The sequence below is a fragment of the Sceloporus occidentalis genome, unplaced genomic scaffold (assembly GCF_023333645.1).
Source record: "Sceloporus occidentalis isolate IW3139 unplaced genomic scaffold, rSceOcc1.0.p SCAF_499, whole genome shotgun sequence".
Classification (NCBI taxonomy): Eukaryota; Metazoa; Chordata; class Lepidosauria; order Squamata; family Phrynosomatidae; genus Sceloporus; species Sceloporus occidentalis.
In genome coordinates, this window is record NW_028317479.1 from 105805 (window position 1) to 169567 (window position 63763).

General features: G+C 50.0%; 4 protein-coding genes and 1 pseudogene across 4 annotated transcripts; 3 read left to right on the forward strand and 2 right to left on the reverse strand.

The window, feature by feature from the left end:
* The first annotated feature begins 32236 nt into the window (after positions 1-32236).
* Positions 32237-33048, forward strand: LOC149271525 (gastrokine-2-like). The gene is made up of 4 exons (XM_089507366.1): positions 32237-32320; positions 32465-32581; positions 32717-32839; positions 32965-33048. Exons 1-4 carry the CDS (start codon positions 32237-32239, stop codon positions 33046-33048), a joined length of 408 nt encoding a protein of 135 aa, XP_089363492.1.
* A 4077-nt stretch (positions 33049-37125) lies between these two features.
* Positions 37126-40995, forward strand: LOC149271526 (protein FAM118B-like; annotated as a pseudogene).
* Positions 40996-42567: 1572 nt separating this feature from the next.
* On the reverse strand, positions 42568-48175 carry LOC149271527 (signal recognition particle receptor subunit alpha-like). The gene is given in 16 exon segments (XM_089507367.1): positions 42568-42696; positions 42882-42980; positions 43258-43421; positions 43738-43951; positions 44083-44255; positions 44662-44748; positions 45063-45181; positions 45387-45532; positions 45630-45786; positions 45902-46011; positions 46270-46462; positions 46591-46754; positions 47050-47133; positions 48057-48122; positions 48124-48144; positions 48146-48175. Coding segments are annotated over 16 exon segments (1956 nt in total).
* Positions 48174-53350, forward strand: LOC149271528 (FAD-dependent oxidoreductase domain-containing protein 1-like). The gene is made up of 12 exons (XM_089507369.1): positions 48174-48424; positions 48531-48592; positions 49210-49427; positions 49514-49624; positions 50274-50392; positions 51260-51354; positions 51695-51796; positions 51999-52075; positions 52231-52391; positions 52556-52685; positions 52853-52957; positions 53096-53350. The coding sequence occupies exons 1-12, from the start codon at positions 48174-48176 to the stop codon at positions 53348-53350; spliced, it is 1686 nt and encodes a 561-aa protein (XP_089363495.1).
* Positions 53351-54328: 978 nt separating this feature from the next.
* On the reverse strand, positions 54329-58408 carry LOC149271529 (cryptochrome-1-like). The gene is made up of 10 exons (XM_089507370.1): positions 58194-58408; positions 57263-57457; positions 57005-57123; positions 56650-56804; positions 56041-56181; positions 55795-55962; positions 55581-55721; positions 55230-55381; positions 54749-54966; positions 54329-54405 (listed from the first exon to the last, which is right to left on the reverse strand). The coding sequence occupies exons 1-10, from the start codon at positions 58406-58408 to the stop codon at positions 54329-54331; spliced, it is 1581 nt and encodes a 526-aa protein (XP_089363496.1).
* Positions 58409-63763: the final 5355 nt, after the last annotated feature.

A 63763-nucleotide genomic window follows, 5' to 3' on the forward strand; every position in this document is an offset into this window, starting at 1 on the left:
TCCGGAAAAAAAATAACCAATTCAGGAATCACCCATTTGGCTTCAGGATTTATTCTTAAAGTAATGTGAAAAATTAAAATTATTATTTTATTTTTTTTTAAATGTAGTTTTAGTGAATACCAACGCATATTTATTTATTTAGGGTTTATTATTATTTTATTGGAAGCTGTAACTTGATTCAGTAAGTTTTTATGTATTTATTTCCCCTCCCCCACCCTGAGGATGTAAAAAAAAAAACAGGGTGGGATTTAACATTAAACCACACCCATATTTTAATACTGCCACGCCTCTATAAGGGTGTCCGCCCTGCGTCCTCGGACTCAGAACCCGGGACTATTTGAGGAGAGAAGCCATATATTTTTGCTACATTTATGGTACAAACTCAAAAAGTAAGATTTATTACAGTTATTATAATTCATGTAAAATAGTCTATATATTTACTTCTATGTATAAGAGGCGACTAAACAGCACGTGAAATATTAGTAAGCTGCCGATGGCGGTGTTCTGAGATTATTATTTAAATATAATGTAACTATTATTAATAATTATTAAATAATGATTAATACTTAAATATTTTTTTATTCTCAGCCCCCCACCTCTTTTTATCCGCCGGTGGAGAAAGCGGAAATGATCATGTGATGGCGGGCGCTCTGCTATCAGACGCCCCCCACGCATCTCGCTAACACTATGGAGAATAACGCGCCCCGCGCTCTCACGTTCTGTAACCCCCGTCGTGGATGATAGCTTTGACCGACAGGATTGTAACAATGTGTTTGTTTAGAAAATTGAACTTAAATTCCGTGATTCCCAGAATTCCCCTCTCTGCGTAACTGACGAGGGTTTAAAGTACAAAAAAGTTAAAGGGGAAATTGCTGGATTGTTTGACCGGTAAAATCCGTCGTGGGTCCTGGCAGTGGTCCAGCCGGGAACAAGCGGCTCAGTATTCGCTATCATCTCGCGTTAAAAGGGAACGTCTGTAATTTCAGGAGAGCCTTTAATTAAATGCCTCTTTTTGGATGTTTCAATAGTTTTCTTGTATCCATCTGGAAACCGTATCGGTTTTATTTTATTCCTCGATGTCACTTTAAACAACCGCCACATTCTCCGCAATTCTTTGGATTTTATTAAAGGCTCATTGAGTTGGTAACCGTGCGTTGCCGGGGCAGGTACACGCGGCTCCGCATTGTTTGGGATAATTATAGAGTTACGAGTAAAATGATTTCCGCGCAGGTAGAAGCCGACGTGTTGTGTATATTTCAATAATATTTTAAGTCTTTTGTCTCTCTGTTGAAAGATCTCTGTTATCAAACTAAGATCCATCTACATTAAATATTTGAAGCATTTCTGTCGCATTCTGTTCTGGGACCTCCACGTCCTCCGATCTCTATATACAGAAACTGGATTCATGAATTAATCACTAAATATACACAAAAAAGCTTAAAACTCTGTAAGAGGCTGGTTTATTTTTCTGTCTATGACCTCAGCAAAGGTTTCACGATTACAGTCCGACTGTGAAACAAATAAATTGCTAAAAAAATAAATTCAATAAATTGGTAAATAAATTGATATATTTTCTATTATTGGGTAATTTTATCTTGCATATAACTTGAATCGCATGTTTCATGGTGCAATTTATTAATGAAATGAGGTCTTTCTTGATATCGCGGGGTTCAGATTCTCAACATAACAAAAGAAGTTTCCTTAATGGTCAGCTATGGATATATATATATATATATATGTATATATAAATATTGTATACACCGTATATATACAGTGTCTAGAAATGAATGCAGAAAAAATGTCCGGCTTCCCCCTATCCTCCAATCAAATGCTAAATTCTGAAATAATTGGGGGGATAAATAAAACATATTTTATTGGGATGTCGGCCGTAGGGGCAGAATTAATTAAATTAATCTCTTCTGGGAAAGAAACCCCACAATAAACGGATTAATTAAAACAGTTGTATATTTCTCATTAACAACCGGTTAACAGCGCAGAACAAGGGGACCCAAATTGCCACCAATATTACCGTTATGGGCATGCAAATTGGATCATTCCTTACAAATAAGTTAAGAAATGGATTGGAGCCAAGTCCCATTCTGTGGCCAACAAACCCTATTGAGTGCCGGCCTGGGAAGCTGGCAGCCGAACGCTTACATTACAAGCGCTGAATGTACGACTTTATGGCCGGCATCGTAAGCCGATCGGTGACATAATCTACTTAAAGTAACCACCTTCTGCAACCTTTTACTTCACACAAACTTTACCAGAACTGTGGGTTTTGCCCCATTACCCTGCCATCTTTGGGTGAGAATAATGACCTAGGGTTTAAATTGGTTTATCAGAGGGGAGTCTTATTACTATGGGTACAAAACAAGCAAGTCCAAGGTCAATGCAGGGAGAACTCACTTTAAGAGGGATCAGAGTCTGAGGTCAGTGTAGAGCTTGAGGTGAGTGGGGTCACGGTTCAAGGTCAGAGCAGGCAGAGCTTGATGTGAGTGAGGTCACGGTTCAAGGTCAGGGGCAGGCAGAGCTTGATGTGAGTGGGGTCACGGTTCAAGGTCAGGGCAGGCAGAGATTGATGTGAGTGGGGTCACAGTTCATGGTCAGTGCAGGCAGAACTTGATGTGAATGATGGTCGCAGTTTAAGGTCAGTGCAGTCACAGCCCATTCCAAGAGGGAATAAAGGGTTAATGCTGGCAAAAATATTTTGAGCGAATTAAGAAATAACAGCGAAGACAGCAGAACATTTGAGATGCGACGTTTTAATGGAAGAGTAAAGACTGCGTTTTACTAAAGCGATTCCGTATCCCGCACTGACGCCCGGCCAGCGAACGATCGCGCCCCCCCCCGTCCCCCCCGACTCGTTAGCGGAATATTTCCCTCCACAACTAAAAACAAACTTTGGAAAGCAAAGCTGTCGCTACGTTTAACATGAAAATCATTTTGTATCAAACGAGCATTTACCGCGTTGGTCCTCTTCATACCCCAGCGCGGGGCAAGAACCTCCGGCCAGAAAAGGTTTAAAAAGTAACAATACGTTAAATCTCTGAAACTTCAAACCAATGCGACTCAGTAACGGCGGCAAACAAAGAACGGCCGGCGATTACCGCGGCTTTAATCCAGAGCGATGCTGTTTGGAACGCCGCGGTATTTCCGGCTCTCATGGAAACAATCGCATTGCTGAAGTGAACGGAGTCCGGAACTCTGCCCGGCCGCTCGGATAAAACGCCAGTTGATTTAGAAAGGACCATCTTGTCTGGAGAAAGGATTAGCAGATTAAGGGGCTGCGCCGGTTCTTTTTAATCTATTGTAACTTTACATTTCGTTACTTAAAATCTGATTCATTAAAATGTTAATATCAGAACTTCCAGCAGATTCCGTCTCGCTTTGTTGGCTTCAAAGTCAGCAAATTACAGTTTTATTGGGGAAGGCGTCAGAAAAAAAAGTATGGTCGCTTTATGGTAGAATTAGACGTCGCTTTATGGTCTCCTTCTGGAACCGCTTTCTAGCTTCCTCAACGTCGTCGTTTTCCTAGAACGTTTAACAATTACATGAAGTCATGTAATTCTGATGATGTAATAAGCGTGTGTGGGAATCCAGGGCTGATTGTCGTCTGTCAGCCTCACAGGGCTGCAGTTCCTGGTCAGCGATCACCGCTCTGTTATGGCGATGAAGCACGGATCATTTCCACCTCCGATCAAGTTGTAAAATGAATTTCTACCCTAAAATGTTCCGGTTTAACCCCAAATTTACCACTTCTCCGGGTTATACTCTAAAGGGATCCCAGCATCCCTGGAGGGTAAATGTTCCAGTAGGTGCTTCTCATGTTGCTCTCAGACCACCAGCCCCCTGGGCTACTCCTCCTGTGAGGGGTAATTACTGTCATGGCCGTGGATTTCAGTTGTGACGAATACCTTTAAATCCGGTGATCAGACAAAGATGAGAGCGGCGGGACTGGAGGATAATTCCGGTCGTTGTTTAGGAAATTCCCGTTTGGTGAATTCACCAAAAATATTAACCTGTGAGCACTTGATACCTGGGACCCCATTTACCACAAAACTTCACAGTCACGGCCAAATTGTTCTAATAACGTTCATTATGGAACCTGTGACTGGTCAGGAGGTAAAGCTGTTCTGAATGGGGTCACCTGTGTTCAAGCAGGTATTCCAGCTGTGATATAGCAGGGAGGAAAGCACCAATCATAACGCTCAGATATCATTAAATCAGTGGAGAACATGAATGAGTCGGCTTCAGACTGGGGTTAAAAACCCTAAGAATCTGCCCATTGACCGCGAGACCCCGAGAATGGGGTAAAACCCTTAAGAATCTGCCCATTGACCGCGAGACCCCGAGAATGGGGTAAAACCCTTGAGGATCTGTCCATCACCCTCGGAGACACTGATAGTGGGGTATAAACCCTGAGATTCTTCTTATTCACCCTGACACCTTGAGACTGGGGTAAAAACCCTGACCTATCGGAGCGGCGCCGGTTCCCAGCTCTCTGTCTACACATCAACGCGCCATCCGCCGGCACCGGCACCTGACGGGGGGGGGGGGGGGTAATAAATGACTGGTGAGCAAATTGCTCAGGAAATGCCCGGCTGCGTATGAAATGCCCCTGGCCCGGGTATGTGGGAGACGTAAGCGACGAGCCTCGTATCGAGCTCTTTTATCAGATGAATTTGGGTGGAATTCTGAGCGCGGCTTTAATATTCCGCGCAGGTTCACCCACCCCCTGATTTCACGCTGAAACATTAACAAGGGCTGACACCGAAGATTAAAGCCCGGCGCTGGAATGCTGGCTCTTTGTTGCAAAATGGACAAAAGCCAAAAGCCGTCGTCGGCAGCCAACAGAGACCTGGGAAAATCGTCATAATAAGGGGGGGATAAGGTAGTTTACTGAGAAGAATATGAAAAAGATAATTGCAGATTCCTTTCATCCCTCATGTCCAAAATCTAATTAACGTCGAGTCGTTAGGAGGGGACGAGTTTTAAAGGCAAACTGTGTCAGAAAAAAGTCCATTAAACACAATTTAGGTTTTTTTTCTAGAAATAACTTTGTCGTCGCTCGAGTTTTGCGTTTCTAGAGATCGTTTCAGGCTGCGTCGCTCCTGCCAAAGAATTCTTATTATTCTGATTTATTTGGTAAATATTTTAAAAAAATCTGAATTCAGGAAAATCTTTCTGCATAGAGCGGGCACACAAAGGGTCAGTATGGGGGTAGTTGATGGGCTTTAGGGTTTTCTCGGGGGGGGGGCTTCCCCCGGAAGGTCTGGATTTATCCCACCCGGTGGATCGTCGGTCTCCTTGAGAGGCATCCAAGGTTACCACCAAAAGGGGGAAGCAGTGACAATCTGTGGTTTCCACGGTGATTACTCTACATTCAGAACTTTGTATTAGAAATACGGCCCCATGAGCATCCATCCCTGGGAAGTCTCCGGGTGAAGCCCTGCTTCCCTGGCGCTCCGGGTCCGTTTCTTCTTTTTTGAGTCAATGAGCAGCATCTGATTACTTCCCGCCCCCTCGCACTTCCTTCTTACTGCCCTCCTACTTCCTTCTCACTCCCCTCCTACTTCCTTCTCACTCCCCACCCACTAAAGGCCTTCTTGTTCCCCAAAGTCCCTCTTTTCTAGGATCTGAGAATTTATCACTTAAACGGGGTGAATTAAAGTAAAACCCATTATTCCTCCGCCATGATGTCGGGGTGTAGAACCAATGACCTTGTGGGGGGATCGATTACTAGACGTTTCACAATTTAAAGCACAATTAGCCCCAAATTACCAATAATTAAAATTCACAATTTACTCTTTGTGACATAAAAAACCTAAACATAAAATTCAGATTATCTAAAGGTTAACCCTTTATTGCATGAAATCCACTGAATTCCTGCCAATAATTATGTATTATTTGGATATTTTTATAATAATCAGATTTTGCGGGGATAAAGTGTTTTTAGGGTCCGGGGAATAAAGCGCTTCCACATTGCTCGGCAGACTACAGGCTGCTGCTCTGTCAAGAATGATTCTGTCTTAATGAATGACAAGGTAGAATAACAGGCCATGGTTTCCATGGTAACCAGACGGCAGAGCCGCGTGCCGTGAATTTTTTTATTCCTAAAAACTGAAACCAGAAGCTTAAAAAAAATCCCCTTCGAATCTATCCAGCAGCAAAAAAAGAAAACGGGGTGGAAAATTAGAAATTCTAATCGTGTTCCTTCAGAAAATCGGGAGAAACGCTAATTTCTTGCAAACGTTTTTCGGGTTTGGTTTTTAGTCCACGTCACATTTATTTTTATTTCATTAAGTGAATTTAGAAAACTAAATATTTTAGTAAATACTAAATAGCAAATTAAGTCATTCTAAAAATTGCGATCTTTTGATATGCAAATGCATGATTTTTATATTTTCATACAGTTGGTTTAATTTAAAAATATTTTTTTAAAACCCTAATATAGAAATGGTATTATTTATAAAATATTATAAAATCATTCCAGTATTTTTAGTCTTAGAGGTAAAATATAAGTGATTCTGGTGCAAAGTTTAAGAGATGCTCTTATCGCTATAACAATGGAATTTTCGATTAGTGGAAACATCGCACTTGTTGCTATGGTGATAGGACCAGTTTTAAATCATTGCACTGGAATCACTTTTTATCCTGGTGACTTCACTTATCAGTAAGCGATGAGACAGACCTGTGTAACAGACCGCTGTGATGCCCACCTGCCCAATGCCACGGACTCTGTCAATGACCCCGGTGGTCAGGAAGTCCGGCCGGCATTTGCCTGCATGTGACCCGCGCAGGTACACGGCTTCCAGCGCACTCCCCTGATACCTGGGCATCACCATATGGGTGCCAAAAGCAAACGCGAGGCTTCATAAGAGCGCAGAGAGCCGGTAAATGAGGGTGACAGGGACTCTATACGTACCTGGGATCTCCGGGGCAAGCGTCACTTCCCCGGGTCTCTGGGTCACTACAGATAATCTCAAGTGTTTAGGCACGCCCCCACTCCCCGCCCATTTCCTCACTTACCCCTTAACATGTAAATGCGTTTGGGGCTAGCCCCACCCATAATATCATTGGCCTTGCCCACTCTCATCAGCGGCCCACCCTTTGACGTCGGCGGACCCAGCCACTTGCGTCCCGAAGAGTGAGGGCCCCGGGCTGCGCAGTCTGAATGCTCCGAGGTATGACGAAATAGCGTTAAGCGGGCAAAAATAATCATGATTTTATATAATTATCAAGGCAGAAAGTTGGCCGCTCTCCCCACCGTCCATCCTCACTCGGCTGTGACAGGGAATCTCTAATTATTTGTAACGGAGATCTGGGGTTGTGAGGAAGTCATTAAAGGGGAGCCTTTTCTCTTGTTGGGGTTCTGGTCGTTTCGTCATTTGGTCAGCCGGGTGCCTAATAACGTCGGCAGTGAGTGGAAAACCTACCTGAAGCTTTGCATGGGTGTCCCTAGCTCCTGGTTACCTACAGTGACGAGCCCAGGGGCCCGGGACCCGCAGACAGCCCTGTCTCCACCCAACCCTTCCATAGGCTGATCATTCAATCAAATGGTGATTGGTGCTGCCTCTACGTCCTGCCCCTCTGCATGCGCGGACCCCAGAACAACGGCCAGATTGCATTATGGGGAGCCCTGGATATTTAATATTTATGGGGCTGTGCCCCTGTGCATTGTGAGAATTGTTGTTAATCTACCCACAAGGTGGCAGCAAAGAGCAGCAGAGCAACTGCCCCCATTAAGGACAGATGGGGGGGGGGTTAAATGGAACCCAAGAGCTTCAGTTGGGTGCAAATGTAATATTTGTGTTGGATTCGCTGAGATTCTATCGGAAGTATATACCATTATTATAATATTATGCATACAGACAGTAAGGGAATGGCGCACAGCGATACAGATAAATGCATGCGCGGGAAAGTGTACAACGCCCACCCCGGTCATTAGAAATAACCCCCCAGGTAAGCAATTAACTCCATATCAAAAACGCATCCGAAAAACCCGAATACTGAAAAAACTCACATCACGCATTTCCGCAGCAGCTGGAAGCACAGAACAAAATATCACAAAAAGGTAAAAAGAAAAAACTAAAGAAAATTTAAAAACAGCACAAAAAACCACATTTACAAATAATTGACTTTTCAAGGTTACATTTCTTAAGCATTTTTGTGTCATTGTTTTCACCTTTTATGATATTATGTATCAACTTTGAATCTGTTACTTAATATCTTGTTGGTCCGTTTCTTTTCTACTCAAAACTTCAGAATCCGCGTTCCGTCTGGGATTTCCTTCCAATGAGTTCAGTTATTTCCACCTTCTGGAATTTACCGGCCTGATCGCAAACTTTCACGATTTTTAAAAAACTTTTCATTTGATATTTTAATTTTACTTTGCAGAAAAACGTCCGGCGTTACAAAAATGAAATCATGATATATATTAATATACTGTATTAGAAACCTGAAAAATCTTTAACTTGGGAGTTCAAAATCTCTATTATTTGTAGAATTTAGTGAATAAAATATAACAATATATACTTTTAATTCTTTAAAAAACTGTATTTTCTAGTTATATATTAGTCCGTTTGTTATGTTACACGAAGCACTAAGAAATGAAGTGAACCCAAAGAAAAACAAAAAATCACCCACATTTTAAAATGTAGTAAATAATATAAATAATATCCCAGAATCTTCTGTCTCACGGGAAAACTTTTTTAGGTAGAATTCGCCGGTCCCGGGGCTGACGAGGCTTCCTGTCCTTTCAGTTATTGGCAGCCTCCTTGCGAAGGTTATCTACACTTTCATTTAATCCGCTTAATCTGCACGACGCTAATATCTGGAAATTCCTCAATTTCTGCACAAGTCACATTTTCTTGCGTGTTTCGGGACACTAAGTACTTCAGATCCGTCCCCGTCCAACTATTCTGCATTGTCAGAAAATATCATAATATAATATCTTTTTTTTCTATAACATTTCAAATATTTTTACCTTTTTAATTATTTTTGGTATATTTTATAATATTTTTTTTTCATTTTGGATATAAATAGAAATAAATGGTAAATAATTATGTTTAATGTAGATTTATGAGAATGATAATATATATTTTTTCTTTAACCTCCTTTAATTTGTGTCAAAGAAAGACCAAGAATTAAATAGATATTCATTTGTTTTAATTTGATATTTGATATTTATTATAAAGATTATTTATTTTCTTATTATTTATTAATAAGTTTTTTTTTTTATTGATGATCATTAATATAATATTATCCTTAATTTACAGTCATCTGAACTATTCCTATCAGTTATCGTTAATATTGATTCTGTTATAATGAGGCATTACGGAAATCATAGAAAACGTCAATCATTTCTAACTATGGATTAGTAGAAATCAATAAAAAATAATAACGATATTCCGGCTTCTACTGAGAACATTTTTTCGGTTTATCGGTCAAAGGGCCAAAGTGATCATGTGAATTATTACGGGATCTCCTAAAGCCATGTATAGAAAGCAAATGTAAAAACTCCAAGAAACATCTTAAAAAATTCAGGTTCCACAAAAGTATAGCCATGAAAAATTCCAGAATAAGGGCCATATTGAACCAAATTATTTTTGGTATTTTTTGGAATATGTATATTATGGGCTGTATAGGAAAAAGGCTTCCACAACACTTTTGGAAAAAAAAAATATATATATTTTTTTTTAAGTATCCTGGAACAATGGGACGCGCTTCAGGTCATTCTACACATTTGGGGGTTAATTATGTCAGCTTTTGTTGTGTGTTTCTGTAAGCGCTCGTCACGTATCCCGGCGGAATAATTAACTGCCGCAAAATGACCGTAGAAGGGAGGGTAAAAAACATTATTTGTTCATCCATCATCTTCAATTATGAGGGAAAAATATTAAATGCCCCCTTCCCATAGTTACAGTTAACCCAGGTCACATGGAAATAGCGTGTGGGGTACGGAGACCCCTAATAATCGCAGGACACATGTTATGGTACGGCACGTGTACCGGGGTTTATTAAAGAGGCAGTCCCATGAAATAACCCTTTACTCCTTAATCATAATAACCCCCAGCCCTGTATACAGTAATATAACCCCCCCCCCCAGTGCTGTATACAGTAATAACCCCCAGCACTGTATACAGTAATATAACCCCCCAGCGCTGTATACAGTAATAACCCCCAGCGCTGTATACAGTAATATAACCCCCAGCACTGTATACAGTAATATAACCCCCAGCGCTGTATACAGTAATATAACCCCCCAGCACTGTATACAGTAATATAACCCTCAGTGCTGTATACAGTAATATAACCCCCCCAGCGCTGTATACAGTAATATAACCCCCAGTGCTGTATACAGTAATATATCCCCCAGTGCTGTATACAGTAATATAACCCCCAGTGCTGTATACAGTAATATAACCCCCAGCGCTGTATACAATAATATAACCCCCAGCACTGTATACAGTAATATAACCCCCCAGCGCTGTATACAGTAATATAACCCCCCAGCGCTGTATACAGTAATATAACCCCCCAGTGCTGTATACAGTAATAACCCCCAGCACTGTATACAGTAATATAACCCCCAGCACTGTATACAGTAATAACCCCCCCAGTGCTGTATACAGTAATATAACCCCCAGCGCTGTATACAGTAATAACCCCCAGCGCTGTATACAGTAATATAACCCCCAGCGCTGTATACAGTAATATAACCCCCCAGCGCTGTATACAGTAATATAACCACCAGCACTGTATACAGTAATAACCCCCCCAGTGCTGTATACAGTAATATAACCCCCAGCACTGTATACAGTAATATAACCCCCAGTGCTGTATACAGTAATATAACCCCCAGCGCTGTATACAGTAATATAACCCCCCAGCGCTGTATACAGTAATATAACCCCCAGTGCTGTATACAGTAATATAACCCCCAGCACTGTATACAGTAATAACCCCCAGCGCTGTATACATTCAACAATCACTTTCATTGGTAAAGTGTCTTTCTGGGTGATTAAGACTGAGCCATTCTATTGTTCCCCACAGGCAGTATGATAAGGAGTCGCGGTGTTTAGTAGATTGGGGGTCAGATAACAGAGCGAGAATCATACAAACGGCTGATATCCAGCTTTCTGAAAACATATTTTGGGGCAAAAACTAAAACTGGGGTAAAAGAGAAAACGGAGCGAGATTCCTGAAATTATATTTTTCATTCTGATTCAAGGAATTTGGCGAAATTTTTAAAATCCCAAAAGGTAACAGTTGTTCCGTTCAGCACCTTGCTGAGTCTGATAAATACATTGGAGGAGGAGGGGTGCCGCTGCGCTCGTATCTGGACAGGCTGCGGCATTCCTAAATAATTACAGATTCCCGCGTCCAGACATCCAGAATGAGTTCCCTTGAATCCGCAGACATGCGCGAAGCTGCCGATGGCCGAGCTCCTGGCCAGCGACCAACTTAAATACAGCTCTCTGACTCAAGACTTAAAAGGGAAGTACGTGTCGGCCATGAAACAATATATCACCCGGAATGATACGCCCGGCCCCTCCATTCACTTTCTATGAATGGCCTGTTGGCACCGGGCTGGAATTACAAATAATGATTTAGACATGCGCAGCTTCCCGTGTACGACCGAAAGCTGCCTAAAATACAGTAATCTATCATAAACGGTCTGCAAACCAGAGAAACGGATTACACCCAACAGCCGCCGCTGTCCTACCCGGTGCTCCTGGTATCAAGGAGAACGGGCCACATCCCTATCTGGTTTCAGACAGAAGGGGCTGGAGTTGAGTTGACCCCAAGGGTGTCTCCGTCCTCCTCCATTCCTGTCTCTTGATGCCCCGAAGGCAGGTTCCTTCCCTGGACCGCGGCGTTGCAATTGGCGTCTTTCTTCTTACAGGAAACATAAAATCCGATGCAAACGTTTCTTCAGACGAAGAAAGCGGATAAGAGATTATCTGAATCATGAATTTCAGTAATTCAAGAAAACGCAAACCGTAACCCCCCAAAAAACCCTCTCACTGCAGAAATGCTGGCGGCGGGTCTACTAAACCCGCCATACCCCAAACCGTTTCATAAATTCCTGCTGAGTCCAGCGTTACGGGGTCTCTCGCTGGCGGATAACGCCATCTTCCCTCCCTCTCTACAGAGAATCCTTTCTGTTTGTGACGCTCGTCTCGAAGCCCCACAGAAAGTCCTTTGTAGTAATCTTTAAAATATTCGTAAAAAGTAACGTCTTCTCCTCACTGTGAACAAAAACCCCGATTCGCTTCATCTATCCTCAAAAATACTACGTGAAGCTTTTCCAGTTTCATAATATTATTATTTTTATTTACTGATTTCTATAGCACCATCATATACCGCAGCGCTGATTTGCTTTGGCTGGCGAGAGCTTGCAATTAGTTAAAAAAACAGCTGAACTTCCCCCAATCTCACTTTCATTTTATTACGTTTGATAGATTGAAGCGACTGCGCTGGCTTTCTGCCGCTGACTGACGCTGTGCACTATTTTGATCCTTAAAGTAAAGTACAATTTAACACATTTTCTACGTATTAGTGCTACGCGGATGCGTAACGTTACATTTACATATAAAAAATATCCTGTTTTGGGGTTTATATCAGTGTAAATCCTGCACAAAACTCAAAAAGGACACGAATGCGACGCGCGGCCATCGTCTCCATCAGGGGTCGGCACCAACACTGCTCATGGTGGACGCTTACTGGGGTCTGCGGTGGACAAAGGATGTTCTGCGGACCCTCACAGCCCTTGTATAGATACTTTACTGTCTCGGGTCACCTGGGGTCAGGAACTTCCAAATAGTAAAATAATAAAAATCCCCCCCAAAAAACGCATTTTAAAAACAGAACCGCTCTGATTTCAGATATTTGTAAAGGAGGAGCCCCCCTCAGCAGGTACATTTTCCTCGGGGGTCTCAGTCGGTTTGTGATATATATGTAGCCCATACGCCTAAATCGCTTTGATTTAACCAGTTAATGGGTAGAGAGATATTGGCCGATGGGGATTTGGATGGACAGAAGAGACTCCATGACAGGAGGGGTAACTACCTTGGTGCGGGGGCAAAAAGTTTAAACATTTGTAGGTATTCCACCCTTAAGTATCTGCCCTTCGATACACGCCTGCACATACACACGCCTGCACATACACACGCCTGCACATACACACGCCTGCACATACACACGCAGCTAACCACACGCCTGCACATACACACGCCTGCACATACACTGCACATACACACGCCTGCACATACACACGCCTGCACATACACACGCCTGCACATACACTGCACATACACATGCCTGCACAGACACACGCAGCTAACCGCATGCCTGCACATACACACGCCTACATATGCACACACCTGCACATACACACGCAGATAACCGCACACCTGCACATACACACGCCTGTACATACACACGCAGCTAACCGCAGGCCTGCACATACACCCGCCTGCACATACACACGCAGCTAACCGCAGGCCTGCACATACACACGCCTGCACATACACACGCAGATAACGGTGCATATAAACGTGGAAAGTCGGTGGTCTTGCCTCTTCGCGGGGTTACGATACGAGGACTTTCTCCGCAGAGAATCGCCCGCGCCCTGTGAGTAACCGGAGGGCGTTTCTATTGAATTCGTATAAAATAAATGCGAGTAACGCTGACCTTGGTGAGCGGCTTCCATCCCCATAGTAACGCCTCGCTCATCGCCAGTAAATCACCGCAAACACAACGTGTGGGTTTTGGTTGTAAAAACATGAAATTAAGGAAATCACCGAAGTCTCGGAATAACAGAAACATTGTGGCGGGCGCGAGCGGGGCCGTCACTCCCAGACACGGCGAGACATTTTTTGTGAGGATTTGTGACTCAGAACACTTCAAATCTTTGAGAAAAATTAGAAAAAAAAAAGAATTTAAATATATATAATAATAAAAGATAATAAAAGTAGGGAGTATCGGGGAGGGCGGCAGACAAAGTGATGTAAAAACGTGCGTTTACGAGATAAGTGTGATGTAATATTTCAATCTTTTTGCTGCAGCCCATAACACCTGCTCTGCGTCGGCCGCCATCATCCCCGCCATTGTTTTTTCTTCTTTTTTAGTCTCGCTCCTGAGCACAGATTTGTTTCCTCTTGAAAGTGATGTCCCTGATGTCCCATGCACAGGGTATGTGTGATGTCACTGATGTCCCATGCACAGGGTATGTGTGATGTCACTGATGTCCCATGCACAGGGTATGTGTGATGTCACTGATGTCTCATGCACTTTGACAGTTGGTTACCGGTCAGAGTGTCTGACAGTCTCTCTGTTGGGTGTTTAGATGTTTATATTGTATTTGTCTGAATGATTTATGCTTTTAATTTTGTGCCCAAATGTAATAAAATGATCGTTCTCGGCAGTCAGATGAGAGGCAGCGCACACAGCCTCAGGAAATAGTTACCTAATTAACGAGGCTTCATTCACCGCGAGGCGCAGCCCTCATAATCTCAGAAGGCGCCGAATTTCATGAACTTTTTCTATAATCCTTTCATTTCTAAAAAAAAAAGCTGTAAAAACGTATAAAATGATATTTCTGCCTCATACTGAAACTTTGCAGGGGAAATAGATCTTTTTGCCATAAAAATCCTAGAGAACAGAGAGAGTCTGCAGCAGTCAGCGATTCCTTTCAGTGCTCGACATTATAAAGTAAATTTCAAGACCTCTGAGGTCTCCCCTTCAGGTGTGAAAGTGAGAGCAGACTATGTATGTATAATATACATCTCCAGTGCAGCAGACGCACAAATAGAGAATACTCGGCTGTATTTCCCGAATCGCCGGAAGATTTCCGCTCATGAATCTAAATACTGGGTGTGGGTCGCCGGAGAATCTGTGGAGTTTAGTCATCGTGAAAAAAAGCCATTAATATTTCTTTCTAATAGCGTGATTTTATTATTCTATGATAATCATCATGGACGAAAATCCACATTTTAACAGTTTTTTTAATACTAATAAAAAATAAACTGGCATAATAAATAAGATATCATTATATATTTTTTTCTCCCCGTCTCATTTATTCTAGAATTCTTGTTCGCATTTCTCCTCTCCGGTCCTCCTGATTCCCTTTATATATATAATTATTTATGATACGACGATTCATGCTGAATATTGGTAATTTATCACTGTAAATGTGTAGAAAGTGCCATTTCTCTTATATCTGGCTGATCTTCATGTGGCGTTGAGCCAAGTGAGATCATAGAAAGCCAGAACCCGCCGGCAGATCGGCCCCATCCGGCCCCCGGCTTCTCCTGCTCTAAAGACTCAAACCTTAGGGGGCTCTTAAAACCGCGATTGCGTTCTGCATCCCGTAGAGAGAAGTAAAGAAAGCAATCGTCATTTTCTCTTTAATGTCTCTTAAAACTGTGTTTAAAAGTTTATTGAATTACTGCAGTTGCCTAGAAACAGAGAGCTGTCATTCCTCCAAAGCCCTCCCCTATGTATTACATCACAGCAGTCTGACCACCTATAGCCACACCCACCTTCCGTGTCATACTCTACAGATCCGCACGTACACAGTGATGGGCAGCGAGTGTGATTGAGCGAGGTGTTTTGTGTGATAGGTGTGATGGGAGTTATTAGAGGAGCTTCCAGGTGACGCCCCTTCTGTGATGTCAGAGTTGGGCTGGCTTAGCAATGAAGAGGCCCCGCTGTAATGTTTTCAAATCGAAAATACAACAAAATGGGCTTTTATTTAGAAAAAGGAATTCGCTTATTTCAGACGCTTTCCATATTAGTGCATAATAGAAAAAGCTAGGAATGTTGGGGGAAAGCCGTCTATGTGTAAAAAAAAAGACAAAATCAATTTAAATAAATAAAACCTTTTCTTTTTTTAAGATCCCGGCATTTAAATGATAAAAAGAATATAAAAAAAATACTAAATCATTTCCCCGTAAATATTCCATTTTTTTATAAGAGTCTATATAAATATATGTAACAAACGGGAGGTAGCTGCCCCCTATAGATGGTAACGGCAGAAAAGAACGAACCGGCCCCTCTATTCTGCCATTTTTTTTAAAATCCCTGTTTTGGTGTTAATTCTTTAGTAAAATGGGGCAGACAACGCGCCGAATGGTTCTGATCTGTTGCCGAATTATTTCACCTGTACTACTTCCACTGGCAGTCTATGCCAGGTATCTACTATTCTTTACAGCAGCATGTTCTCACAGCTTTTCCGCTCTCTCCTGTGACATCACGGCCTGTAATTTGGAATAATTCCTTATTTACAGAGATACTTTATTTGCCTTTCACATCACCCTTTAAATAACAAACACATTATTTTTGTTTTAACATTTTTATTAAAATATTAAAAACATGCAAATATTTGTCAAAGCAAGAAAATGAAAAAATCCCACGAAAGTGAAGTCACCGCAAAGAGCATTTAAATTTATTTTTTTTCTTTTGCCTGTAATTGGGAAATAAATGTTTTTTTTTGTATTAAATGAAATTGAAAATTCACGCTACTGAAGAATATAAATGATCTCAACAGCTGTAATATAATACAATTATATACCCCCCCCGGTTATAACTGTGCGATATAATAGGATGTGGGGAGGAAAAAGAAGAGTGAATGGGGCCGGCTCCGCGTGTGAAGCCTTTTGAAATTTAAATTGTAATTCCCATTTAACTAAATAGTAAATCTCTGCCTCTTTTCACAGAATTTAATCCCTGATTTTGTGCCCAAAGAGAAAAACGCTGAGAATAAAGAGCGGGCGCTGTCCGCTGCGGGCGCGTTACATGCGCGGGTTTAAGTTCTACAGAGAATGGATAATGGTGGCTCTATTGTCAGCCGTAAGTTGGTGTAAAATCGTCTGGGGTTTAAATCAGCAAGCGACACATTTACTGTAACGAGGAAGAGGAGAGCGGCGATAGCGGCGAGAACGGCGATAGCGGGAAGAGCGGCGATAGCGGGGAGAGCGGCGATAGCGGGGAGAGCGGCGATAGCGGGGAGAGCGGCGATAGCGGGGAGAGCAGCGATATCGGCTCTGGCTGCTCGCTAATCACATGGATCGCCGAGCGCGGGGGGCCATATGTGGGGTCTGGAGGCTCCGGCTACTCGCTAATTACATGGATCGCCGAGCGCGGGGGCCGTAAATGTGGGGTCTGGAGGCTCCGGCACCGGCGGCTGCTTTTGTGCCAATCAGTGGGAACCCAGAAAGTGCAGAAAGACTTTTCAGGGAAGGGGTCGCCGGCTGCGTCTCCAGAAGCTTCCGTCTGATCTCTAGGAGAGGCTCTTCCATCATCTCGCTGCCGGCAGATCACGCAACATATAGCAGTAAATCCGCATCACGCTGACATATACCGGAGTCCTGCAATAAAACACCTGGATATTATAGAAAAAATGACTTAACTCTAATATCCAGAATATCCAAAACCTGCTTTTATCTCATTTTACCCCAAAAAACTCCTTTTATCTGCAGACCCGGAGCTGCCGTCGCTGTCAGTCATGTGATATTTTGGGTGACTTTCCCGGCTCAAACACGGCACTGAGCTGATGCTTTATGGCGATGCTAATGAAGTCTGTTCCTCCATAGACTTTCATTAGTCAGAGTCTGGTGGGTGATTGAGACCGAGCCATTCTATTGTTCCCCACGGGCAGTATGATAAGTAGTTGGGGTGTTTAGTAGATTTAAATAATAGAAATATAACAAGCCCTCAAAAGCGGAAAATGTCATTTTTTCTAATCTAATTATATAATACCATAATTTCAATGTTTTTTGGATCATCCCCGCTTTATGGAGAGGACGTTGCGTGAAATGTAACCGCCGGCGCCGCGTATCCTTTCAGTGTAACTATTTTTCTTTATTTTGTAAAAATTTAAATAAATAGATTATTATTATTATTATTATTATCCTTTATTTATATAGCGCCAACAGTTTACGCAGCGCTTCATACAATCCATAAATTCAAGGGGTCTGACAAGACGAGAATTGACTGACTAAGATAAACTGATACGTTATGTGGAGAGACTCGGCTCGCAATAGATGAAAAAAATGCTCGTATAGAGGCCAAAAACAACTAGATAAGATAAAAATAACCCCCTATATATACTCTGTATAAACCCCTATATATATATATATATATATATATATATATATATATATACTCTGTATAAACCCATATATATATATATATATATATATATATATACTCTGTATAACCCCCTACATATATATATATACTCTGTATAACCCCTATATATATATATATATATATATATATATATACACACACGCACTGTATAGCCCCCTATATACCGTCTATATACTTTATACAGAATGTACATGTATATAGTCAGTGAACAAAGAAGACATTGTATGAATTCTGGCAAAAACTGTATAATATATATTTTTTATGATGGACGTATAGAGAATGAAATTGTTTTCAGAAATGTATTTTGTTTTCTGAATTTTTTTTCCCATTGAGGATATTTAACGATATTGAGTGAGGAATGCGATTGCGTGTCCTCAGTGACCTCGCTAATTACACATGAAACGGGGGGGGGCTGTATGTATTACGCCCCTCACCCCCCCGTCCTGTATTATTCATTAGAATGTTCCGTGTCAATCAGAAGCCCCCCGTCTAGTCGCCCGTTTCTCCTGCAGTAAAGACTCAAACCTTAATCAGTCGTTGGTCTCGTCTTAGATTCCGGAGCCGTATGTCTATCCCATGCATGTTTAATACCCTCACTGTATTACCCTCTACCACTTCTGCTGGGAGGCTGTGCTGTGCTGTGCTTCAACCACCCTCTCGGTAAACTTAAAAACCCTTGTACTCTGCCTCTCACATGTGAAGTAATAACAATAGGAACGGCCCCCAAAGGGTTCCGTGGGGTTAATTTAAATGCGAAGTGACGAGATGATCTGTCCGGCAGTCCCGCTGTCCGGGCGCCGGGTCTCCTGACTCCCTGAATCGCAGTCCCTGCTTTAAACGGCTTCCAGATCGACAGAAATCCCTCGGCCCCCGAATTCTCTCTAATCACGGGTATGATCACCCTCAGCCGAGCGAACGCGTCGCTCAAACAAATGTAAGCTCACGTGCTGCGACATGCGCACCTATCAACCGGCTTTTAACGCTTTCATTGGGGTTTTATTCACTAAAGGGTGAGTTCTATTCAAGACTTTTCAAATATTAACCCTTTTATAGCCCACCGCACTGATCCTGTGTGTGATTTGGAAATGGCTCTAATAACGGTTGTTATGGAAACCGTGACCTGTCCGGAGGTAAAGATATTCTGAATGAAGTCACCTGTATTCAAGCAGGGATTTAAGCTGACATATAGTAATGAGAAAAGCGCCAATCAGGATGCTCAGAGATCGGCCCATTAATCCCGAGACCCTACAACTGGGGTAAAAGCCCTGAGATTTGGGGTAGTGCACTGCATCCTTAGATCCATTGCTTTAGATGGTAAGCTCTGTAGGCCAGAAGGTCGCACAGTGCTTGCGTGTCTCCTGTGATTTACAGAATTTACTGTATCTCTGCGTATAAAACACGGAAAATCTATTTATGCATTTTCACTAAAAGCAGCGTCACGGAATATGGGCTCTGATTGGTTAAAAAAGACAACATTTCATCCAATGAACTGGAGGAGGATCATTCCTGCGGAAACGGGGGTCCGCAAAACCAACCGCAATAAAAGAGACCCTGGGGTCTTCAACCTTTGGGCAGGGGAGCAGAGTTTGGTCCCTCCCACTTCCCACCCCTTCATGTGTTTCGCCCTGCCTCTGATGGCAGCCACACCCCCAGGAAAGCCCCCGGCAGACAGGAAGCTCCCGGGAACGTATTTAATGGCGCAGGAAACGCGCAGCAAGGTAATCCCACGAGGGCCGCCCGTATGGCCTGGAAAAGATGGCCGCGGTTTACGCAGAAGGTTTATAATACATAGATTTATAGCCCTTACTTTATACACAGAGATAGAGAGATGTCCATGCCCAGAATATATCCACCAATCAAAACACTGCAAATATCCACAACATTACAACTAAAAAAGGGGGTCTTAAGTACGTCCCGGGGCCTGCAGATTGCACCAAGTCACTATAGCATGGACTTGGTTCCAGAGCCCAGTGAGAGGGGCCAAAAAACATAATCTTGGGCCAGCTCAATACTCAGTGAGTCAGAGTTGAGTCAGAGAGTCACAGTATGAGTCAGAGTGTGAGTCCACTAGGATTAAGTGTTGAGTGTTGCCCTAAAGCAGGGGTGGCCTGAGACCCCCTACTGCTCTGGAAGACCGTCCAAAGTAAAACTCCAGAGAGATTTATTCATAACGTGGATCCCAGGGTATGAGAATCATAAAACTGCGTGAGAAACAAAGCAGCGTTCTCTGAAATATACCCAAAAACCACTTTCTCCTTCCAGATGTTTCTGTAACAAAGTAACGCAGAACGATACGTTTAACGCTTGTTACAACTTTACATAAAAGTCTTTACGGGGAGGAAAAAGGGAAACGTCTGGTTCTAAGCCTCCTGCAACAAAAAAACAGCCATTTTAATACATGGAAATCTACCTTTCCTTCACATGTATGGGTCATGGAAATACATACATGTATCCGTGTGAACGCACACGTAAAACACGCACTGCATGTTACAGGATCTTCATACTGACGCCTGGACCGAAACCGCAACCGGACTGTCGGCTGTGAATTGGGGACGGCCTGACAGGAAGTAACACAGCAAACCGGTCGATGCACAGACGTATAGATTGTAAGCTCTGTGGGTCAGCCATGACAGTATAATGCTAACCTTAGTACGTGCACCGGCTGGCACTATATACCCAGTAGCAGTACATGGCATGGGATTATTTCTTTTAGACGGGATTCACAGAGCGGCATCTTCCTCCCCGCGAAATGTCGGCCCCTGCTTTACAATACACCTGAGCGCAAATCATGCGCGGCGTAACCGCGACAACGCAGAAAGCGCAGGTTTTGTTCTTTCTCGGATTCTGTATCGCATTGCTGGATTTTTAAATCGAGGCGAGTGATGCATGCTGGGAATTGAGACGAGACGCTCCGAGGTCAGGCGGCGATATACTGGGCTGCGCGCGATACGCCCCGGGGGTACTCGGCGCTGCTCTCAAAGAAAGAATGGAAAGAGAAAGAAAGAGGTGGTCCGGGCTCCCCCCGCAGCGCTTACTGCGGCTTTTGTGCTTCTCCTGGAAATCTTTAATACATGCAGAGCGCATTCTGAAGCTTTAATGACCCCCCCCCCCCGCTCGCTGCTTCGGGAAGAAAGGGGTCAAAGAGGCGTAAAAGTCTCCAGCAGGTCGGGAAACTCGAGCGATTCCTCCCCAAGCCGCGGGCCTCTCGTTACAGCGATCGCGGCAGAGAGTGGCAGCGCCGCGTCTAAAGTTTCCCTTCGATCCCCTGCGATCCGGTACAGATGCCAGCGCACGCCTCCCAGCTCCCGAGAGCCTAACCCGTGGATTCTAGACACCAAACGTCACAAGTTAGGGTCTCAGGGAATGCGAGGGGTACAAAGCCGCAGGACGAGGGGGCGCAGCGGAACTTAACCCTTTCTTCGATGGCTCACGCTCTCCCAGCCTGAAAGGGTTACAGCGCCGCAGAAAAACCTCACCCGATCCATTTGGCCGACCAACGTCCGCCGGGGCGCTGCCAGAAATCATTAACCGGCGGCGGGCAGCCGTGTCCTGCGAGGCGGCATGCGGGGCGAGCGCTAAACTCCAGACTGCAAGAAACGCTCTGCTTGGAGGCAAATCGGAGTTTGAGTCACCGGGGCGAGAAGAGACGCTCTGCATGGCGGTCTCTAGCGGCTGCGGGTGGAATGAAATCATTAAGACGAGTCGTTAGAACACGATACGGCGCAGGTTCGGGGAGGGTATAGCGTGTATATACTACACGGACATACGGTGCGTGTCCCCTCTGAACGCGCACACGCGCTGCATGTTCTGGGTGCCGGGGCCTCTCTGCTTCTTGGCTTCATGTCAAGGATACGATCAAACGGAGACCCAGCCTGTCATCTGGTATTCACTAAACTCAAAGGAACAGGAGGGGGGAAGGGTTTGGGGGGGACGCCGCTCCCCACCCACCACGAGCCGAGACCCGAATCCACGCCAGCAAAGCCCAGACAGATTTACACAGACCCTCAAAAACGTACCGGAGAAATCACGCCCGTGCATGCCGGCCCCCCCGCTGCAGTACATGCGCTGCTGCCCACACCCCAGACCCCCAAACAACCCCCCAACTCCTAGCAGAACCAACCCAGATCTGCGCTCATTTAGTCTGGGGGGGCCCTGCAGTGGGGGGGGGGCTTCATACCAATGCAGGGGGTGGGGGGTAAAAAGAAAAGAAGAAAGGAAAACTGGAAAGAAAAAGCTAAAAAGAACAAATTTTTTTAAAAAATGCAGGAAGATCTTTGCATTTAATGCAATCATTTAAAAATATACGGCAGGGGATTCTTTAAAGAGATTGCAAGCTCCTGGGGTGAGCGGAGCCCCTCGCTGCGCTGTCCTCTTTGTGCAGATAAAGCCCGTTGTTGGCTGCGCTGGTGGCCGGTCGCTGTCTGTCGCTCCCTTACCTCCCGGTGCAGCAGACGCCTTCCTCCACTTTCCACCGGAACGCCGTCTCTGCGGCTCTCTCTCCCCAGATCTTACCTCTTGTGATCCTCTCCCCCCCTCTCCATCATGCCGGAGAAGCCCGTCCATCACTGATGCCCCTGCGCGGAGAGGGGGGAGAGCGGGGAGGATGCTGAGGGACAGACGCATGGGGCACAAATCAGCGACAACATGGAATTTCCTATCCCATACTGCCCCCTTCCTGCTTCCCACCCGCTCTGCTCCCGGGAAGCTGCGTTTGCCCCGCCGCCGGTCATAACACAGACCCCACGCGATCCGGCGAATTCCCCGCACCGGACGGATACTCACCCCCCGATCCTCTCCTTCCCGAGACCCTCGCGTCCCCCTTCCACGCACATTCTGCCCCAGCCGCAGATCGCATTCTGCCCCAGGTGGAGGTTGTCTGTGGACCCCTGGGTGGTATCAATGGCCCGATTCATCAACACGGCAAATTCTGGGTAATAACATCGGAGGCGACCCCGTTACCCGTTACCGGCAGACTGCGCCGCGGATCCACGCAGCGGGGGTCCGTTTTTGGAGCCCCCTGTTTTAGAAAACACCGTTTTACGCTAAAACTCTGAACACGGCGCTGGCGCTTTTTAGATAATAAATTTATGCCAAAAAAACCTCAAGCGGCTGCTCAGTTTTTTGAATTTTTTTTCATCCCCGTAAGATAATTCGCCGTCTGCATACAAAGCAGCGCAGCGCCGTCTGGCTGCAGTCAGACGCGGAAACGAGACCCGCCGGGGGCATTACTGCAGAGCCCGTCCGCCGCGCCGCCAAATGTAACCCTTCCCCCTCCGGAGCGTAACCCTCGCAATGCCACCGGAGAGTAACCCTCGCAATGCCACCGGAGAGTAACCCTCGCAATGCCACCGGAGCGTAACCCTCGCAATGCCACCGGAGCGTAACCCTCGCAATGCCACCGGAGCGTAACCCTCGCAATGCCACCGGAGCTTAACCCTCGCAATGCCACCGGAGAGTAACCCTCGCAATGCCACCGGAGCGTAACCCTCGCAATGCCACCGGAACGTAACCCTCGCAATTCCACCGGAGTGTAACCCTTGCACTGCCACCGGAAAGTAACCCTCGCAATGATTGGTCGGTACCCGGCGCAGAGATTTGGTGATCGCAGATTTACCAGAATCTTCCGTACGCCGAAGCACCCAAAAAATCAACATCAGATAAGAAAAAACAACTATATAGAGCGTTCCCGTAAAAAGTCCCAGCACTTTATACGTAAGAGATATAAACACAGAGGCGCCGAGGACGAGCTCTAGTGTTTGTCACACGCAGCGTGTCAATCGTTATCTCTAATAATACAGGAGAGGAATCGGTTACTGGGATCCCACTCCTGACACCGATCGGCGGGATCCGCAGCACCGCAGATCCTTTAATGCGACGAACGCGTCTCTTCTCACGTCTTTTCTAAATGGTTTCGGCCGAACTTCTGACTCCCAAACCGGGGCACAAAGCGATGCGCGAAATAAGAAGCGTCCTTACAGAGCGATTCAATATTTTACTAGAGGAAACATACCGGCTGAGCGCGGCTCATGGGGATTTGGGGTTAAAGGAGGGACTGCCCCCCCTAAAAAGGGACACTTGGAAGGCATGCTGCACACACTGTAGGGACCCCTGTGAGACCCTCATCCGCGGCGTGTTTTTTATCCCGGTTCCTGATTTTTATTAAGTTAAGGTCGGGGTCAGCGGACTTTGGAAGAAATCCCGATCGAATTTCCCAGTTTGAAGATCGTGCCGGGTCTCGGGGACTAATGTGACCTTTTCTGCCCCAAAATATCATCGCTTCCTCCTCCAAATAACTAAATACGGGCTTCCCAGTGAACCCTCTGATGTAATAATAGGTAGAAATGAGATAAAAAGCGATGGTGGGGAATCCCGGATACAGTGATGCGATTCGCTGGGGAAATGCCGCCCCCTGCTGGGGAGAAGCGGGTCGGCGGATCCGGGTTAGAAGCCGGTTACGGTTAATGTGTTCATCTGATTAGCGTCTGGAGAGTTGGGTCAGGCGGTTAACCTGGATTAAGTTAGTTGGTTATCGGGTTAACGAGTCCAATATTCTCCGACTAGAGGAACTCGAACAATGTGACTTCATAAAGAAAGTAATAGAAATTCTGCATTATTATTATTGTTATTATTATTATTATTTATATTATTATGATTGTTATTATTATTAATATTATTATTAATTATTGTTATTAATAAAATTGTTATTATTAATATTATTATTGTTATTAATAATAATTATTTTTACCATAACATTAATGATAGGTTTCAAGCAACTCCCGAGAACGCCGTGTGTAGGAAATAGTTGATGTAATACGACTGGGGCAGAGTTTCTGATTCTTTGGGCACCTAGCGGCTGGGAGCACCAAACCCCTGGGCCCCGCATGGCGTAGGGGCAGTTCCCGAGAGCCATGTCCCCCATCCCCCGCTAACTGCAAACAAATGCGAGGGAGTGAAAGGAGGAGCGCGTGGCACAACGTGCATGCTGGCGACACAAGGTTAGGGATTTCACGTCACACCTTAAACTAACTCCATCCACCCAGAACTTAATGTCCCAAAATAAACTCTCATCGAGTGCATCAACAAAATCCGCAATAATATACGATAAATAAAGTCCAATATTACGCAACTTTCTGAACGCTTCCTTTCTGGCACCTCAAACACCTGTCGGGGTAACAGGATTTGTCACGGCGAGTGGCTTCGGGCCCCGCTGTGATCTTAGCCCTGGCAGAAGGGGGCATTTGGTTCCAGCGCGGCTCATAAGCTTCGTTCTATCGATGACATTCCAGGCTCTTCCTCGTTGGCGCGTTTCTTCTTCTTGACACGTTTGTTACCCCGTGGGTTGGACCCGTGGTTCATAAGCTTCGTTCTATCGATGACATTCCAGGCTCTTCCTCGTTGGCGCGTTTCTTCTTCTTGACACGTTTGTTACCCCGTGGGTTGGACCCGTGGTTCATAAGCTTCGTTCTATCGATGACATTCCAGGCTCTTCCTCGTTGGCGCGTTTCTTCTTCTTGACACGTTTGTTACCCCGTGGGTTGGACCCGTGGTTCATAAGCTTCGTTCTATCGATGACATTCCAGGCTCTTCCTCGTTGGCGCGTTTCTTGACGCCTTCCTGACCTCTCCCCAGATTAATCCCTTGGCAGGTTTCTCTCTCTTTGTATTTTTACTCTTAATCCCGAATTCCTCCGCGGGGAGCTCCCTGCGAGCCGGGTCCGTAAAGTCATATAAATACCGCGTGTGAAAGCCAAGGGTATCTGCCTCCCCGCAAGTCATCAGGATGGACCCCAAGAGTCCCGAGAAGCTGAGCATGGACCCGCCGGTGAGTGTGCACTCCCTGGCCAAAATGCCCAATTATATGCAAAGTGTAAGATGAATCCGGGGTACGGGGGTCCCGCTGCGTATACAGCCGTGTTTTATCCACCCATGCGCGGGTTACCTGTGCCAAACATGTACACGCCACGTGACTCCAACATGATGAGAATTACCCTGCGTGTTAATGCCTGCCATGTACTAATACCCCCCCCCCCGGGTGCATGGGGCAGGTACACCGGGGGCAGACTGCTGCCCGCTGCGCCAGAATATTTCCAGCCCTCCCTTCTGAGTTTGGCCACTGGGTTGCTATGGAGATACGAGTTAAAAGGGGCATTTCCCCCCCGGAATCCCTCGCGCACTGGCATTTCACGGGTTAATGGTTGTCGGCAGGACTGGTGACTTTGTCGTCATAGTAACCGTTAAACTTCTCAATTCCAGGTTTATAGTTTTCTTCCTAAATCAGTCGAGGGCAGGAAAAGTTGGGCTCCGATCCTCTTACTGCTCCTGGTTCTGATTCTGATTATCGGATCGGCTTTAATTGGCGTCTATCTGACCCAGAAACACACGGAGAGGGTGAGTAGCCGGTGCTGGGGGCTCGGGGGCCGCGCGGCATGTGCTGAGACGTCAGGGTTATATGTAACGCTCTGTGTGGCCCCCCGGTGCAGCCGGTTTGGTACGGGGGACCCCTGGGCCGTAGATAATTCCAGATGAAGGCCGGTTCCAGCAGGTTCCGGTGCTTGCGCATGTTCACTCCTCTGTACCGTAGATGGTGGCGATGGCTTTTAACTCCATGGACGGCGAGGAGGTGACGCAGACCGTGTTCGTCGACGAGCTGGAGAACGTGGCCGTTATTTTTGTGAATACCAACAATCACTCGGCTGCCGTGCTCTACGACTACAGACGGGTGAGTTCCGGGGGTCGGGGGTTTGGGGGGCGTCCCGTCGCTCGGAAGTTACAAAGTTTCGAAGGGGTTTGGTATTCGCTGAATGCTGATTGGTCGCCCGCGCCGCTTTACAGAACCTGATTGCCTTCAAAGAGCCCGACAGCCGGAAATGCTTCGTTACCGGGATGGACAGGGAGACCCCGTCAGCGAGCGCCGTGATCAGCGCGGCCGAGTCCTTCCACACGCATGTAAGTCGCATGTCATTCGGTAACACGCGGTAACACTTTCTTTATCCAGAATCTTTCAAATGGATTTTTTTACTGTTTTTACCCCCTGCTGGCGTCCGTCTCCAAACTCTCCTTAAATCCCAGCCGAGGTCCAGATTGCCCCCCAACGACCCCCCCAGCCCAATACACGGGGCATCTGCCTTCACCGCGTGTAACTGTTCACAAGCAGGATTAATGTGTCTCCTCCCGAGAATAGATCCTTCTCTCTCCGACAAAGAGCCTCCTGAGGTTTCATCACACAGGATTATTACTCAGCTTGATTCTGAACGCTCTCCCCTCTCTCTGCCCCCAGGATGCCCCGGCGGATAACGTTCTGTCCTATAACCTTATGGAGAAGGAAGCAGCGGACCCCGCAGAGTTGGGGGTCGGTATTAATATCCTGTGCCGGGATCTCCCCGTTTACTGGGCGCAGCCGGTGAGTTCACTCAACCCCCGGAATCCACTTTAACTCATTCCTCTGAGTGTCCGTGACCGTGTCGGCCCTAACAGGGGCCCGTTACATCTGAGTTTAAATGTCACAATAACTCTGCCGGCCGATCGGCCCCATCCGGCCCGTCTAGTCTGTAGAGAAGAATCTTAATCAGTCCATGTTTATAGAGGGACCCCCTGACTGAGGGGCTTATTCACTAAACGGTGAGAGGAGAGATTTCCCGTCCCGCTGCTATCCGCGTTCAGACCAGAATATTTTACCTGAAATCCACGATTTATTTATTTTTTAGGTAAATCCTAATCTTCGGAAAATGACCATCAAGTTCAAGGTGTTTGGTTTGAAGTTTAAAGTGACGATCGAAAAATGACCCCACTTACCCCACTCGCCCCACTTACCCCACTCGCCCCGCGCAGTGAATCCCCCGCATCCTGCTAGCCAACACTCACTCCAACACTCACTCCAACACTCACACTACCACTGGCCGCAGAGCTGAAGAGAGCTTTTTTCCGGGTGTCATGTGACCCATATATTACTACTGGGGCCACTTAGGGTTTCGGGGGGCTTTGGTGCGGGTCCCCCCCACATATATATATATATACGGTGTTATATCATTTTGGGGCGTATTTTGTTTGATTTTCTGACAATAAACTTTCATTCAAAGAAATGATTTTCATCGAATTCTAAATAACCGATTTCTGCAAATATTCAGCGCAGCAACAACACTGGGGCAATAAGCTGCGCATGATGCAGTTACCATGGTGATTATGATGAAGTGCTAGTCTGGAGCGAGACGCAGATTATTATCTTTTCTCTGTTTTACCGAGTGACCTCCGAGCCACGCCTGGCATTCGGTGGCACTCGGGGGCATTTGGTGGTGTTTGGTGGCATTCAGTGGCACTCGGTGCAATTTGGTGGCACTCGATGGTGTTCGGTGGCGTTTGGTGGCATTCGGTGGCGTTTGGTGGCGTTTGGTGGCGTTTGGTGGCATTCAGTGGTGTTTGGTGGCGTTATATATCCTGGGTGTCACCTGAGATAAAGCACATTTCTCTTTCCTTTCGCCCCGTTACACATCTGGGTTCTCCGGCGGCCACGGGTTCCGGATCACGTCTGTAATGATAACAGGTTCTAGGTACGTCAACAAACCGCTCGACGTTCACTGAAACCAAGTCCTTTATAAAGAGACCACCATGCCCACCTGCTTGAGTTCAGGTGAAGGCTGCAGGCCGGGTATTGCTACAGCTGTGAGATCTCTTTCGATGTTCTGCTCGTCCCGTTTGATCCGCCTGTTTTCTGGATCCCCGGCGTCCGGATAATTCTCACGTTCTGGATCGGCTTCCTCTCTGCCGGGAGGCGGATGTCGATTGCCTCACTCTGCGTCTCCCCCACGGGGTGACCTACATTTCCCGTTCATGAATATTCATTTATTCAGCTTCCCGAATCCCACATTTCAAAACTTCTGGTTTTGTTTTGAAAGACGCTGAAATCCGTCTAGTAATTCCTGCAATCAGGTGTCTCCCGTTTCCTGAAATCGTTTCTTCGTCACGTCGTTATTTCGTCATCATTCGATACGGCGGCGTTTCCGCATTTCCATAATTGTGACATCATCGCGCTTCTGCTTTATGAGAAGAAAGCGTTTTTTTCCCTTAAAATATACTGTAGGATCAGGAAGTTCCTTATGAAATTGGCGGCGCCCAATCATCTATGGCTCTAGGACGGCGACTGTGGATTGTAAGCTCTTGGGGACAGAGCCCTTCCCTCCTCCATCTAAACTTTAGTCTCTCACTTATGGGTTATCACAAGAGTTTTAAGGGGTTAAAATAATTTTAAGAAAGAAGAAATATTCTCATTAAAAAGCGGGATTCTAGAGCAAAGTAAAAAGTCTTATCGCCATGGCAACCAATGGACTGTTTCTACTGACGAGACAATTCTTTCATCTTTGCAGCAGAAAAAAACCCCAAATCAGACTCGCCCGGGGGGGTACTCGGATACGCTGTCTTAACGCACGGATCCAGTCCTGATATTAATGTGACCGGCGCTCGTTACTCTGCGAGGGTTCGTCGGGTTGAACGTCGCCCATGCGTTTGCTGACTCGGTAAATGATTATTATTATTATATAATGGCTTCCGGCTTGGCGGCTGCCCCTGCGCTGGGGTAATTTATGAAGGTGTTGCCCCGTCGCCTGCGGGCTGCCAGACGATGTTGAGTTCCTGACGAGAACCTGCGAGGCGCGTCACAAATACACGGCGCGGGAGCGAGCGAGGACCGCCGGTCACCGGCAAGGATCCCCGTCTGCCGCCCGCCGCTGTCCGAGAAGACCCCAGCCCCTAGTTTGCCCCTCGGGTTCTGAATAAACGGGCTGTTACGGGGCAGTTACATAATCCTGTCCCTGAGAGTCCTGCACCAGTCACGCGGCGGGCAGAAGGTTTTTACCCTAAAACACAGTAATTACACCCTTTACATGACCCAACTGCCCCGTCGGTGACCCCTTTGCTTGTTGTCTTCCATCTTGGGGTAACTCGCTCCCCGTCACTCTGTGAAAGGGCTTCTCCGGGGCCGCCGGGGCCGCAGGGATTTCATCGCCCCGATAACAGTCCTCTGTCCATTTCTGCCACTGGGGGGGATCTGGACGGGAAAGTACCCCACGTGCCATCCGAGGCATTGCCCCGGCCCCTGGGCCGTACTGGTTTGATAAATCGCCCTCATTATCTGGCTTCCGGCGTCAGGTGGATTCGGTGAGGAGGAAGTAATTTGGGGCGATCCTCCTCCACACCCCGAAATCCTGTCCTGCGAGTCGCCTGGGAGGAGGATCGGCCCGAGACGCCATAAATAGCCGAAAACGCAGAAAAGAGGCGCAGATCAGAGCTACGCGCGACTCCGGAACCTTCTCCAAGCAGCCAGGTGAGCTCCGTAACCACGGGAACCGGGAAATGCTTAAAGCAGAATATGTACCGGGCGCAGCCAGCGCGGGGGGGGCTCCGGTACCCGGCAGCACCGGTGCGAGACGCTATATACAGTATAGAGAGTGCAGTATAGAGAGTGCAGTATAGAGAGTACAGTATAGAGAGTACAGTATAGACAGTACATTATAGAGAGCGCAGTATAGAGAGCGCAGTATAGAGAGTGCAGTATAGAGTACATTATAGAGAGCGCAGTATAGAGAGCGCAGTATAGAGAGTGCAGTATAGAGAGCGCAGTATAGAGAGTGCAGTATAGAGTACATTATAGAGAGCGCAGTATAGAGAGCGCAGTATAGAGAGTACATTATAGAGAGTGCAGTATATAGAGCACAGTATAGAGAGCGCAGTATATGGAGTGCATTATAGAGAGCGCAGTATAGAGAGCGCAGTATATGGAGTGCATTATAGAGAGTGCAGTATAGAGAGCGCAGTATAGCGAGTGCAGTTTAATAGATTATTTACCCAAACTCTACTCAGCACTCACCCTGCTGTAATTAAATTCCCTCACTGTATAACCTCTACCACCTCTGCTGGGAGGCTGTTCCACTGATCTACCACTCTTTCAGTAAACTAAAACTTCCTTCCATTCCATCTCAGTCTCTGACTCTCTAGTGTTGGATTCCGCTCTCTTGTTGTAATTTTTCTCCTCCTTTGAAATAAATTTCCTTCCCGTCCTTTATCCCGCTATGTATTTAAACGTCTCTCTCCCATCCCCTCTCTCCTCTCCTCACTCCCCCCGTCTCTCCCTCTCCCATCCCTTCTCTCCTCTCCTCACTCCCCCTGTCTCTCCCTCTCCCATCCCTTCTCTCCCTTCTTTCCTCTGTCTCTACCCTGTCTATGTGTCTCTCCTTCCTCTATCCTCCCTCTGGCTCTCCCTTCTCTCTCTCCCCTGTCTCTCTCTTTTCTCTCCCCCGCATCTCTCTCTCCCCTCTCCCCCTGTCTCTCTCTCCCCCTCTCCCAGGTCTCTCTCCCCGGACACATTGAGACACATCAGTCCTTCCTAATCTTTTTGATCCTGTAAAGCGCCCCGTTTTAGTCTCATGACATCGTCTCCATACCTTCTGCTTCTGATGTCATTAGGGAAGTTGCCCGGCGCGTTTCGGGTGGTGAATCGGTGTAATTGTGTCGGGATTCACACTTTGCGTTTATGTTTTCTCTCCCCAGGATGAAGGACACTAAGAAGACGTTGGCGTGGTCCCTGGTGGTGGTGGCCCTTCTGGCCATTATTGTAGTCGGAGCGACGCTGGTTGGAGTTTTTTTGACGCAGAAGCACACGGAGGAGGTGAGGATGAAAAAAGCCGCAACGTCCATCAACTCTCACTAATCCCTCCCCAGATACAGGGAGACGGGAGAGCGGAGAGCGCCCCGCTCCTCGAATACTACAAGCGGCGGTGCGTTGGGTGCCGGTTGCGTTGCTTACCGGTGAATCAGGTGCCGGTGCGTTGGTTACCGGTGCGTCGGGTACCGGTGCGTTGGTTACCGGTGCGTTGGGTGCCGGTACGTCGGTGGCCGGTGCGTTGGGTGCCGGTGCGTTGGTTACCGGTGCGTGGGGTGCCGGTGCGTGGGGTGCTGGTGCGTGGAGTACCGGTGCGTCGGATGCCGGTGCGTTGGGTGCCGGATGATAATCTCTTCCCGTTGGGGAGTTGCAGGTCATACAGATGGCTTTCCTGTCGAAGAGCGGAGCGGAGGTCCAGCAGCTCGTTATGGTCGACGACCGGGAACACGTGGCCGCCTTCTACGTGACCAACAACAACGTTTCTTCCACCATTGTGTACGACTACAAGCATGTGAGTGACGGGCGAAACCCCGTGTGTTGACATTCTCACCCTCTAAGTGACGGGCATTCATACTGTAGTGTCCCTCGGCCCTCCTGGGGGCCGGATATTGACACCCATTTTATGCATAACTTTGCATTTCCGAATTCCTTCCAGGAGGTCGTCGGCTTCAGGCGTCTGAAGGGTAATAAGTGCTTCGTGATGGACATGGAGGACGCCAACGTGCCGTCCATGAACGACATTCTGAGGGGAATCAGGCGTTTCCAGGCACAGGTACGGCCGGCTTATCACACGCTCGGCATGTTTCCATAGAGAGTCACATGACCCGCGCGGCTCTTAATAATAATAATAATGATGATAATAATAATGATAATAATATTAATAATAATCATCATTTATTTATCACAGAACGGCACAGAGGAGAACGACTTCACTTATAACATCGAGGAGGGCGAGGAGGCCGAGCGTTCCGGGCTGGGGATCGCGATCAACGTCCTCTGCAGAGATGTCCCCGTTTACCGCGCGACGGAGGTATCTGCGGCACGGACATTCTTATTACAAACTAATCTCATTTATTGTTAAATGGCGGTAGTCAGAAGGTGCTCCGCCGCCCAGCCGTGGCCATGTTGCTGATGTTATGTCTTTTATCGTTTCAGAGCAAGGCCGGCCACCTCCGCTGGAAATTCACGATCTCCTTTAACATCTTCGGTGTTGAAATTTCTGCCAAGTATGAGTCGTGAGGCGGCCTTCGCATCCTCATAGAGAGAACCCTCCTTTAAAGCAGGTGTCTGAGATCTAAGGACAGAGCGAGTGCAGCTTGCATGGTTCTCACACCTGTGTTCAAGCAGACAGCTCAACGCTGCTTTAAAGGACTTTTGGTCATCCGGGAGGCATCGGAGCATCCTCTGGATACGGACATTTCTCCTGGGCGGACTCGCGTTTTCGTGACTCACGTTCTACCCCGAGGAAACTGGAAGGGAGGGGAGGGTGGTGATTACAAAACATTTCATTAGGACTGGGGTGGAATAATTCTGTTTAATGACATTACACACGTGGATGTGAGGATGTCCGGTTTACACGCGTCGTTTGTTTGTGTGATTTATTCGTGGATCTCTTTAATAAACGTGTTTTTGCAGTAACAATGTATCTGTGGAATTCCTCCCCGCTGTTTGAGGCCCGGGAAGGGGGGGGGGGCGGTGAGTCACTCTCTCTCCATCCTGAAGCCCACTGGTGGCCAGTGGCCGTATGAGGTCATCAGGTGGTCATTCTGATACCATGATCTCTGCTGGTGACATCATCAGGGCTGCTCGATGTCTGATTATGTCACGGCCTCTGTAATATCTTGGATTTACGGCGTCACCGAGGAGCGTTTAGTTTTGTATTTTTATTTTGCGGGTCTGTATGTGAGGCCTGCGGGGGTTAAAATCATTCTCTGTTATTTATGATGAACGAGGGATTTATTATACAGGTTCCGGTGTGTTCAGAAGTAGTGGGGTGCAGTGTGGGGGGTGCAGGGGGGGCAGTGGGTGTGGTGCAGGGGTGTGCAGTGTGGGGGGTGCAGGGGGGGCAGTGTGGAGGTGCAGTGGGTGTGGTGCAGGGGTGTGTGGTGTGGGGGGGCACATTGTGGGGGGTGCAGTGTGTGGGGGGGCGGTGTGTGTGTTGGGGGTGCAGTGTGGGGGGGTGCAGCGGGTGTGGGGGGGGGTGCAGTGGGGGGTGCAGTGTGTGTGGGGTGCAGTGTGTGTGGGAGGGCAGTGGGGGGGGGGGTGCAGTGGGGGGTGCAGTGTGTGTGGGGGGGTGCAGTGTGGAGGGGCAGTGTGTGTGGGGGGGTGCAGTGGGGGGTGCAGTGTGTGTGGGGGGGTGCAGTGTGGAGGGGCAGTGTGTGTGGGGGGGTGCAGTGGGGGGTGCAGTGTGTGTGTGGGGGGCGGTGTGTGTGTTGGGGTGCAGTGTGGAGGGGCAGTGTGTGTGGTGCAGGGGTGTGGGGGGCAGGGGGTGTGGCGGCAGTGTGTGGGGGGGGCGGTGTGTGTGTTGGGGTGCAGTGTGGAGGGGCAGTGTGTGTGGTGCAGGGGTGTGGGGGGCAGGGGGTGTGGCGGCAGTGTGTGGGGGGGGCGGTGTGTGTGTTGGGGTGCAGTGTGGAGGGGCAGTGTGTGTGGTGCAGGGGTGTGGGGGGCAGGGGGTGTGGCGGCAGTGTGTGGGGGGGGGCTGTGTCAGGCAGTAGTAAGAAGCTGATGCAGTTTCTGTGTCAGACAGCAGAGGGCAGCAGAGCTCCAGGTTCGGCGGATCCGCGTTGCTTTGTTTCCGGGCTCTTTGTCTCCTGTCGGGATCCGTACTCGGCGCTGAGTCTGGAGCTATCACTGCCTGAGCTGGGTGAGTGTGAGATCCGGTTGGGGAGAGGGGCACCTGGGCACTATTACCCTATACAGGGGGCACCTGGGCACTATTACCCTATACAGGGGGCTCCTGGGCACTATTACCCTATACAGGGGGCTCCTGGGCACTATTACCCCATACAGGGGGCACCTGGGCTTCATTACGCCATACAGGGGGTACTTGGTCACTATTACCCCATACAGGGGGCACCTGGGCTCTGTTACCCCATACAGGGGGCACCTGGGCTCTGTTACCCCATACAGGGGGCACCTGCCATCAGCACACAAAATCCTTATTAAAAAAAGATTTTCTGACCCAAATTCCGTGGTGTTTGCCGTCTCTACCTTCAGCCCAGACTTGGTACCGGCCCCAGCTGGGGGGTAACTGGGAGCCGGTGCAAAATCTGCCCGCCGCTTTTTGTATTAGTTCTGATTAATATTTTATTATGTTATTGTTTACTTCGCGATACGAGTGACTTCATTATCCGGCTGAAGCCAAGAAAAAGGAGCGAGCGGACACAGGGCAGTCACCTCCCGGCAGACAGCGGCTAGACGGTCATGAGATGAGGGTGAAAGGGTGATAGACGTCATAATGACCCTTAGACGGGGTGACAGAGAGGAGCGGAGGTGATGATGACCAATGGCAGTAAATCCCAGAGAATGACATCACTGGCAGAGGGAAGAAGGGTTAATAGGATAATGGCTGGCTGCGGGATGATTCCGCGGGAAGTAAAGAGTTAATGGGACGAGGGCTTGTTGACTGGAAGGTGGATGTGTTAAGGGTGATAATGTCAGCTGGTCGTGGAGAGCCTGGGGAATGATGTCATCGGGTTCGGAGCTATATTATTATGATGCGGCAGGCGGTCGCTCCGGCGTCACCCAAACTGCCCAAAATGTTTCTATTGAAGTCAAAACAAATATTTGTAGTAAGCGATAATTGTGGCAAATTCACCTGTCTACTACCCCTTCTGCAGCGCTTCAGCCTCGTGTGATCTGCCGGGACACGAAAGGAATGCGGGGGCCGTTCTGTGAAATTAGTGTCTGACGTCATCTCCTCGGATATTCCTGCGCGGCAAAACCAGACCGAGCCGGACTGAGCAAACGCTCGCGGGGGGGCAGATCCACCTGCCACGTAAATATCACACCCCGGCACCTCGCACTCCCGCCCCGGCACCCTCGCACTCCCGCCCCGGACCCGGCCAGCCGCGCACGGACTCTCCCGGAGAAGGTAAATACAGATTCCGGACGCCGCAGAATATCCCGCAGACCCAGAGGCTCGTTCGGTTCCCACCCGGTTCCAGCTTTTTGGACGTCGGTAAAAAACTTCTGGATTCCTTTGTTTTGGGTAAAGAAATAATTCTAAACGTTCCAAGGCGCTGTTAACCCTTTACATGCTGGGCGTTTGGGCGACCGTTTCGTTATTGTACTAATGAGGATTCTGCGGGGACTTGTGATTTTATACACGTTTTGGGACCCTGCAGGTTAATTACCCAGGGGGGGCGTAGTTGGGGGCATTATGTGCGATCGCTGTGATTTGATGACCATAAATATCCGAATTCACCCCAAATCCGAGTCATTCGTTCCTTAAACCCGGTTCTGGTTCCCGATTCCACCGATCCGGAGATCACCGGTTAGTCTCTGAGCACCGAGATAGCAGCGTCTGTGCAGAGAAGACCCCCGGAGACCCCGGCTGGGATCTGTTTCTTTGATCTCCGTGTTACATTTTATTATCAAAGACCCCCAACTGAAAAGAAAAAAAGTCTTGACCCCTAAACTAACAATTAAGAGGTCGTGAGAGGCAGCGGCCCCCTCGTTCCCGGCCCAGTTCTTCCCCATAATGGTTTTGTTGCCCCCGGCCCCCACTGGCGGCTCGTAACGATATCCATCTTCTGTCCTACCAGGTTTTCAGCCTCCAAGCTGTTGGAGCGGAGGCGAGGGGGCCGGAGCGGAGGCGAGGGGGCCGGAGCGGAGGAAGGTAAAGACGATCATTGCATCCTGTGATGTCACAGACAGAAATACTTCTCTTATCGGGAGGTGACGGGAAGTTAGAATTCTGCAGTTTAACCCAAAAACTGCCAACAGGTGTACTCGGTGCTTTACAGTAGATGCTTCACTCACAGGTGGTTTACAGATGTGACAATTCTGACCCTGTCCTGGAGAGCTTACAATCTAAACAGTCAAGCTGTACCAGCACTCATCCCAAACCCCTGAACGGCTGTTTGTTGGCAGAGGGGTAACCGCCCGGCCCCCTTGTGTTTTGTTGTTTCAGGGCTACTAGCGGGGGCCACAGCTGGATCGCTCTGTGATTATTTAAGTGTTTTCTGTGCTTTGCGGCTCTGTTAATGCCCCTCGGTAGTTGCCCCCTGTTGGATAGGGAGAGTGGGGGGTGTTCTGGGACCCCCCGTGGATTGTGACGAAGGGTCTCTGCTTCCTCCGCAGCTCGGTTGTTGGATGGCTTCTGCACTGACCGTCAAATCTGAGAGGCAAATGCTGATAGAAGACGGGGTGTCCCCGGCCAAGAAGCCCAGGTAATACCCGGCGCTGTACCCGATACTGATGTCTGTAGTCTCAGTGCTGACCTCTGTGCCTCTATATACCGTTCCCTGTGATAGCCTGGCCACAGAGCTAGCAATCTAACATGGGTTCACCTCTCAGAGCTGGTATGAACCCCACATCTCCCTGGTTCCGGTCCTTTCACGGCGATCTGTTCCTCCTACATCCGGGGTCAGTGAGTAACGAGGGTGCGAGAAGCCTCAATAGTCTTATGTTTACGTGCTTTTACCTGACGTTACGGCGCCGCTCTGCGTGACGCTTCCTCTTAAACACGTCTTCAACCCTTTAAATGCTTTCTACCTGAACTCAGAGCCCTTCGAGGCAGTGAATGGGTTAATCACCAAGTCTTATCAGCGTGGGAAAGCAATCCGTGGCCTTATTCCTCCCCGCTGTTTGCCATAGCCTCCAAGGCCAAAGCGATATGGGAAATGTTCCAGAAACAGCCTGTGTTTGCCACAGCTTGCCTAATACCCCCTCTGGCTCGCGGGGCGCCGGGTGGCGGAATCAGATCAAGCACTCCTTAAAATGTCACGTTTCATGATTGTATGAAGAATCATACAGATCAGAATTAGCCCCCCCCCCCCGGGAGAATTACCCCACCAGAGAGAACCCCCCCCCAGGAGAGAATTCCCCCCCCCAGGAGAGAATTACCCCCAAGCTTCCCCTTTAAAGCTCCTCTAATTACTGCCTCCTCTTCTGGGGGAGTTCGTTGTACCCTATAAGCCGGTTCCTGCTGTCGCTTTGGGCTGATTTCCGCCCTTTTAGAGTTCTTGCTTTATAAAAATAGCCGTCGTCGGTTTGGATTGCGTGGACGTTGTTACCCCCCCGGCGGGGCAGAGCAGGGGTAAGTGACTCGGGACCCGCTGAGGGGCACGGAGCAGGTTCCCCCGAAAATCGCTCTCTTCTCTTCCAGAAAACTCCTCCCGAGCCTAAAAACCAAGAAGCCCCAGGAGCTGGTCCTGGTGATCGGGACGGGGATCAGCGCGGCCGTCGCACCCCAGGTCCCGGCCCTGAAGTCCTGGAAAGGGTTAATCCAGGCCCTTCTAGACGCTGCGAATGACTTCGACCTCCTGGAAGACGAGGAAAGCAAGAAGTTCCAGAAATGTCTCCACGAGGACAAGAACCTCATCCATGTGGCTCACGATCTGATCCAGAAGCTGTCGCCGGTCAGTGGCCCCGATCCCCCCCCAATAGCACAAGACGCGGGGCTTATAGAAATATACAATTCGTCTTCTTTCAGCCTTTTCTTGCCGCTATTCTGGGGTTAATTTCAGATTGCACAGAAATGTTATCTTTTTGTGCCCCCCCCACATTTTGTTAAACCCCACGTCCCCGGCACGGCGCTGTCTCTATACTCTGTCGGGGTGTAGAGAGGATTGTCGGGGAGATAACGAGGAAAAAAGAAACCCAAAGTACACAAAGAATAAACGCAGGAAGTTTATAAATAAAAATCTGGAGGGTGCCTGGCGTGGATTCCCAGTAGTGGTGGTAAAAACATAATGGGAGATTTAGACAGACTCATTTGTATTTGCCGCGTGGTTACTTTGTTGCTGTGATTTCTGTTCTCGGTCTCGCCATGTTTCCGGGCTCTCTCTTTCGCGGGGGGCTCTCTCATCCGTCGTTCTCGTTGACGCCGCTCGCTCTTGTTTCCCGCAGCGTACGAGCAACGTGCGCTCCACCTTCTTCAAGGACTGCCTGTACGAGGTGTTTGACGACCTGGAGTCCAAGATGGAGGATTCCGGAAGCAGCTCCTGCAGTCCGTCTTGCAGCTGATGGAGAACGGAGCTCTGGTCCTGACCACGAACTTCGACAACTTGCTGGAGATCTACGCCTTCCACCAGGGGAAGCAGCTGGAGTCGCTGGATCTGACCGACGAGAAGAAGGTGAGACCGGAATTATCGCTCTCATAGAACGTGAAGGGTTTCCGGCAGGTCGCCGGCGCCATATCGAGCTGATCGGTAACAGGCGGCTCTCCCCTCGCCCGCTCTCTCCCGTCCCCTCGCCCGCTCTCTCCCGTCCCCTCGCCCGCTCTCTCCCGTCCCCTCGCCCGCTCTCTCCCGTCCCCTCGCCCCCTCTCTCCCGTCCCCTCGCCTGCTCTCTCTCGCCCGCTCTCTCCCGTCCCCTCGCCCGCTCTCTCCCGTCCCCTCGCCCGCTCTCTCCCGTCCCCTCGCCCCCTCTCTCCCGTCCCCTCGCCTGCTCTCTCTCGCCCGCTCTCTCCCGTCCCCTCGCCCGCTCTCTCTCGCGCTCTCTCCCGTCCCCTCGCCTGCTCTCTCTCGCCCGCTCTCTCCCCGTCAGGTGCTGGAATGGGCTCAGGAGAAGAAGAAGCTGAGCGTCCTGCACATCCACGGCGTCTACACCAACCCCAGCGGCATAGTCCTGCACCCGGCCGGCTACCAGAACGTTCTCCGTAACACCGAGGTCATGGTGAGGTCATGGGCGCTTCAGCTTCCCGCGTTGAGGGCATGGGGGGCCTCGAGACATGTATTTATAATGTTTCGTGTGATTCCTCCCCAGCGGGAGATCCAGAAGCTCTACGAGACCAAATCTTTCCTGTTCCTGGGCTGCGGCCGCACCGTGGACGACACGACGTTCCAGGCCCTCTTCCTCGAGGCGGTGAAGCACAAGTCGGACCTGGAACATTTCATGTTGGTTCGGCGGGAGGATGTCGACGAGTTCAAGAAACTGCGGGAGAACATGCTGGACAAAGGCATCAAGGTGATCTCGTACGGCACGGAATACTCCGACCTGCCCGAGTACTTCGAGAGACTGGCCAACGAAATCTCCAACCGCGGCAGAGCCGGTACGTCGAGGGTCCGGCCAACGCGCCGCTTGGTGAAACGACGGGGGGCCGGGAAAGGTTTTCAGATGTGTTTGACGTTTAGAAAGCGATACGTTTGAGTCGCGCGTTTTACAGCGGCGCAGAGCTGGGACCCGGTACGTGTCCGGTGGTCTCCGGTGGTCTCAGCGGAATCTTTGCCTAATTCTTTGCACGGCCTGTGCCGGTTATAAAAGCCACGCATGGCACCGATGCAGCTGTGTGAATTATTTCAATTGTTGCAGCATGAATTCCGCCGCGTCCGTCCCGTTACTGGGTAGAAAAGTCTGAAGCTGATGACCGGTTCGTTGGCGGGTGGCCCCGGAGCGGCCCCCGGCTCATCGCGAGGGAGCTCGGTACTGTAAGGGGGCAGCGCATACGCCGGGGTGCAGCGTTTAAGGCTTTAACCATTTCCTCACTTGTCGATAATCCTTTGTAAATTACATAGAGCCCCCTCCCCGTCGCTGGCTGCGTCCAGAATGTTCCCTTTAGAGGTCTGACCTCGGTCGGGGGGCACATTCCTGCCGCGGCCCCCGCTGGGTGCAAATTAATCAAATTCCTCAGTCTATAACAGCAAGGAAATGAAACGCGTTCGGACTCTAAATCCTGGAAACATCAGAATCTGATTCCGGAACCGGTTTCCCCCAAAATAATCTCCCGACTTTCTCTCCCTAACAGGAACGACAAGAGAGACCCCCGCGCGGAACGGACCGGTTCACGCAAACTGCCTGAGTAAAGGTGATGACGTTATCTGCGCATGTTTTCTGTAGCTGAACGTGTGGAAGACGGACCGGGATGTGGCTGCGGGAATAAAAATTTGCCGGGATCGTTCGTAACTTTTATTCTATCGCCCCCTGCAGAGCCCAGCAGCTGAGACATCGACACTTCCGGCGGAGAGGCAGAGATTTACCGGGAAGGATCCGAGCGAGTGCCGGGATTATCAGCCGCGATGACCCAAGCGGACCCCACCGGGAGACTGCAGTGACTTCTCGTCTGCGTAGGGACCGTCTGAATATTCAACGCAAACACCGCATTGCAAGCCCCCGGAGTTCGTCCAGATGCACCGGAAATGGTTTTTCCCCCTCGTTATTTATTTTAAAAGGATGAATGTAGTTTTTGGCTCTAATTATTGCCGCACTGACTGTCCCCCCCATACCCCCCTCACCGGCTCTATGGGGTGGGAGACGTGGATCTCCGTGACACAAACCCTATTTGTACTGTGAATATGAGATTTAGGACGCGCGCTGTGGCCTGGGCCCCCCCCGATGCCGGGATTATCTGTCGGGTAACGTTTGCTCCTTTCGACGGGAATAAAACCCGAATCCCGCGTTCCCGCACGCGCTGGACTTTTAAACTGTAGGATTTACATGAAATGTTTGGTGTATTTTACAATTTTTGGCAGTTCAACAAATAAAGGCTTTGAGTTCACCCGTAGAGCGGGGCGCGATGTAACTGCTTTTATTCTACACCCGACTTGCGTGGCCTATGGGCTACCATTATTGCTGGGGGTGGCGGCTGAGCATTATATGAGTTAATGATTGGATACTGCTGCTTTCTGCGTTACTCGAGCTGCCACGGGGGCCCCGTTCATTAGCGATACACAGATACTGGGGCCCCCATTCATTAGCGATACACAGATACGGGGGCCCGGTGCTCATGTTTCCCCCAAAAACACAAATGCAGGCAGTTTAATATCATTATATAGGAAATTTATTCTCTTATAAATTACGTTTTGTATTCTCTAATGGATAGCGATCCATACATTGCACGTAAGTGGAGCGCGAGGCCACCGGACAAAATCCTCTGAGGAGTCAGCAATAAACAGCGCTACCCTGCAGTCTTCCAAGGGTTAAATCAAGCAAACCGCAGCGCAATCCTCGCTATTAACGTCAAACTTCTCGAACGCATCGGGCGGAATGAGGCTGTGGTTTGGAACCTTTGGGGGTTCCTGGGGTGTTTGAACACACTGCTGGCACTTAAAGGGTTAAAATATAAGACTGGGCACCCACGTCAACACAACATCGGGGCAAATCTTTGGGTTAATTGTCGAGCTCAGAAAGTTACTGATTCGGGAGATGAGGCTCCAATTAGCAGCAAAACAAATGTCGATATCAGCACCATCTACTGCCCGGCTGTGGAGTTACAACCGCCCCGGGACCTGCCCCCAGCACCTGCCCCCGGGGTATCTAGCTGTTAAATAAAGAGGGGTCCGAGTGTAGAGGCCTAAGCGCTTTACAGCTCTTCTAATAGTTAGGATCGCCAGGCGCGGGAACATTGAATGTGGCGGCTTCTGCCGGCCACCGACTCGCCGACAAGACCCGTAAATCCGGTAACTGCCGCGATTGGCGGGAGAACGCCGGTTACCGGAGACGTGGATTGCAGGGGGGCGGCTCTGTGGGTCAGTAACTCCCGGTGCTGTTTCACAGACAAGCTGGACCGTTGGTACGAGCGGCTTAGACGGTAAATGGAAGCGAGAAGACGACGCGCAGAACCCCGGACCGACTCCAGCAGAGAGCAGCCGGCCGTTAAGCCTTCATCAGAGCAGCTACCACGGCCTTGGCGTTCAGGCTGCGCAGGTCGCAGTACGTCTGTCCCGTCCCCACAAATACTATCGGCTGGCCGGTGATGTACGTCATGGAAATAGCTGCGCCCACCTATAAATAAAGTATTAACACAGCCATTTACCTCTGCGAGCAGCAAGAAACGAGGGGTTAACAGACACCACATTATTCTCAATAAAAATAAGTTTCCGTACAATGAAGAGCTGCCGCAGCCGGGCGCATGTTTACCCCCAATAACTAGGCCCCCGATTTAGCGGATGAAAAAGTGACCCCCCCACCTTGTCGTCGATGGTATCGAACTTGGTGAGGACGATCCCGTCGATGAGACGCGGCTTGTCTGCCATGGAGTGATCGGCCAGAGCTTTGTTAAACTTCACCTGCGGAGAGAAAATATCTGCGTGAAACCCCTGGGGGGCCGCGCAGAACGAAGCCCTGGGGGGGGCCGCGCAGAACGAAGCCCGGGGGAGGCGCGGTATTGCACCCCTCGTAGCCAAAATCTTAACCCTCTGACTGCCGGACAGTCTCATAACAGCCCGAGCAGCGACTTTACTGGTTAGAAGTCGGTTTATTTATCCTTTAAACGGACGGCGAGGAGAGGTTTGTGAATCGGGAAAGAATATCCTGACGAGAAGATCGTCGGCCCGGGGAACTCACCAGCTGATCCACGGCTTCGTTGCCGACTAAAGCTTCCCCTACAAAGAGTACCAGGTCGGGCATGTTCACCGCGATCAGCTTCGCCAGGGCAGTCATGAGGGGGGCATTGTCTTGCATGCGCCCTGCGGTGTCCACCAGAACCACATCGAACGACTGGTTCCGAGCTGCAGAAGCAAAAGAACCAGTTACACCAGGAGCAAAACCAAACGAGTTCCGATAAAGGCTCGATGGCGGCTCCTGGGAACATCCGCGACCCAGAGGAATCCTTTTAACCAACAACCCTGGAAGGAGCCGGGGGAACAAACCCCACGGGACGCCCAACAAAGCAAACACCGAACGAACGCGAGACGGGGTTAAATCACCAACACATCGCCCATCCAGCGCTACGGTATACGGGGCAGAAAAAGGTCCCCGGGGTCGCCCCGTCACCCACTGAAGGCCGTGGAGCTGAGTAAGGGGTTTTGGCAATAATCTTCTTACCGTACGTTATGGCTTCCATGGCGATGCCGGCGGCGTCCTTCCCGTAGCCCTTCTCATACAGCTGGACCATGGTGCGCCCCTTGTGGTCCTCTGGAGGGTGCAGCGAGTTCAGGCGCCGAGTGTGAGTTCGTAGCTGCTCCACCGCCCCAGCACGGAACGTGTCGCACGCGGCAATGAGCACGCTGAAACCGTTCTCTATCAGCCAGAAAGAGATCTGCCCCGCGACAAACAGAAATGGCCGTCACGCAGGGGGCGAACCGCCACACAAAACACATCGTCAAACATGAATTGGCTTAGTGGCCGCCGGGTGACGGGTGAGAGGACCGTACCCGCTCTGGTGCTTACCTTGGCCAGGTTTGTTGATTTCCCAACACCGTTGACCCCGCAGAATGTGATGACGTATGGATGGCGAAGGCGCTGCGCCTCCATGACATCACGCAGCACGTCCACGCGGCGCTTCGGCTGCAGGATCTGCACCAGCGACTCCTGCAAAGCCTGCTTCACTGCAGATGCCACAGCTAAAAGAGGCAACGGGGCAACATCAGCACTCGTCCCAGGAGATCCCGGTGACAACGCTGCGCTCACTGAGCGGTCGACGGATAATTACCGGGTCTCGTGTTACCGGCGACGCTGCAGCGCTTACAGGTTAATCGGCCGGTGAGCCACGAAACGCGTTAAAAACTCACCAGTATGAACATGAATATTACTGAATACAAGTTAACCCCGGAGTGCCTTTCTTTCTCTTCCCTGGTGGTTGAACGGTTAATGCTCCCCACGCGTTTCACTGGCTTGATGTAAAGTTAGTTATGGGACTCACGTGGCGCACGGGGTTTCAGTAACCTACACTATGCCTACAAGCAACGCAGCCAGGGTCGCCTCGGATGATCCAAGTCAGTCCCCGAGATCCCCGACGCCGATACTCACTGCTGAACGTTCCCATCACTTTTCCTTCCAGCTTCTTGGCCACTGATTCACAGAGCTGCACCGCGATATCAGCTGCCACGTTCTTCGCTGCCAGGAGACAAGAGAAGGAGGATAAAATATAAAACTAGAGGCTTAGAGGTAATGTGAGCAAGTTTTACTTTACTGAGAGGGTGGTAGGTAAGTGGAACAGCCTCCCAGCAGAAGTGGTAGAGGGTAATACAGTGAGGGGATTAAACATGCATGGGATAGACATACGGCTCCTGAATCTAAGACGAGACCTACGACTCTTTACAGCAGGAGAAACGGGTGGCTAGACGGGGGCCGGATCGGGCCAACCTGCTGGTGGGTTCTTACATGAAACTTATAAGGATATTTTCAGTTTAAGGCCAGAACCCCCTCACCTATGAGATGATCCTTCATCCTTTCTAAAACCGGCTCCATATCGTCCAGTGTGAGGCTTTTGGCTCCCACCAGCCCCTTTAACATCCCGAACATCCCCCCGAAGCCACTCTTCTTCGCACTAAAGACAAGAGACGGTGTGTGACCCGAACGACTCTCTCATTACATCATTACATCATACACCGCATCCTGATCACTTCCTACACACGGCATTTACACGTCAACACTTCCGGGATCCAAACACGAGCCAAACACTTAATAAAAGGGTCATTTATGAACCCAGAGCTTTAGAGATCTGCAGACGGAAGACTTGGCACGCTTCATACCTGGCCTTTATCGGGGCCGGAGAGGCTTTGGATTTGGCCACCAGCTGCTCTTCTTCCTCCTCTTCGTCATCATCCTCTTCTTCCTCGCTGCTGCTCTCGACTTCCAGATCAGGCAGGTTTCCCTGCATCCCCCCGCCGGCGGATCGCTGGAAAGGGGAGAGACAGAAGCGGAGAGGCCGTCAGGTCAGAGAAGAGCACGGCTGGCCTGCACAGAGAGCGTCATGCGGACAGCGCGGTACGCACCAGAGCCTCGCGATCGTCGTCCGGCAGAGATGGATCCTCCGGGCCGCCGTTGGTGGTGTGTTTACTGTAGTCCAGTTCTTTGGTGTTGGAGGCTCCGGGAACCCAGACTCGGGGCTGCTTTCCCTTCTCTTTTGGAGCCTCCGGCTTGGGAGACTTGCTGCGTTAAATCAGAATGAAAGCTATAAGCCCTGGTCCTCCCCGCCAATCCCACCAACAAGTCACCGAGCCGCTCTGACTCGCCCCGAGTGTGCGCTCCTGCCGCGCTCACTCACCTGATCTTGTCTCCTCCCTTCATTTTCTTGCGGAAGAACTCCTCTCGCTTGCGCTGCATGATCTCCTCCGGTGTGAGCTGCTCCTTCTCCCCCGCGGCTGCGATGCTCTGCTTGGTGGGTTTGTTATTCGTGGTACCGGCTTCTGGGGCAATATCTGGGAACGAGAAAAAAAACTGTGTCATTTCCAAAAAACTCTGCAAACCTCGATGTTACATCACAGCCTGACAGCAGAAAACGTCCCCGCTGCTTGGGATGTGCTTAAAGCTTTTATCTGCAATGCCTCCACCGGGAAGCGGTCTCCAGTAGCTACTACCATCAAACCAAGCGTTCTCCTGCCCGGACAGCGACTCCCTATGAACCCCCAGTACCTGAGATGGAGACGATTGGGGCCATCGCTTGTACTCACTCTCTTTTTTGGAAGCCTTGCTCTTCTTGGTGTTCTCCTTTGCTTTCTCCCCGGGCTTCTCAATCATGGACTTCACCGTCTTCTGCGACTTCAGCGACTGTTCGAAGGTTTTCATGGCGGGAGGAGGACGGACTTTGCCGGAGTTCTCCGCCGCCCTGAGGAGGATAAAACGTCAAACTTTACAAACACCTCGGCTCATGTAGTGACGGGGGGTTCGCACGATTAACCTAACCCGCGCCCGTTATTTAACCCTATGGGTGAGGAGCTGCGTTTCCATGGTTACCTGAGAAGGAGGCTGAAATCATCGTGAAAGTCGAAGGTCCCGCTGAGGAGCCCCAGAGCCCCGTTCTGCTGGATCTGATTGCGATATTTATCGCGGAATTCTCGGTGAACGTCGTCTATCAGTTTATCGACGTACGTCAGGGTTAAAATCTTCTGATATCCTACCTGCGGAGTGACAAGAAATGATTACGGACTCCGGTCGCCGGCTGGGACTCTAACGGAGCGACCGGCAGAGTGATTCTCCCGAGACCCCCGCGGGATTCCGTCTCTTACGACCTACCGGGGGATCTAATAATCAGCCAGAAATCATTCAAATCAGATAAAGCACTAGAAACATTATTACTATTTCTACTCACAGACCCAGAGCATCACGAAGCAACGACCGGGGCAGGAGCCGGGGGGCCAGGTGTATCGGGCCCGGGGGCCAGGAGGTTCCCGTTACAATCATGGGCTCGCTTACCACAAACACCAGCTCGAACTGGTTGTCCAGTTTATGTTTCAGAGTCAGCGAGTCGTGGGTGAAGCAATTATTCCCTCCTCTCTCCTGAAACAAGAAGACGAGACGCCGGTGAGAAAGGCGGGCGGGAGAGAAGACGTCTCAGGGCCACACGGGGTTAAACCGATCACAGGGGGATCCATAGAGCCTAATAGAGAAGCTTCTAGAAATAATGGAAAGCCCCGCAGCACGTGCACGATACCAGGCCCAGGTACCGAGGGCCACACATGGACAGAGCACGGGACGTGTTTATTTATATAGCGCACGCGGATTCCGTGGCGCCGGCACAGTAGAGTAAACGGTAAGTAAATGGGAGCATCGGTGGGGTTAACGCGGTGACCGGCGGCTCGCAGTGTACTGGCAGGAAGGGTTTAACCCCTTAAGATACAGTCCAGGGCACGGTTATGAAAATGCCCCTCGCAGGGCTGATGTAACGCGGAGTAAATGTCGCATTCAGAGCAGCTCTTGCTGGACCACAACTGTTGTTGCCCCCTTACTGACAGCTAATTACCCCGCTGTATCCAGATCTCTTCTTCTAAATACCTGCCCCATTCTACTGCCAGCATCTGCCCCCAAACTAGCTGTCAATCATCCGCTGACATCCCTTTTGACAGCCGTTAAGCCTTTTATTTCTCAGAGGGGGCAGAAAACAGACATTTTACAATAAAGCGTTCAGCGGGTTTTGGGAGAGAAAGCAGCACCTGTCACCCCCTTAAACTACCTCCTCAAATTACTGCCCCTCCTGCCATCCAACCGCCCTCATCACTCTGCCCCCCGGGATACCCCGAACCTATATCACCCCCCCCCCCAAACTCTGTACCCCTGTCCTGCCCCAAGAATGTCAGCCCTAATACCCCTGCTTACCCCTCACCCCCAGCCATGCCCTCTGTTACCCCCGAGCACGTCAGTCCTAATACCCCTGCTTACCCCTCACCCCAAGCCATGTACCCTGTCACCACCCCACGGGGTACCTGTAGAATGACGGAGCGGATGAGGGCATTGACGGGGCCGGTGAAGGAGCCCTTGACTCCTTGGAAAGCACCAGAGCACGATGCCCCCCCTTACTGAAGATGGTGAAAAAGTCGAGCATGATGAATCCCCCCAAACCGGCTCAGCGCAGGGGCCGCAGGGACACGTCAGAACAGCAACAGCAGCAGCAGACGTCACTTCCTACCGGGGCGGGCCGGAACCCGCCGCCATCTTGCTCCTCCTGCACCCGCCGCCATCTTGCTCCTCCTGCACCCGCCGCCATCTTGCTCCTCCTGCACCCGCCGCCATCAGTGTGCGCCAGTCGCGCGGTGATGACGTTGTATAGAGGCGCTGTCTCTGCAGCTGTCAGGCATGTTTCTGTGCAGGGGATGGAGGGGCGTCCCTGGGGTCGGCCTCAGGCCACGGGGCACCATACCCACCCCAGCCAGGGGGAGATCGGGTTTGGGGGCCCCCAGGATCTCACACCGGGCCCTCAGTGCCACTGTTGGCCTCCTGAAGCAAGATGATTTCTTTAGAGGTGAGTGTCCCCGGTCTCCCTCCCACCCCACCAGAGCACCTACATATACCGCAGCGCTGCTGGCTGGTCACTGTGTCACCCTGCTATATCCTCGCTGGGTTATACCGCCCCAATAGCCCCTCGTTACAGAATATGATGACGCTACAAAAAAGCAATAAATAATAACCATGATGTATATTATTACTGACTAGATTGTAAGCTCCCGGGCCTTCTTCTCCTTTGTACCGGTTTGTTATGGTGTGCGAATGTAACTGCGCTACGGAATCTGCTGGCGCTATATAAATGAATGTTGTGTACGAGAGTCGCCTTCCCGGGACAATCAATGTCTCAGAGACTTCATTGAGTTTTTTGTTTTCACCTCGTGGGGTTAATTATTTATCAGATTTATGGTCACTTTGGGTAAAATAACTTTTATCGCTGTGGATTTCTGATAAGGACAAGTCAAATATTAGACATAAAACCCTCTGATAACGCGATGAAAAGGTCGCTGTGACCTCGCGCCCTGTTTCGGGGAAGACGTCTCACGTTGATAGCAGGAGGCTTCAGCGCCGTCCCCCGAGGTCCTCTCCTTCCCGTCCACCATGTAATGATCTCTCTGCGTCTTCTTTCCTCCCCAGAATTAGACCGAGAATTCGTCAAGTTCCACAAGAAACTGAAGGAGAGTCTGCCGTCCAACGACTGGAGCCCCCTGACCCCCACGGCAGATCTGCCCCCTGAGAGGGCAGATATCGTCATCGTCGGCGGAGGAGTGATCGGCTGGTCCATCGCTTATTGGCTGAAGCAGAAGTCCCGACGTGACGCCCTGAGGGTGGTGGTGGTGGAAAGAGATCCGACGGTGAGCGACGGGGGACGTGGCGTCTCTGGCCCCAAGAACCGGGCTGACTGGAGACGATCTAATTAACCCCTCGTGTTTCTCCGCAGTACACTCGTGCCTCCACGGTCCTATCGGTGGGGGGCATCCGGCAGCAGTTCTCCCGACCCGAAAACATCCTCATGTCCCTCTACTCCGCTCAGTTCTTGCGTAATATTAATGTAAGATGAGACCGTCTGGTAAGAGTTTTAGTTTCGTAAAATTTTGGCAAAATGTTTCTTTAACCCCGCGTTTATTTCTAACCAACCCCCGGAAGGATCGCACGGCAAGCGCGTTAATGGGCCGTGGGAAGAAAACGTTCGACTTCTCTGCGGAGGAATCTCAGCTAATTGAGGGGAAACTCCATGCAGATGGAACAACATTAATAAGAATAAGGTTACGCATTAGAGCCAAGAACGCGATGGCGGCGGGGGGAGTCTTTGACTTCAGACTCCGCGTCATAAACATTAAAATACAGCATCTGATCTATTATAAGATGAGCCCCAAACTTTGGATCTTAATGTAAAGAAAAAAGAAAAGGTCTGAATATAAGACCCTATGGGGGGAAATCTGTACCTGTACAGCAGTGCGGGGTAAGACTGGGGGGTAGTAATGTGGGGGGTAATTTAATCCATATTTCATATAATACATAATAAACAGTTTTTCCAAGGGTTGTCATGGCGACAAATTCTCAGGATAACACCGAGAGCTCTGGTTTGGGTGCTCTCCCCGTCTCAGAGTTTGCCAGGACCTCTGTCTGAGTGCAAGCTCTTTGGTCCTGGACCCTCGTTTTGGTGTGAAAAGTATTTTGATCTCTGCTGGGTTTTTCAGGAACACCTCGGCGTGGCCAATGAGGATCCAATAGACATTCAGTTTAATCCGTCCGGGTACCTCTTCCTGGCCAGTGAGGAAGGCGCTCACATACTGCACGATAACTACAGCATTCAAAGGTAAATGGAACTGAGCCGTAGGTGGGGAGATGCTCTGCAGATGGTAATCTGTATTATAGGAGGGTGAGGAGATGATCTGCGGACGGTAATCTGTATTATAGGAGGGTGAGGAGATGCTCTGCGGGCAGTAATCTGTATTATAGGCAGGTGGGGAGATGCTCTGCAGGCAGTAATCTGTATTATAGGCGGGTGGGGAGATGCTCTGCAGACAGTAATCTGTATTATAGGCGGGTGGGGAGATGCTCTGCAGACGGTAATCTGTATTATAGGAGGGTGAGGAGATGATCTGCGGACGGTAATCTGTATTATAGGAGGGTGAGGAGATGCTCTGCGGGCAGTAATCTGTATTATAGGCAGGTGGGGAGATGCTCTGCAGGCAGTAATCTGTATTATAGGCGGGTGGGGAGATGCTCTGCAGACAGTAATCTGTATTATAGGCGGGTGGGGAGATGCTCTGCAGACGGTAATCTGTATTATAGGAGGGTGAGGAGATGATCTGCGGACGGTAATCTGTATTATAGGCAGGTGGGGAGATGCTCTGCAGGCAGTAATCTGTATTATAGGCGGGTGGGGAGATGCTCTGCAGACAGTAATCTGTATTATAGGAGGGTGAGGAGATGCTCTGCGGGCAGTAATCTGTATTATAGGCGGGTGGGGAGATGCTCTGCAGACAGTAATCTGTATTATAGGCGGGTGGGGAGATGCTCTGCAGACGGTAATCTGTATTATACGAGGGTGAGGAGATGCTCTGCGGGCAGTAATCTGTATTATAGGCGGGTGGGGAGATGCTCTGCGGGCAGTAATCTGTATTATAGGCGGGTGGGGAGATGCTCTGCAGGCAGTAATCTGTATTGTCCTGTAATGCAGGGAACATGGCGCCCAGGTGACGCTCCTCTCTGTGGAGCAGCTGAAGAAGAAATTCCACTGGATCAGTACTCATGGAGTGGCACTCGCGTCCTATGGTGAGTGACGGAGCTTCCTGGGTCCTGTTTGACCTCATACATGGCCTCATACATGACCCCAAGCAAAGCACCCGTGGGGTGAAATAAGTGATTCGCCCCGTCTGTGAATCCGCATCCTGTTGGGGATTTTGTTCCGTTGCGCAGAACCCCGTCCAGCTTCCAGACCAGAGAACCGTCCCAGATTCCTGCCGGTCCCGTTTCTGGCCGAAGCCCTTTATATCAGGACTCTCCCCGGTCACGAGTCTTCGCGATGTGCGCGTGTTTTTGGCTGGCGGCCGAGCGTTTGCGGCCCGCGGGCCGTCTGAGAATTCTCACCAAGGAGCCTTTTACTTTTATTCAGGGCTTGAGAACGAGGGCTGGCTGGACCCGTGGTCTCTGCTCAATGCGTTCCGGCGTAAGGCCATCTCTCTGGGAGCGTTCGCCTGCCATGGGGAGGTGACCGGTGAGTGCCCGTCCGCAGTGTCTGCTCTATATATATATATTTGGGGGTCTCGAAATGAGGGCGTTGGGTATTTTAACCTTTAATGTTCTGTATTCTGCACGGGTTCCGTGGGGTCTAAGAATCCCCGTTTGTTCCTCTCGGGGTCTCGGGGCTTTAATTCCTCCGGTAAATAAATATATATTTTCTTTACTTTATTTGGCAGAATTGAAGATGAGCGTCCGTGAAATGGTGACCAGCGACGGCGAGCCAGTGAATTTCAGCAGAATAAAAAGCGTGATTGTGAGTTTTTGGGGTCTGTTGTGACGAGTCGGGGGGCTGCAGCTTTAATAACGTCTCTTCCCTGCACATGAAAATGTCATCGAGGAATAACATTGGATCCGGGGGGGTAATAAATAGGATTCTTTATGGCTGTTCTGCATTTTTTCATGTTCCAGGTCCAGGCGCCAAACAGCCTTGAGACGCAGGGGGTAGAGAGCGCCATTGTGATTAACGCGGCCGGCGCATGGTCCTCGCAGGTGGCTGAGCTGGCGGGTATCGGGATCGGCCACCCAGACTCGCTAGAAGGAGTCAAATTACCCATCGAGCCCAAGAAGAGGTTTGTCTGTAAAGTGTCCTGAATATAAGACCAGGCCAGGGACCGAGCGAGGCTCTTCCAGCATCTGGTGACGGATCAGACGGAGCTGGCGGCCTCGGTTCGCAGTCCTGTTGGTACGACGAGTCCCCGATTTGCTTTGTGAATAATTGCTCGTTATGTTCCAGGTACGTCTACGTCTTCCACTGCCCCGATGGGCCGGGTTTGGACTGCCCGATGCTGATTGACCACACTGGGGCGTACTTCAGGAGAGAGGGTTTTGGAGGAAACTACATTGGGGGCATGTCCCCTTCCGAGGTGAGTGAGCACTGGGATACCCGGCCCGTTCATTCGCTGCTTTCGTAGTTGTGACGTCCCCCAAATAAAGAACCCAAAATGCTATCGTTTCACCCTCTCCTTGCATCTGCTGGGGATCGGGGCATTTCTTTCCAACTCCTTTATGGCTATTTTTCCCATCTCGCCAGGAGGAAGAGCCGGATATCAGTGACCTGGAAGTGGATCATGACTTCTTCCAGCAGAAAGTGTGGCCGCTGCTGGCCAATAGGGTGCCGGCGTTTGAATCTTTAAAGGTGAGTAATGGCAGTGATTGGAGTCTCCCCTCAGGGGTTTTTAGGGTCAGACGCCTTATAATTATAATTACTGACACGGCGCAGGCGGCCCCCTCGGACAAACGTAGATTCGCTCTAACGTGTTCCCTCTGCCCGCAGGTGAAATCGGCATGGGCCGGGTACTATGACTATAACACCTTCGACCAAAACGGGGTGCTGGGGATACACCCGCTGGTGAACAACATGTACATCGCGGCGGGGTTTAGCGGACATGGCCTGCAGCATTCCCCCAGCGTGGGCCGCGCCATCGCCGAGCTCATCTTGGACGGAGACTTCCAAACGCTGGACCTCAGCGCCTTCTCCTTCCGCAGGTTCTGCACCGGGGAGCCCGTGCTGGAGAGCAACATCGTGTGAGGGGCACAAGACGGCGGCCGGACCCCTTCCCCCGCTCGCTGACGTTTTATAGCCGTCATTCGGTATTTTTAATCGCGGCTGCAAGAAACTGACGATATTACAATCACCGGGCCAAAGATCAACGTTTTCTCATTTTGCTGCCAATTCTGAGCTAAACCAGAAAATTAAACAAAAGCTTCCGTTAACGGCTCCGGAACGGGGCTTTACGGGCGGGAATTTTATTCATTTATATGTCGTCCGAAGTTTAACCGGTTTTATGCATTATGACCTCATATACTCTGTCCTCATTGGACGGGCGCGCTATACTCTGTCCTCATTGGACGGGCGCGCTATACTCTGTCCTCATTGGACGGGCGCGCTATACTCTGTCCTCATTGGACGGGCGCGCTATACTCTGTCCTCATTGGACGGGCGCGCTATACTCTGTCCTCATTGGACGGGCGCGCTATACTCTGTCCTCATTGGACGGGCGCGCTATATCAGTATAAATGCGTTATTTCTAATAAAAAGCTTTTCCTCGAACCTGCGCAGGGAGTTCTTTTATTACAATGTATTCCTTGTGTTGCTATGGAAACCCGGAACCCTTTCTGGTATAAATCCCCCCAACACAGGTCCAGCGTGGGTATTAACCCATCACAGTACTAAATGCCCCAACCACCACCTTAATGCTCAATCAACATTACAAAAAAACTTTATTTAGAAAGACAATGTAGACAAAGGGCCGTAACGAGCTCCCAGACATTCCCAGCTCCCCGATGCTTTGTAACAAAATTCTCCTGCATAAGAGTATTAATTGCAAGCTCTTGGGGGCAGTGTATATTTCCTAAGCACATCCTTAGGGCGCCCTACTCAGAAATGTACATCTTTGGCTGTAGTTTTTATTGGGATTTTTGCCCCATTTCTTGGTGTCCTCCCATGTAAGCGCAGCGCTGGGAATTCCGCTGCTTCCTCGCACGGCGCTTCCCGGTGATCCGGACCTTAATCCTTTACAGGCTTTGTCTTTTTCTTGAGGAGCTCAGAGACCGACGGGCTGGCAGCTCCTCTCCGCTTCACGCCTGAAATCAAACGGCACGTTAAGATCGTCTCTCTGCTGCAGTAACGGAGCGGAGCCGCAGGGGGCGCCGAGCGATTATCCACAGAGAGCCTATAGGAAAGCATGTGTGAGTGTGCACTCCGCGGCCACTCACTGGAAGCGCAGTGCATTACATGCAAGCGTTAGCGCAGTACGAGACGTGAGAAAGATTTAATGTTGTGTTAAAAAGGGAGTTTGGGAGCGCTAAACACCAACGGGTTTCTATTGTGAGTGATGGGAGTGCGAGTCCGGTACTGTAATACCAGAACACGCAGTCGGTATCGTTGTTCCGGCGCGCCGTAATGAAACGTCACCAGCAGACAAACCTTTTTTCCCGCTCTTTTCCTCCTCGGCCCCGGATCTCCTGGCATACGCGGCCTTCATGCGCTGGATGTTCGCCTTGCTGACCACCTCGTGCACCACGATGGGTTTCGGATAATCTCTGCCGATAACGCAGCCGGCTCTCTCCTGCAGGCCGCGGGGGGCTTTCCACGGCTCGTAGATATATTCGGCCGGAAACTTCTTCAGGACGGGCAGATATTTCCTGCGGGAAAAGCCAAAAACCAAAAGAACCTCGTGAAGATCGCCGACTGGGGTGGGGTACAGAGACCAGGCGAGACGGTGGGGGGGTCCAGAGACGGGGGGTCCAGAGACCGGGCGAGACGGTGGGGGGGTGTTCAGAGACCGGGGGGGGGGTTCAGAGACCGGGTGAGACGGTGGGGGGGGTCCAGAGACCGGGGGGGGTGGGGTTTCTGAGACCGGGCGAGACGGTGGGGGGGTCCAGAGACCCAGCTCCCTCTCACTCACTTGATATAATCTCCGTTTTTGTCGGTTTTCTTCCCGAACGCCACGGGGGAGTAGACCCGGAAGAACTGGTGGAAGAACGCGCTGGCGGAGAGCCACTGCCAGTTCCCGGCGTTCAGAGACCAGTCGGCGTCCAGCAGCAGCTCCTCAAACACCTAGAACACAACGGGGTCAACCAAGTCGGGGGCCGCTCCAGGACAGACCCCCCCCACCGAGAGGGGCCACGGCGAAGCCAATGGGCAAACGTCTCTATCCACCATGAACCCCGCAGAGCCGAGGAGGATCTGAGCCGATAAGTGCCGGGTTCTCGAGGTTCTAATTGAAAAATTTGGTGGGCCGGGGAGAACCACTGACCTTCTGACCTTCTTCCCACGATATCCAGAGGTCTCCGCGGGTCAGGAAGCAGGCGACGGCGTGCCGCGCCAGGTGATGGATCCAGCCCTCCGTCCTCAGCTGCGTCATAATGGCGTCTATGAACGGGAATCCGGTCCTGGCCTGTGAGACGAGCGCGTTTACGTTAACAAGACTCCTTCCCTGCGCAGCCCCCCGGGGCCCGAGGACCACTGACCTCGCTCCAGGCCGCCAGATGCTCCTTATTGTCGCTCCAGTCCACCTGGACGCAGACCGGATTCCCTTCCATCTTGTTGAAGTTCAGGATCCCGACGCCCGCCGTGTAGAAGAACTCCCGCCACAGCAGCTGCCCGTGGAGCGACACCGGGGGGTCCGAGTGCTTCTTCTGAGACGTGCGACACAGGGCATTAGACCCCCCAAAAAATAAATCCACGAGTATCACGCGGACGCGCACAGCACTCACCCCTTGGTAAATTTCCGCCACTCTCCACCAGAAGGTCCGCGCCGAAAGACACCCGAACTTCACGTAGGGACTGAGGACGGTGGTGCTGGGAGACGGGGAGTTCGGCTCCGTGTCCGGCTTCTTGAAGTTGCACACCCAGGCCTGCCGCGGGGGGAGGAGCCAGCGGGAAAGTCACGTTAAAACACAATAGCCCCTCCCCCATTCAATTAAAACATCCAATCCCTGATCTTACAGACAGCGCAATATATTGAAACGTTAACCCTCTGAGCGCTGGGTCTAACAATGTGCTTCACATCTGCTTGGCACTCAGGGGGTTAAAACCGTATACGGCATGAAACGTCCAATCAGACGCCAGTAAGTGACCCGTAACCACGGCCACGCTTCTTATTGCTGTAATTATTCTCCTTATCTGCGGAGATTAGACGTTCGCGTCACGTGACCGAAAACCCGCCGGCCGGCAGCGATTACCCGTCCTGGGCGGGCGCAGCGTACGAGGGTTTCCGCAGTCAGTTCCGTCGCCGGGTGGTTGTGATCTCCCCCCTTGTGGGATCGCAGGGTCAGCGGACTGTAACCCCCACTACATACATGTACATGACACGGAACACCAACCGTTCTCTTCATGTGAAGGTCCAGTCTCTTGAGCGCTTCGCTCTCCCCTCCGGGGTACAGACGAGGTCCCAGCGCCCCCGCGTCCTGCCCCAGCTCCTCCAGCGTGGGTACTCCATACCGCGCGTCATAACACGCTTTCCACGGGGTGCAGCAGCCTGACCCACGGGAGACCAAAAGCACACGCATCAAACACGGAGACCATGGGAGACCAAAATCACACGCATCAAACACGGAGCCCAAAATCACACGCATCAGACACGGAGCCCAAAATCACACGCATCAAACACGGAGCCCAAAATCCCACGCATCAAACACGGAGCCCAAAATCACACGCATCAAACACGGAGCCGCTTACCCTTGGTGGTCTCCAGCGTGGGGGCCGGGAGGGGCCGCTTTGGGGGCCCCAAGGAAGCCAGGACCGCCTGCATCCGGACGTAGGTCAGGGGCGCTTTGCCGTTGTTTTCAGCAATTATCCTGCGGGAAAGAAATTCAGAGTCTTCTACCTGTCCCTGGGGGCCGGCGTATTTTACACGCTAGGTGGCATGGAGGACGTCCACCTGGGGCACCTGTATTCAAGCAGGGGCTTCGGCTCAGCAGTAAGCGGGGGACCCACCTGTCCGTGTCGTACAGGGTATTAGACACCCTCTGGATGACCTCCACGTGGCGCTCCGACGCCAGCCTCTCCACCTCCGCGTCCCTCTGCCGGGCGTACGGCTCTGTATCCACCTCAAAGGTCAGGCGCGTCACCTTCCACTTCTCAAAAAGAACCGGAAAGACCTCGACGGGATTCCCGCGGACCACAAACAGCCTGCGGTGCAACAAGGGGCCACGGGTGAGCCGGACGGGGACCCGGGGTAACTGCCCTGCGCGGGGGAGGGGGGGCGTTCAGTGACCATCAATACAGAAACTTACAGGAATCATTAAACGGGGCAACAACCTGAGCGGAGGGCACCATATCCCGGCGGTTGCTATGGTGATAGGACCACTTTTAAAATGCTGGACCTGAGGCTCTCTGTAAGAATCTTGCGCAGCTTTTATTGGGGTGCAGAGCGCGACCCCCTGAAACCCACGATGTTACGTAAAATAAGGTGGCTGCAGGGGCAGGAACGTGACTTATGTTGGTTGAATTAATGGTCAAATTCTCCTCAGAAAAAGTTATTTCCTTTAATAGATTATGCGCATAATCGAGACAAGGCACACAGCACACAAAAGTCGAAGCGTTGTCTAATTATGTGTTTGGATTACATGGTTTATATAACTTCTTATATTTCTTATCTGCTTCTAATAGCATGCATCATTCTGATTGGTTACTTTTTAAGCAGGTTACGCCTCTTAGTAGATATGTTGGCGCAACTTGTGATACATCATAGACTAGACATTTTCTACTGTCTGTCAGCAATAATATTTATGATTACATAAGCATTTTTCTAACATTTCCCTCCTGTTTATCAAAATATTATTCAATATCAGACTCCTCATCTACAACTTAGGACCCAGAAAACACTGGGAGTAATGATGGCGTCCGCGGGGGCCGCTCCGAATACCTGGAATTTATTTTTTTGAGGTTATCGTCCAAATCCTTCAGCGCCTCGACGAGGAACCTCCAGCGGTTGCCGCTGACGCGCATGTTCTTGGGGAACCAGGGGTCCAGGATGAAGACGGGGTGCAGCTCAGCGCAGTCGCTCATGGCCGCCAGCAGCGCGGGGTTATCGTGCAGCCGCAGTCCCTTCCGGAACCAGTGGATGGAGCGGTGACTCATGGAGGCGGCTCGGGGCTCCTCCTGCTTTAACAAAGGTGATAACGGAATCAAACAGGGATCCAGTACTAGTGACACTGCGTACCCCACGGACACGGGAGCCACTGCTTCTACACACGCCCCGTACATATCATGAGTATAACGCCCACGTCGCATACACTCACACTCAGTGCGGGCAGGGGGGAGTCACACTGAGACTCTGAGGGGGCAGGGAGTGGGGGCAGGGAGTGGGGTTCGGGGTCGCACTCGGTGGGGGCAGGGAGTGGGGTTCGGGGTCCCACTCGGTGGGGGCAGGGAGTGGGGTTCGGGGTCCCACTCGGTGGGGGCAGGGAGTGGGGTCCGGGGTCTCACTCGGTGGGGGCAGGGAGTGGGGTCCGGGGTCTCACTCGGTGGGGGCAGGGAGTGGGGTCCGGGGTCTCACTCGGTGGGGGCAGAGAGTGGGGTCCGGGGTCTCACTCGGTGGGGGCAGGGAGTGGGGTTCGGGGAGTGGGGTTCGGGGTCACACTCGGTGGGGGCAGGGAGTGGGGTCCGGGGTCTCACTCAGTGGGGGCAGGGAGTGGGGTCCGGGGTCTCACTCAGTGGGGGCAGGGAGTGGGGTTCGGGGTCTCACTCAGTGGGGGCAGGGAGTGGGGTTCGGGGTCTCACTCAGTGGGGGCAGGGAGTGGGGTTCGGAGTCTCACCGTCAGACTCCTCGACAAAGTTCCACGAGGTTCAGCGATTGGTTACAAAACATTCGGTGACGTCATGAAGCCTCCAGTCTCCTTGTCCAATCAGTGCTGAGGATATAAGCCACACCTTCCAGCACGCGCATCCCGTAACCCCTTCAGTGCCAGGGCTGGCTGTAGTTCCAGGGATCCATAGCTGCCAGGTGGCACAATCCCCACTGCTCAGTCATACCAGCCAGGTGTCCCTGTTTGGTTTCTCCAGTCCCTCTTTTAAAAGAGTATAACCCTACGGGGGAAGTGCAGAGTACCCAACATAATCCGGGGCTGCACCCTTTCCCTGAACCCCCAATCACAGCGGAAGGCTCCCGGCCCTGGGGGCCACAGCTGGGGCTCCTCTGGCCTTGGATTCACTCACAAAAACCCAGGCGCCTCTAATCCGTATCGTACTCAGTAAATGCCCCCAGAATCCCGGACAGCGGCCGCTCTGACAGGTTGCTCGCTTTGACTGAGATTCAGGAGCCATATGTCTATCCCATGCATGTTTAATCCCCTCACTGTATTACCCTCTACCACTTCTGCTGGGAGGCTGCTCCACTTATCTACCACCCTCTCAGAAAAGTTCAACCGTAAAAAGAAAGAACATGAAAAGCACTCAGAAACGACCCGCGGCCCCTCAGAGCGCGTTTATAAAGTCTGCGCATACTTCGTGGCCACGACCCCTGCTAACCGTCCCGACACATATAAATACCCTCGCCAGGGGCAGGAGCCGTCAGGCTTCCCGTAGGTTATTTATAGAACCCCCGTTTTTCAGTAAACGTGCGATGTAATCGAATCGGCCGATGACATCATCAAAGACTTTCTCTCCAGGGAAATTAAAAAAAATCGATTTATTCAGCAAAATAAGAGAAAAAATATAAAAAAGAGAAACGTAAACAGAAGGTTCCGTGGCTTCCGGCCGTCGGCCCCCGAACTGCGGGGCCAATATCTGTATTCCTTAAAGGACCTCACAGCGTGGGGGGGGTCATTTATTCATTAACAGGAGCTGTAACTCGGTGTGACGGGGCACGCAGTCTGACTCCTACCCCCCCCACTGGGATCATATATGACTCCCACTCCGTGCTTTTGCCCCCAGTATGTTATGGTTGATCTCCCTTCTTGAATGCAGGTGACTTGAAATAATGACAGGTCAGGGTTTCCACGACGACCGGCATAACAGCTGTCATGATTAACTCATATAATGGAGTGGATGCATGGAAGGGTAACCCAGCAGAGGTGGTTAGTTTCTTTGTTTCAGCACTCAATGAGTTAATCTGAGGTTGATTTAATGTGTTTCTTTGTGAATGCCCTCTGTATCTGTTCTGGGTAGAGGTGTCATCTTCCCAAAGGACCCCTGTGGTGATTCATGGCCTAACAGATAAGGACCCTGAGTTATAGGAATTCCATTCCTATCTTAAGTGGAGGGGTTTCCATCACCTTTACCCCACCATAACTTATTGGCACATCAAAGATGGGACCCGATTCTTGGGGATGGTGTCATATAATCAGTCATGTGGTCAGAGGGGCGTTTGCTTGCAAAAGTCTGATTTAGGGACAATGCAGCGACCTCAAAGCAGAACTCCATGATATACTCTGATCGGAACAACATCATAAGAAACCATCTGGACTTAAGGAGTTCCCACAGGCCTACTTATTGGAGAAACTCGTGAGTGAGGGTCCTGTGTTTAAGTCCCTTTGTTTTTAAGAACTGTTTGCTGTTTTATTTTTATTTTGTATGTCTTGTTTTTTGTAATTCTGGCACTGTGTAATCTTTGTCTTTTTGTTATTAAAATATTCATAATCCAAGTCTGTCTTTGGGCTCTAGTATCGATATCCACGAACCCTAAGAGAGGATAACACGTTACCATATTGTTGTTATTACGTTTTACTGGATATATATATATATGTTGGTTGGGTTGATATATATATAGAGATAGAGGTTCTAATTCGGATTTCTCACGAATCCGGTATCAAAATCGTGAGTGGTGGCAGACTACCTGGGGGGATACAGGCAGGATTTGGGGGTTAATTTGGTATAGCTTATGCCTTGTTAAGAGGTCAAGTTAGTAAATCCAGAGGCCTGGTGCTATTAACCCCTTCATGCCCACGCCCTCCACACAGTCACGGCTTGGCAAGTAGTCCTGACCGTGACAAACTTGGTGGCAGCGGTGGGATATCTAGAGTTTTTTAGTGCTATTTATATTGCCCGGTTTGGTGATTTTAGTACTAGAAGAAATTACATGGGTTTTGTGTAATTTCCCAAAGACATTACTCAGTGCCTAATTACAGACATACAGTGCAAAACAGTTCGTTCCTCTTCCTTTTGTTTTTCTCTACCATACTGCATTATGGAGGCATATCGACGACAGCCCAAAGAATCTCTGGAGCTGGTTTGTCAAGAAAGGAATATACAAATTTTTGGCAAAAGCAAAGAGCAGCTGATTTTGGATCTCCTGGAACATGATAAACTCTGTGCAGAGCAGGCCATTGGAGCAGATGTGATTTTGGAAGAGCCTGTGGATCAAGGATGTTTTCCTGATAAAGTTAACGCCTTGAGTGCAATTGACTCTGAGTTACAAGTGGTACTAAAACATCTGGGGAGTGTGGATCCTCAGCTAAAGTTCAACCTGATTATGCAGTACAAGGAAAGAGAGAGCGAGGCTGCTGAGAGAGCTGCGGAGCGGGCAGCTGCTGAACGAGAAGCTGAGCGGAGATATCAGCTGGAACTTCTACGGTTAAAGCAATATAGTCCGTCTCCCCAAAGCATTGTTAACGGGGATGGATATGCTAACCGACCTCGCCTGGAACACTTTCCAATGCTGGAAAAGGACACTGACTTGGATGTGTTTTTGAGAGGATTTGAGAAAGTGTGCCGGCAGTACCAGCTGCCCAAGGAAGAGTGGGGAAAGTTTTTAACCCCACGTCTGAAGGGGAAAGCCCTGGATGTGTTTGCTTCCTTACCAATGGAAGTTGATCAGGACTATGAGGCCATAAAATCTGCCTTGTTAAAAAGTTTTAACCTCACCCCTGAATTCTACAGGAAAAAGTTTCGAGAGATGCAGCAAGCTACATCGGACAGTTGCACCGAATATGCGGGACAGCTTCGGACTATTTTCCGGCAATGGACTGGAGGCCTACAAGTTGCTACATATGAGGCCCTGGAAGATCTGATGATTTTGGAGCAGTTCCTGAGGACACGAAGTCCGGAGGCCCGAGAGTGGATTCTGGACAGAAAACCTAAAACCACGGCAGAGGCGGCAGATCTGGCTAACGATTATGCCAACAACCGTACTCCAACAACCAGGCGGGTACAAGCATCACAAGGACCATCTACCTGGAAAGGAGCAGCCTACCAGCCACCAACTCCTAAGCCAGCAGGGAGACCATCACCCACACCTTTTCTAGCCAACAGAGCAGGGGCCACATCGGGCCAGGGGGATACCCGCCGGTGTTATCGGTGTAACCAGATTGGGCACCTGAGTGTCACCTGCCCTTCCAAGAGACCATCTCCACGGACAAATGGAAATGGAGGTACAGCTGGGGGAGCTGCACCTGTTTTATTTGTGGCTAGACCAAAGGAGGCACAAGGAGACAACTTGCAGTGTGTAACAGTTGGGGACCATGTGACAATGGGACTTCTGGACACTGGAGCTTCCTGCACTTTGGTACGTCCAGAAGTTGTGAACAAAGAGGATATTATCCCCGGGAAAACTATGACTATTAAAGGAATTGGTGGAGTGTGCCCTGCAGTGCCTATGGCCCGGGTGTACCTCGATTGGGGTGCGGGGAAAGGTTTGCGGGAGGTGGGAATCTCTAACGATATTCCTGTAAATGTATTGTTGGGTAGTGATTTGGGCCGAATGCTTTGTCGTTATGTCCCAGAGGACAATGCCTGTGACCCAGAAGGGGTACCAAGGAATCCTGAAGAAACGGAGGTACTGTGTGAAACTTTGGGGAATACGGGGAAATGTAGTGGTTTTGTGGGGGTAAAGGGGTTACATAATCTCCTGAATGTATCAACACCAGAAAAGTCTTCCCATGGGGATGGGGGAGTGGATTTATCGGATAATACCCCCAAGCAGTCTGGTACCCTAGAAGGTAAAAGTGTTGCAGCCGGCCGTACCCCCACCATAGGTGTAGTGACCCGTTTACAGGCTGCCCAGGAAGCAGCAAGGGAGTGTGGAGGGGTAAGAAATTATGAAAATGACCTTAACTTAAGCCCTCCATCAGCGGAGAATGGATTAACTCCCCTACAGGGAGCCATGTCAAATACCACTCCCTTGGAAGTTCTTCCAGAGAACGCTTTAATTTCAAGTGTATCTGGGGTGGAGGGAGGTAATAAGGCTTACCTGGCTGCTCTGCGCACTGACCCCTCCTTGGAAGGCATGAGACAGCGTGCAGAACGGCCTGTAACTGAAAGTGATGTAGAGAGGGTGTACTGGGAAAAGGGGATCTTATATCGGGAACTCCTTGCTCGAGATCCACAAAGACCCTGGGAAGTAGAAAGACAGCTTGTAGTCCCTATGCAATTCCAGAAAGATTTGCTTAAGCTGGCCCATGAAACACCCTTGGCAGGGCATCTTGGAGTGCATAAAACAAAATCCAGGCTGGCTCACAACTTTTACTGGCCCGGCATGGGCACCGATGTAGCAAACTT

Bases quoted from the DNA above. Each gene is read 5' to 3' on its own strand.
- LOC149271525 (XM_089507366.1), top strand. From the start codon at position 32,237: ATGGTCGACGACCGGGAACACGTGGCCGCCTTCTACGTGACCAACAAC. The intron at 32,582-32,716 runs GTACGGCCGGCT...TATTTATCACAG, and splicing joins TCAGGCGTTTCCAGGCACAG to AACGGCACAGAGGAGAACGA. The intron at 32,840-32,964 runs GTATCTGCGGCA...TTATCGTTTCAG, and splicing joins CCGTTTACCGCGCGACGGAG to AGCAAGGCCGGCCACCTCCG.
- LOC149271528 (XM_089507369.1), top strand. From the start codon at position 48,174: ATGATGAATCCCCCCAAACCGGCTCAGCGCAGGGGCCGCAGGGACACG. The intron at 49,625-50,273 runs GTAAGATGAGAC...TGGGTTTTTCAG, and splicing joins AGTTCTTGCGTAATATTAAT to GAACACCTCGGCGTGGCCAA. The intron at 52,686-52,852 runs GTGAGTGAGCAC...CCATCTCGCCAG, and splicing joins GGGGCATGTCCCCTTCCGAG to GAGGAAGAGCCGGATATCAG.
- LOC149271529 (XM_089507370.1), bottom strand. From the start codon at position 58,408: ATGAGTCACCGCTCCATCCACTGGTTCCGGAAGGGACTGCGGCTGCAC. The intron at 56,182-56,649 runs GTTGGTGTTCCG...CCCCCGCGGCAG, and splicing joins ACCTTCACATGAAGAGAACG to GCCTGGGTGTGCAACTTCAA. The intron at 54,967-55,229 runs GTGAGTGAGAGG...CTTTTCCCGCAG, and splicing joins AAAAACGGAGATTATATCAA to GAAATATCTGCCCGTCCTGA.